At 31.7% G+C, this 72,089-nt stretch overlaps 5 protein-coding genes across 15 annotated transcripts; 3 read left to right on the top strand and 2 right to left on the bottom strand.

The window, feature by feature from the left end:
* The first annotated feature begins 1,257 nt into the window (after positions 1–1,257).
* Positions 1,258–21,039, top strand: LOC101204963 (L-2-hydroxyglutarate dehydrogenase, mitochondrial). Of its 5 annotated transcripts, none has more exons than XM_031883963.1 (6): positions 1,262–1,610; positions 2,051–2,332; positions 2,700–3,136; positions 3,834–3,993; positions 11,790–11,902; positions 17,995–21,039. In XM_031883963.1, exons 1-5 carry the CDS (start codon positions 1,338–1,340, stop codon positions 11,898–11,900), a joined length of 1,263 nt encoding a protein of 420 aa, XP_031739823.1. In that variant the 5' UTR covers positions 1,262–1,337; the 3' UTR covers positions 11,901–11,902; positions 17,995–21,039. The 5 variants fall into 5 exon arrangements, 3 of the variants coding, with proteins under 3 accessions (XP_031739824.1, XP_031739823.1, XP_011653836.1); XM_011655534.2 differs by lacking the exon at positions 17,995–21,039 and adding an exon at positions 13,016–13,351 and having other exon boundaries at positions 1,264–1,610; XR_004216004.1 differs by lacking the exons at positions 11,790–11,902; positions 17,995–21,039 and adding an exon at positions 4,634–8,823 and having other exon boundaries at positions 1,258–1,610; positions 2,700–3,102.
* Positions 21,040–22,422: 1,383 nt separating this feature from the next.
* On the top strand, positions 22,423–28,611 carry LOC101212569 (NADH--cytochrome b5 reductase 1). Its single transcript, XM_004144256.3, has 9 exons — positions 22,423–22,771; positions 24,015–24,156; positions 24,783–24,873; positions 24,961–25,038; positions 26,235–26,315; positions 26,425–26,514; positions 27,038–27,103; positions 27,641–27,727; positions 28,160–28,611. Exons 1-9 carry the CDS (start codon positions 22,654–22,656, stop codon positions 28,250–28,252), a joined length of 846 nt encoding a protein of 281 aa, XP_004144304.1. The 5' UTR covers positions 22,423–22,653; the 3' UTR covers positions 28,253–28,611.
* A 20,890-nt stretch (positions 28,612–49,501) lies between these two features.
* On the bottom strand, positions 49,502–51,676 carry LOC101205447 (transcription factor MYB60). The gene is made up of 3 exons (XM_011655535.2): positions 51,395–51,676; positions 51,140–51,269; positions 49,502–50,543 (listed from the first exon to the last, which is right to left on the bottom strand). Exons 1-3 carry the CDS (start codon positions 51,525–51,527, stop codon positions 49,745–49,747), a joined length of 1,062 nt encoding a protein of 353 aa, XP_011653837.1. The 5' UTR covers positions 51,528–51,676; the 3' UTR covers positions 49,502–49,744.
* A 2,358-nt stretch (positions 51,677–54,034) lies between these two features.
* Positions 54,035–58,503, bottom strand: LOC101212806 (F-box protein SKIP24). Of its 4 annotated transcripts, none has more exons than XR_969293.2 (6): positions 58,170–58,503; positions 57,891–58,064; positions 57,245–57,407; positions 57,029–57,166; positions 55,771–56,155; positions 54,035–54,912 (listed from the first exon to the last, which is right to left on the bottom strand). XR_969293.2 is itself a non-coding variant. In XM_004144257.3 (5 exons), exons 1-5 carry the CDS (start codon positions 58,394–58,396, stop codon positions 56,126–56,128), a joined length of 732 nt encoding a protein of 243 aa, XP_004144305.1. In that variant the 5' UTR covers positions 58,397–58,503; the 3' UTR covers positions 54,097–56,125. The 4 variants fall into 4 exon arrangements, 2 of the variants coding, with proteins under 2 accessions (XP_004144305.1, XP_031740308.1); XR_969292.2 differs by having other exon boundaries at positions 54,106–55,598; XM_004144257.3 differs by having other exon boundaries at positions 54,097–56,155.
* Positions 58,504–63,851: 5,348 nt separating this feature from the next.
* LOC101213047 (ABC transporter F family member 4) lies at positions 63,852–67,572 on the top strand. 4 transcript variants are annotated; one of them, XM_031884227.1, is made up of 3 exons: positions 63,852–64,161; positions 64,264–64,346; positions 65,019–67,572. In XM_031884227.1, exon 3 carries the CDS (start codon positions 65,035–65,037, stop codon positions 67,213–67,215), a length of 2,181 nt encoding a protein of 726 aa, XP_031740087.1. In that variant the 5' UTR covers positions 63,852–64,161; positions 64,264–64,346; positions 65,019–65,034; the 3' UTR covers positions 67,216–67,572. The 4 variants fall into 4 exon arrangements, with proteins under 4 accessions (XP_031740087.1, XP_031740089.1, XP_011653838.2 ...); XM_031884229.1 differs by having other exon boundaries at positions 63,852–64,137; XM_011655536.2 differs by having other exon boundaries at positions 63,853–64,161; positions 65,022–67,572.
* Positions 67,573–72,089: the final 4,517 nt, after the last annotated feature.

The following is a 72,089-nucleotide window of genomic DNA, read 5'->3' on the forward strand; positions in this document are numbered from 1 at the left end:
CTTTGCAAAATTTGATTTCCCCAAAATATTTAAAATGTTAATCCATTTTATATATATATTTTTTTTGTCAATTGAAACAAAAGATTAGGTAGGATTTAAAATTTGGATCATTTCCGTAAATGTAACAGAAACTAAAATATTTATGGGATGTGGGTAAAAAAAGAGAAAGCCGGAAAAGTAGGTAAAATATTTTTATAGGTAAATTATTTTTATAATTTTCAGATTTACCGTTGAATATTAGAGACGAATTGTCACTTCTTTCTCTTTCTTCTTCTTCACTTTTTGTGATTTCTTCTCTTCCATATTTCTTTATCACCTCTGCCATATTTTCTTTCTATTACTTTTAAACGAATTATTCTTCTGTTAAGAGATCAGATCTCTTATTTCATCTTATCATTTTTGTTGAGATTCGTTGAAGCTATTTTATGAGTGTTTCAATATTCTTCTTTCATATTTGAGAATATCAAAATCGTTTAAATATCATTTTAAATGGTCATTACGATCATTTAAATTTGAAATATTTATCCCATCGTTTAAAACGAATTACACAATTGTGTTGACATGATCAACACAATTGTTTACCATTGTCAAACATAATCGTTTAAATTTGAAGTCTTTTTTTCATCGTTTAAAACGAACTACACAATTGTGTTGATCATATAAACACAATTGTTTACCATGGTCAAACACAATCGTTTAAATTTGAAGTATTTTTTTCATCGCTTTATGTTGACATGATCTAAATGATCTCATACCATAGTCAACATGATCGTTTATGGTCAACACGATTCATTAGATATGAAGTTTCTAACAATCATTTACATTGAACTACACTATCGCTTACTATATTTACCACAATAATAGGATCGTTTAACACAATCATTAGTTAGATTTGAAGTGTTTTACTATCATTTACATTAGACTATACGATCACTTACCATAATCAACACGATTGTTTTTCATTATTAAAACGATTGTTTGCGATGATCAACATTATCGTTTAAATTTGAAACATTTTTCTCTATCGTTAAAAAATAAACTACACGAGTGTGTATCGTGATCTAAACAATCCTAGATCATTCGTTTAGACAGTACACGATCAATTAGAAGAAGATTACTAGCATGTGGTCGATTAATTGTATGTTCATTAAGGTATTTTTGGTATTTTTTTGATTTTTTATTTTCAAAATTGTTTCATAGAGGTTAAATATTTTAGCAAATTATTATATTTTTTAAAAAACCACTTGTTTGTTATAATGTTTACCGAGAAGAGCTCTAAGCACAATCCAATCCTAAGACAGAGGAGTTTGAAGTGGTGAAAACGGGAGAAGAAGAAGATGATGCTGAATCTTACTGTTCAAAGTTTACGGGGTAGAACGGGAATCATGGTCAGGCAGATGTCATCAATGGCCAACGGTACTGCCAAAGAGAAAGTGGACTGCCTCGTGATCGGAGCGGGTTTGGTCGGAATTGCAGTGGCCAGGGAGCTTTCTCTCAGAGGCAGAGATGTTTTGGTGCTGGATTCTGCTCCCACCTTCGGTACCGGAACCAGTTCTCGCAACAGTGAAGTCATCCATGCCGGCATTTACTATCCTCGCGATTCTCTCAAGGTGAGCTCAATCTTCCAGTTCCTCTCCTTCTTGAATTTCTTCTGCTAGCATTTCGTTCATTTCAACTTCAATTACTGATCAGGCCGAGCTGTTTTCGATTGAAAATTAGGTTATGGTAGTTGATCGATGGATTGTTTAGTCTGTACAACGTGGGAATGCTATTGCTGAAATTTCCGTAGAAAGTACATTTGTTGTGTACTTATTGAATAAATTTATTATCTGATTCCTCTATCACATAAAGTTACTTGAATAAAAAACGAATGCTGCAGTAGAAGGAAGAGGAAGTGATAGTCATAGATGTATAAATAAAAGAGGGAGTTTCAATAGTGAAGTGAAATTGTTGGGGCAACCTTCTAATCCTTTTCTGAAATCTCTTCTTAAAAGTTTATAGTTTGAGAGTGTGATGGTTGTGAATTTACGAGCTGAATTAATTTTTGCAGGCAATTCTTTGCGTAAGAGGTAGAGATTTACTCTACCGGTATTGTTCCGAATACCAGATACCTCATAAACAAATTGGGAAGCTTATAGTTGCTACTAGAACATCAGAGCTTCCAAAATTGAATGAGTTATTGATTCGGGGAGTTCAGAATGGGGTTGAAGGGTTGAGGATGGTTGATGGTAATGAGGCAATGAGAATGGAACCTGAATTACAGTGTGTAAAAGCCTTGCTCTCGCCTTTGTCTGGAATTGTTGATTCTCATTCTTTGATGTTATCTTTAGTGGTAAGTCTTAAAGCATGTTTGAGAATAATTTTGAACTTGTTAAAAATTTAAAATTACTTCATGTTCATAACCACACATAAACACGCTTTAATTATTCAAAATTAGTTCAAAGTTTGATTTTACAATTTTTAAATGTGATTTTCATACATGAAAATTGATTACAAATGATTTCAGAATACATTTTAAATATGACAAAAATGATTACTCCAAATGTCATTACTAGGCATGCCCTAAGTTAGATATGTATACATGGATAACTTCATCCACAAAATATTTATTCATTATCTATGCTTGCAGCGATGTTATATATTTGATCACTTTAATTTACTTGCATATTGACAGAAATATCACTCGCTTGTGGGTCCAGGGGGAGGCTGAAAATCATGGGGCTAAATTTTCCTATAATTCTGCTGTTATTGGTGGTCATGTCCAAGAAAATCAAATTCATCTCCACATATCTGATTCTAGAAATCTTGAAAATTTGAACGGGGTGCATCTCCCAGTGCCAGAGCTCACGTTGGTCCCTAAACTTGTAGTGAATTCCACAGGGTTATCTGCGGTTCCCCTTGCAAGGAGATTCAATGGTCTACATGGTGGAGTCATTCCTCCCTCTTATTATGCCCGTGGATGCTACTTTACTCTGTCAAATGTGGGAGTCCCGCCATTTCAACGTTTGATTTATCCTCTTCCAGAGGATGGTGGAATTGGTGTGCATGTTACGTTGGATTTGGATGGTCAAGTCAAGTTTGGTCCTGATGTTGAATGGATTGGTGAGGTCGATCAAATCTCAAGCTTCTTGAACAAGTAGACATTCTATGCCATTTGTCTTGTTAATTTTATTTTCTCATTGAGTGTTTCATTGTTGGATTTTTATTTAAATTCTTGGCTCCTGGTAGTGATGGATTTATACTGCCTAGCTGAATAGAGACTCCATTTCTCTGGTTTTAAAATTTAAATTCTGGTACGATATGATGATATGGATCAAAGAAACATCTCTTTTCTGATTTCATCTTTCCATATGTTATGAGATAAGTAGTTGGCAAATTATTCAAATTCAGTCGATGTTTCAATTGCTTATTTAGTTTTATCTTCCTTTGCTCAAACAATAGCCTGAACATTAGTCTCATATCTTAGTTTTTTCTTCTTATTTTCCTTTCTTTTTCAATTGTTCTTGTTGAAATCCGTATGGAAAGCTTGCTATGATTTGGGCATTTGCCAGAACTCCTTCAATAAATTGTATGAACTATGGACTCATCTGCTGTCCCCTGTGTGGCTTTTTACTGTTACCTTTCTTGTTTTTACACACTTCTCTTTGTTTATAATACATGAATTTATGTAGAATGTTGAAATCCTATGAGTTTTATGAAAATAAAATGTTATAAGTTAAAAATGATTTGTCTCGGAAGATTCGTCGAGTTGAAATGCATATAAGTAAGCCTTGAAACTCAAAGATGTAAAAGAAGAACGATGTTCATCAATTTAATGATATTTTTTTGTCTAGGTTTGACTATTCTGTGCGTGGTAGTCGTGCTGAGCGGTTTTATGAGGAAATAAGAAAGTACTACCCCAGTCTGAAGAATGGATCTCTACAATCAGGATATGCAGGAATTCGGCCAAAACTCTCAGGGCCCCGGCAAACTCCAGCTGACTTTGTTATACAGGTCATTTCTAAGATCTTTATCTTGAATTATGCATATCCAATGCACTACCATCCAACAATCTTTGACTTGTGATTGGTACGCATAGACAATAAGTAGTTTTCTCTGCTGCTAGATTTTAAACTAACTCATCTGTTTACTGTTAGAAGTTTGTTCTTAAATACAAATTTAAAATTTGGATAATGTTGATGGATTTGTTCTTTCAACAAACTGATGATATTGTGGCAAGACTTCCTTTGATGATAAGGTGTTTTTTACCGTGTAGAAAATTGAATAATACTATAAATCTGGAGATAGGAGAAAGTGGAAAATAGAAGGAACAGGAAAAAAAATAGTTGCGTTTCAAATTTCAAGTTGCTAGGCCACCCATGAAGCAAGTATATAAGAGAAGGGGCAAAAGGGAGATTACACCCCAACAAAGGGGTAGTTGGCTGTGGTCCTAAGGGCTGATGTGGCAAAAGAATGTTGGTATTTATATTGTAGTTTTGTGCTAGGGTTAGTTATCTTGGTTTATGTGTTTTGGAGTTGAACTTCACTGTGGAGAGAGCAACCCTCTTGTTTGGCTGAGTGTTACTTGGTTCTTATCAATATAGTACTGCAAATCTTTGGTTGTTCCCAGTTCTTGTGTTGTTTTTTGTTGTAGATTCTTCAAGTGTTTTTGGTCCTTGCAAGTGGTATCAATCTGGGGAGGTAGAGCAATATGACACAAAAACAATTCGAGGAGAGACTTAATGCGACGGAAGCAGACACTGGAGCCATCAAGCAAGACATACAGAGGATATCAACATTTGAGAAAACAATGGAGAAAATGCACGTCATGTTGTCTGCTATGTATGAGGACCAGCAACGACTACAAACAACCTAAAAAATAACGGAGGTGAGTACGGGAAAGAGGGAGATGCAAATCGAGGACAAAGATGAGGAATGGAGAAGCTAGCGGAGGGGGAATCATCCCAACTCTGAGAAGGGGCAGCAGGGCAGGACCTGATCAAGTTCAAGAAGTTGGAGATGCTGGTGTTTAATGGAGATAACCTGGATGGGTGGTTCTATAGGGTGGAACACTATTTTCAGTTGCATTTTTTGAATGAGAAGGAGAAGTTGCAGATTGTGATTGTGAGCCTTGAGGGGAGGGTTTTGAACTGGTTTCGATGGGTGGAAAATCAGAGGAGGTTTAGATTGTGGAGGGAGTTGAAACAGAGGATCTAATGAAAGCATATGTGGGGGGAGACAACTGGTGATAGGAAACAAAAAAAGAAACGGGGTAATGGGAAGATCAACATGTTAGACCCCTATCATACACACCTACAAACGCAAGGGTAAAAAGGTGATTGTTCAAGAAGGCAGCTCAGCCAATCGAATTAAATGAAAGGAATAATTGGGTGTGGGGCCCTCCTAGGGATAGAGGTATTTAAGGAATGTTTTTAGGGATTGGTGAGGTAGGTTTTATTTTTGTAAAAAGCTGCTGTGAGAGCTTTTAGGGAGAAAACCAGCTTCTCGAATTGCTGGGGGTGTTATTCTACTGTTTTCTTATTGTTGCCTTACTATATTTACCTTCTCTGTTTGAACTATCGTAGTGAACTGTTCTTGCTGGTTTATATCTATATACAAAGACCCACAGAATATCATTTCTGTATCTGTATTGCATTGAGTTTTTCTGAGTGCAGGGAATTGTCTTAACACATCACTTGGCCCCAGATTGCTTGATGAAGGAGGCATTGATTGAGGATATGAGTCTGAAGGTTGTGGTGGAGGTCGTCAGGAGTAGGCTCGAGAAATCAATGGGTAGTAAGGAGACGCATCAGTGGAAGAGGATGGTGTGGGAGAGGTAACCTCATATATAATAAGATTGTCATCCTCCCTTTGCCACGAACTCGATGGTGATGAAGTAAATGGTGTATCCTAAAAAAATGCAACACCAGGCGAAACAAGATACCTTTTAAGGGTAGGACAATACCAATCATATCCCTTTTGAACACACGAATAACCGAAGAAGATACACTTCAAGGATTTGGGATCTAACTTAGTATGATGAGGACGAATGTCGCGAACAAAACAGACACAACCAAATATCTTAGGAGCAATAAGAAACAAATTCTTGGTAGGAAAAAAAACACGGTAGCAGTGTTTTAAAAAGCGCCCTAAGGCGCCCACTTAAGGCTTATTTGTGAGGAAGCGCAGCGAATTCTAAAAAGCCCAGATTAGGCGCGCGCTTCCCTTGAGGCGCGCCTAGGAGCAAGTCGAATTAGGTGTGGGCTTTTTGTATAACGTACGGGGTGGGCTTTAATTCTAAAAAACTATTATTATCTAGGTTTTTTAAACCTATTACATGAAAGTGAAGAAACAACCCTTCTCCTCCCGCACGCGAATTTTCTTCAACACGACTCTTCATCTACTTTTTCGGTTCTTCCGTTCTGCTTCTACTTCAAAACTTTTTGCTTCCTTTTCCACCCTTCTGTTCTGGCCACCCTTCTTCACACAAAACGTCAACAAATCGTTTTGGTGCTGCGGCTGCCATTACTCTGTTTTTTGGTGCAAAAACAAAGGAAAAGAGAAGACAATAATATTCTGTGCTTCAGTTTTCGCCTCCTCCATTTCAGCTTTATCACGGGTGAGTATCTCAATCATACGTTGTAAACTTTTTGCCTCCTCTTGGATTAGATTTAAATTCACATCAAGTGAATCTCTTTGTTCAGTTAACATCTGCATTGCTTTCTCCTTCTTCTGTAACTCTTTGACAAGAACATCAAACTCCATCAGCATCCCACTTTCTTTCACCACAGCTTCTTCAATTCTCATTTGAAGCTCAGAAATTCTCTTCCCGTTCTCTTCCTTTTCCTGTTTGAAACAGAATGTACTCTGTTTTAATTGAGCAACTTCCTTCTCTAACTTCTCAAATTGCAACCTCCGTTTCCAGCCCATTTTTTTCCTTTTCAATCTCACATTTCTCCTTCATTTTCACATCCACTTTCCTCTCTAAATCTTCAATTACCCTGCCTGATTCCTCCAACAACTTCTTAATCAATTCATTGTCTTTCGTCAAATTCACATTCAAAATTTCACAATTCTTTTTCTCACTCAACAACTTCTTCCATTTCGTACATACTTTTCAAAGAATTATTAGTTTTTATCCTTTTACTTTCATTTAACATATTGATTGCTCAGAATGGTGAAAAGAACAAATATGGATAAATGAACTTGAAATGTTTTCTATCTCTTGCATCTTTTGGCTCTATTGTCATTTGCTCTAATTTGGTTACAATTCCAATGAAACTCGAGAGGAATGAGATGAAATATAGCAGAGGATTGAGAAAACTACAATCAAGTTTTGACCAAAAGTCTATACTTCATGCTAAGCATAGTGGACTATTTTTATAGATGTCGAATTCTGAGTATCTCTCCTTTGTTGATTTGACATCTTGCATTAAATTTCATACTCTACTGTGACACTTTGTTGTGTCACAGATTCATTTGGTTCTAGTGTGCAAGTTTTGGACATCTTCTTCTTCTTATACTTCTCGACTACAACTTCCTTCAATAACCCATCAAACTCAACCTTCATCCCATCCCTCTCACAACACACTCCCTTCCAGTCCTCCATTTATAACAGCTTCATCCCATCCATAGATAGCTTCTGTTTTTTTTTTTCTTTTTATAACAGCTGCTGTTTTAAATAGTTTCTGTTTTTTTTTTTCCGATAACTTAGATCATAGATGACTGATTAAAGTTCGAGAAAAGATCTGGCATGGAAATATGGTCAATTGCAAAATGACCAAGATATAAATACATTTTTCTGTGGATTTTGTTCAAAAGTAACAAAAGGAGGGGTATGTAGAATGAAACAACACCTCGTTGATGGTTATAGAAATGTCACTGACTGTACAAAATGTCCGAATCACGTGAAGGAAGAAATTAAAGTGTACATGTCCAAGAAAAAAGAGATTAAAGAACAAAGAAATCTGATTGTGGACATTGATGTAGAAGATTACGGTATCAAGGATGAAGATGAAGGGAATGTTAGTGTAAATTTGTTGATTCACTGACAACGAAACTTTCTAATTTTTGGATGCAAGCGTAATTGGAGTGTGTTTGAACAGGTTACCTTTCCTCTCCTTAAGTACATTGAGAATGAGAATCAAAATTTGTTGATTCACTGACAATGAAACTTTCTAATTTTTCAGCTTCATAGCAAGAAACGAAATAGGCTTGCTCAAAGTCATTTGAATGATCTAGTGTTCATCAAATACAACAAAGCATTAAAACGTCGATACAACCTACGAGATATTGTCGACCCCATCTCCTTGAAAGATATTGATGATAGTAACAAATGGTTGATTGGAAGATTGGATGACGATTTTGAGGAGGATGATGAGTTGGTATTTAACGATGATTCTTTAACGTGGGGTGATATTTCTAGAGTGGCCGGAGCAAAAGAACCATCATTCTATTCTAGAGCTAGTACCTCTAGAGCAAAGACTATTATTTCATGTTCATCCTCGTCTACCACGCAACGCAAACAAGTAAATTTAGATGACTTCAATTTGAAAAGAAGAAGATACTGATGGCTATAAGTCTAACGAAGGAGTGAATGAAGACGAGGATCAATTTAGTGATGATGAGTTTAATCTTTAGGGATGAACTTTTATTTTGATTGTTGACTTGTTGAATACTTGGTAGTTTTCTGTTGTGTTTTGTTGTTTAGGCTACTTATATTGGGTACTTATATTTTATACATTGTTGCTTTGCTATGTGTGTGTGTATATATATATTTTCTTTTCTTTTTATATATAGTGCGCCTTATGAAAAAAAACTCGCGACCTTTTTTGCGCCTTGCGCCTAGGCTCCAGAGGACCAATGCGCCTTAGTGCGCCTTGAGCCTTTAAAAACACTTGGCGATAGGGAATCTCACCATTAAGAATAGAGGAAGACGTTCTATTAATCAAAAAATATTTTACATGGTATTAGAGCAGTTAGGGTTTGAATGGTTGTTAGCTTCCTCCTCCATTAGGCTTAGGTTTAGGTTACCTTTCACTGATCGTTTGTCGACACCGCCCATACCATAAGAAGCGCCACTTCCATCCAAGTCTGCCTTTGTCGATCGTCGGTAAACACCACGCATGATCTTCACGCGTCGCCAGAATCTCCCTGTACTTCATCCACGCGTCGGCGCGTGAGGACTCCGATTTGACCTCTGTCTTCTGGGCTTGTCTCGAACCTTTGTTTTCGGTCCGTCTGTACCGTTGGGTCTATCAAATAGTATTCGGGTTTGACGAAAACGTAAGGTTATGCCATTTTTTTAGGGCCTTCTTCTAATTTTGCAGATGTTTGGATTGATTTTTTTCTTTGTTTATGTGGACTACAATCAATGTGTGACTTCAATATGACCGACATAAAAAATTTGGTAGTCTCCAACGTTATTCCCTTGGCCTCTAAGATCACAAAACATAAGTTAAATGGATCTAATTATTACGTTGACGTCAGACAATTTTGTTTGATTTGAAAAGTACTGATATGGATAGCCATATGACTGAAGATTCACCAGAAGATGCAAAGCAGAAGAAGGATTGGCTTCGTGATGATGCCCATTTATATCTTCATATCAAAAACTCAATTGAGAGTGGTGGAGACCTTGTGGAGGAAGTCTGCATGAGCCCCCCGCTTGGATTTGAAGCCCAGTTTGGTCAGCAGGTGTGTAAACTCCAGAAATCTCTATATGGTATGAAACAGTCTCCAAGAGCATGGTTTAACAGATTCACTACCTTTGTCAAGTTCCAAGGATACAGTTAGGGGCACTCTAATTATACTTTATTTACAAAGGTTTCCAAGACAAGGAAGATTGTTGTTCTAATAGTTTATGTGGATGACATTGTTTTAACTGGAGATGATCAGACAGAAATCAGTCAACTAAAGCAGAGAATGGGTGATGAATTGAAATCAAGGATTTGGGAAATCTGAAATATTTCCTTGGAATGGAGGTGGCCAGATCTAAAGAAGGTATCTTCGTGTCTCAGAGAAAATACACCCTTGATTTGCTAACCGAGATAGGTATGTTGGGATGTCGTCCTGCTGATACTCCTATTGAATCCAATTGTAAACTTGGAAACTCTGATCATCAAGTTCCAGTTGATAAAAAACAATATTAGCGCCTTGTGGGCAAATTGATTTACTTATCCCATACTCGTCCTGATATTTCCTTTGCTGTGAGTGTTGTCAGCCAGTTTATGCAAGCTCCTTATGAGAAACACATGGAATCTGTCAACAGAATTCTGAGATACATATAAACAACACCTGGTAAAGGATTGATGTTTAGAAAAACAAACAGAAAGACCATTGAGGCATATACCGACTCGGATTGGGCAGGACCTACTGTTGACAGAAAGTCTACCTCTGGTTATTGTACCTTTGTTTGGGGTAATCTTTAACTTGGAGGAGTAAGAAGCAAAGTGTTGTGGTCATGAGCAATGATGTGGCCGAATACAGAGCTATGAGTTTAGGAATATGTGAGGAAATTTGGCTCTAGAAAGTCCTATTTGATCTTCATCAGGAATGTGAGACTCCATTAAAGTTCTTTTGTGATAATAAAGCCGCTATTAGTATTGCTAAGAACCTAGTTCAACATGATAGAACTAAACATGTTGAGATTGATTGACATTTCATCAAAGAAAGACTTGACAGTGGGAGCATATGCATTCCATACATCCCTTCTAGCCAACAGGTTGCTGATATTCTCACCAACGAGCTTTTTAGGCCAAATTTTGATTTTTGTGTTAGCAAGTTGGGCTTCATTGATATTTACATCCTAACTTGAGGGGGAGTGTTAGAATTTGTATATATGGAAAAAATATTTATGTAAAACTTACCATAAATATTTCTTTTCCTTTTCTTCTTTGCTCTTTACATTCTATTTAAGTCCCTCATTTGTATCATTGTATTTATCAGAAAAATAATAAATCTAAAAACATCGTGGTTTTTCTCTCAGTTCTCGGGTTTCCACGTAAGCCTTGGTTTCATGTTTATTGTTTTCAATACTTTGTATGCCAACAAAAAGAAGTGTCAGTTCACACTTAACACGGGAGAGGATTGAATATTTGGGACACTGATTTTCAGAAAAGGGGGTCGAAGCGGATCAAGAACAATTGAACAATAGTTGGGCAAGTGTGTTTTGGAGTTGAACAATAGTTCACTATAGATAGAGCAGCTCTCTTATTTGGCTGAGTGTTACTTGGTTATTATCAATATAGTACTGCGAATTTTTGGCTGTTCTCTGCTCTTGTGTTGTTTTCCTGTTGTTATCTTCTTCAGGTGTTTTCGGTCCTTGCACAAGTTTACGAATTTGTCAGATTTAACCACTTTGTTATTAAACAATCACGAACTTGATTGGTGTAGCTTCTGCTTTTGTCCCTAATTTTTTTATCCTCCCCTTCATGGACAAATTCAAATTTTCCATATGCTTGTGTTTCTTTGGGCTTCCTTGGACTCACTTAAGAAAAAAATGCTTACAAAAAATTCATTCTTGTTTAAACTATTTTGATGAAAAATGTTCAAAATACACTTCAAAAGTTATTTTAAGTGGTTGCTAACACTCTATTTCCTTTCTTTCCAAAATGACATTTTTTAAAACAAACACTTGAATCAAACACACCTTTGTGTATCGTGGTTTCATCTTGAGACAGAAACAATTGCCGGATTGAACAATTTTAGACTACATTTTGCTCATTGTAATGTTATCTTGCTTTCAAGAAAATCTCACTTTATGTAATGTCATTCGATATCAAGCATGGAATCACTATGATATTTTGCAGGGGGAGGAGATTCATAAGGTTTCTGGTCTCATCAACCTTTTTGGAATTGAATCACCTGGGCTGACTTCAAGCCTGGCAATTGCAGAGCATATAGCCGCAAGATATATGTAAAGGTAAGACTCCGTTTGATATTGGTTTTGATTTTAGCTTTCTGGTTCTTTAAATTGAAATGACTTGACTGGCTATTTCTTTGTTTGACAATTTTTTTTAAAGAAGTTTTGACTAAATTTCAAAAGCAAAAGAATATGGTTTGTAGAGCTATTTTCCTTAGTTTTAAAATTTTGGTTAGAATTTGAAAGACGTTCTAAATTCATATATTATGAAACAAAAAAAAATCTTTGGTAAACTAACTTTGGAAATCAAAAAGTTCAAAACAAAAACATTATTGGATGAAATTTAATCTTGAATAAGTTTGCATTTGGTAACCATGAGGTTTAGTGATGCTTCTATTTTGTATTAAGAGAAAATCAAGTCAAGCTTTTCAATGTATTGAAATAGGGAGCTATCTATGGAAAACCAAACCAAATTGTAATAGAAAACAAAATAATTGCATGAGAAGTCAAATGATAATTTATGGGACGCGTTAAGTCTCCAGGAATTGGAAGAAAAAACATTCCCTTTGATAGTGTTTACCAAAAGGACCCAAACCAAAAATGAGAATCAAACGTGAGGGTGAGACCCACTCCAAATTTGGCAATCTCATTCCATTAAACGTCTCGTTTAAAGTGAGAATGCTATTCATTTGATGTTGTTAGCTAATAGTTGTCTTGAATCAGTGTGAAATATAGATGATTACCCGAACGTTCTTTTAAAATAAAACTAATAATTACTACAAGTTTGTGTTTTACTGTACAATGAGCTTAGTTATTAAACAAAAGAACCTGTCTCCCTTAATTCGTTTCCTTTCTCTCCTTGTATCCTTTTTGCATTCTGTGTTTTTTGCTGTTCAGTGTGCATTTTGTCTTTGTGATTCGCATCTGAATACTCCCTTGGTGAAGTTTCACCAAAGTAACGTATCACTCCTCTTTCCCTTCCATTTTCGTTTCTATTGTTTTTTTAAAATCGTTTTGATTCAATCTATTTGATGTACTTCCCATCTCTTGATTTCTGAGGGTTGAAAGTTTTGGAGAGAGTGGGTATGTTATGTTGTATGATGTTTGTGTGGTGTCATTTGGTTAATCACAAAAGTTAGGGTAAGCGTTTAGTTGTTTCGATTTTGTATGTAGCTGAAGCTTCATGGGGTGATGGAGAAATTGTTAAGCTAAGCTTAGAGGGGGGAATTTGCAAAGTAGCAATAATCAGAGGGCGTTTCGGACCCAGAGTGAATTATTATAATCTGTGAGTTATAATATTTTGTGGGTCATTATAGTTTGTGTTTAGAGTGCAGAATATTGTACTCTGGGTTATTATTATGTGTTTGGGGATGTAGATTATTATAAAGTTAGTTTACCAATAGAGAATAAAACTAAAAAATGTTTACGGTCCGTGTAACAAAAAATAAAAGATCATGAAGCTACCATTGTATTTTCATAAATTCTAAATATGCTCTCGTTGATTTTGAATTTGTATCTTCATATTATTACTTCTCTTTTTTCATATTCTCAATTCTTCTTGTTCGCGATTTCTTCGTCTCATCTTTCAGAATTTCTTCATTCATCTCTTTATTCTTTTTTCATTATAGAATTTCTTCATTAATCTCTTTATTCTTTTTTCATTATCAGATAATGTGTTATTCTTCTGAGCTGTGTGTAGTGAAAAAAGAGTGAAAAAAACAAAATACTAAAAATCTAATGAAAATCACATGATAATAAGATAGTAATCTAATATAAATTAGATAAGATAGTAATCTAATATAAATTAGATAGGAATCAATAACAATTAGACAAAAATTAGATATCAATTTAATAGATATCATGTTGGCATACTTTTTGCCTTTGAAATAATAGTGGGTTAAGCTTATGTCAAAATTTGGTATAGTGAGTCATTAAAGTCTAAACAGTTCTGATTTAGTCGGAATCGTTTATTGCATGGAGTTTAAAAGTCATTCTATTTGATTGTTATAATAAGGTATAACTCATAGGTATCACTTACTAATATAATGAAATACGAAAAAAGAAAACATAGCAAGAAAACAACAAAATGTCACTCATGGATCTCTGCAATCGACACAAAAGCCAATGATTACTGAGTTCTAGCCATTTATGAATGCAATTTTGATGATAAACATGCAAACAAGGCGTTTGAATTGGATCAACATTTCATCCCCAGTCAAATAAATCCCATTCATATGAATGTTCTTTGCCATTGATCTCCACCTTCTTCAATTATCTTCTCCTGGAAATTTGAATAATAAAAAAAAAAGGAAAAAAATCAAAACCTAAATAATTGAAACCTTAAATTAATGTGTTGATCACCAAAGGAAGAACAAACTTGAAGCAAAAAAAAATTGATTTAAAAACATCTAGCGAAAGAAACTTGGAATCCACAGTGAAGAGAGTGTAATAACCGAATCTTTATACTAAGCTGAGGATATTACCATCTAAAAATCAACAAATATTTTTTATTTAAAATAAAAGAAAATACTAAATTTAAAGAAAATGTTTTAAATATTCAATTAAAATCAATAATACAAAATATAAAGAAATAATAAAATAAATAAACAAAATAATAAATAAAATACTAATTCGGGCCCTAATTAAAATAAAAGGAAATATTTAAAAGTACTCAAATTTACGAAAATAAAGTACCGAAACTTAAGTACTAAAACATAAACTGCAAAAGAAAACTTAAACGATTCCCTATAGCGAACCACAATCACTTTTATCATTTGCTAGTTTGCTCTTATCTCTACCTTTCTATGGAAAAATTAAACATAGAAAAGAGTGAGTATAAATTTATACTCAATAAATGATCATTATTAGTCCTGCTACGTGTCTGTTAACTTTTCATTAGAGTCCTGTAAGAAGTACCATATAACTATTGTGCTTTCGAATGCACACTATCTAGTGATCCCGTAGGGACACATCTGGACTCTCGATGAACCAGAAGGAATCACCCTAAAGGAGAGTCGGGCTGTTAGTGACCCCGTCGAATCACACATATAAAAGTCACACACAACGATATGAGATTAATTGGCTAAACTCATTAACCACATTAATCAATATTCGTTAACTGTGTGTACACTCTACTAAAGTCACAGTTGAACTTTTCTCACTGTAGATCTATTTTTGTGTCCATGGATATAGACCAATAACAGTAAGTTAGTCTTTCACAAATATTTGTAACATCAATTGTGTCAAATTATCGGTTTACCCCTAGGTTACTTCTAGTCCTTAAATACTAGTGCTCCTCTAATAAACAACATGTTTATGGTTCAACCACTAAACAGAAATCTTTCTCGTGCCATAGAGAAGACAGAACCCTTTTTTCAAGTCTCAGAGACACCATTTATGGGAACACTCATCTACTTATCCTAAAATCGAAAATGAGTGAACTACATCTTGTGTGATTATATTCTCAGCTCCTCACACTATCTTGTCCTCAAAATGATAAGCATATTGAGTCGATAATCTGACCACTCTCACCCGTACAAATCAAAGGACAATCTGTTGCGAATAGGAGTTCATAATGCACTCAAAATTCAGACTAAATTGCCTAGGTCATTCTAATGAAATAGAAACACAACTAGGTTAATGAAGTTGCGTTACTATCTTGTGGTCCAATCTTATGCAAACTCATTGTATATGATATCCCCACTCACATTTCACCAACACGAATGCGTTTGATAATTGTGTTTGTATCAAATACAAAGTGAGTCATATTCATAGCGTTACCAGAATAAGATACTCATCATTATCTCTATACTATAGATCCTTTAAGCAGATCTTGAACATTGATCATTGTATGTCTCTAAATACTATTCAAGACTCATCAAATAATTTAGGTTGTTAGTTTATTGGATTTAAGTTTTTAAGACAAAACTAATAATGTAATCAATAACACTTATTGAAATAATAACAATTTATTAATCATGGTCAATGAATTATATTTACATAAAATTCAACAATTCAAGTGTGGATGGTTTTGGGAGATGTTTAGTCTTGTGTGAGACACTGGACTTACCTCATCTCATGGCTATCAAACAAAACCAAAATAAATGGTGAAGTTGAGAATTTTGAAGGAATGCAAAGAAAACTTGTTTAGTGGTAGAATCATTATATTCAAACTTAATTGTATTCGGGACGATTGAGGGTAGTTTTGTAATTAAAAATATGTTAAAAATAATTGAAATGTGTATTTTTGATATTGAAAATGAGGATGATATAGACAATCTAAGTACTTCACATAAACTCCAAAACTAAAAACATACCTTTCTTTTTAAAGAAAATTATCAAAGTGTATAGGTTGGGCATGTTTCACGTTTGAAGAAGGGGAAAAAAGAGCATGTATCACGTGGCCCTCATTCATTTAATTTTACATATAATCACAATTTTAAATACATTAATTTTTCCTTTCTTTCCTTTTTAACTTCTTAAAATATATTTTTTATAGGTTAATTTTCATAAATATAACAAAACTCCAAACTATTTATGGTCCGTGTAACAAAATGAAAAAGCTCGTGAAACCAACAAGTTTTCTTAAATATTTCAGATTTACTTTTGCTACTTTTAAATCTCCTTCCTTTCCATCTTCTTTTTTCTGTCTTTTCATCTTCTGCAATTTTTCTTTTATATTTTTTTGAAATCATGGTCTTTATTTTCAATTAATTAGATTTGTGTTCTTGGTATATAATGGTTTAGATTTGTGTTTTAGATTTGGTATACGATCATGTACCAAATATAAAAGATTTTGAATAAAAATTGTTGGAATATTGGTATACAATCGTGTACCAAATCTACAAAATTGTGTAAAAGAATCTATAAGTTTTATACTTGGTATATGATTTTGAAAAAAAAATCGTTGGATATTGGTACACGATCGCGTACTAAATATAAATGGTACAAGATCGTGATCTTAAACCAAAATCGTTTAGATTTGGTACGCGATTGTATATCATTTTCTACACGATCACGTATTAGAAGAAGAATTACACGCACACATATGGTCAATTAATTACGTGTGACCAATTGATAGAAATAATGTTTTTACTATTTATTTGTTAATTTATTAACAAATAAATAAATAAAAGAAAAAAATTATAAGTTAATAAGTGGTATTTGATAGAAATACTATGGGCTGCATACGTTTTCTTACCATCAACATATACAAACAAAAAAGTGGAAAATGTATAAAATAATTCATCATTTCAACTTAGTACTTTTTAGGTCATATTTAAAATATCAATGGGATGGAAATCAAATATTGTTTAATTACAAAAATATTCCTAAATTTTGAAAAGTTTAAAATTGTCTTCATACTTTTTAAAAGGTTAATCTTACACAAATTATTGAAAAACTTCATAAATACTATTAAGATTAGAAGAAGTTAAAAAATACTCTTAATAATCCAAAATTTACACTCATTTTTTAGAAACCGAAATTTTAATTTAAAATTTATTGATTATTAACACATAGTGATATATTACGTACATAATCAATTTCAATAGTTATAAAAATATATATTTGATGATTAACATACGATGATAATTTGGTAGATCTATGAATGTGAGATTTTTTATTTGTCTAATTATTGTTATAGTATGTTTTAAAGATGAATTTTTATTTTTTAATTGTGTGAGAATTTGTTGAAATTTATGTTTTAATGAACGTTTAAAATATGAAAGTTATTGATGGATATATCATAGTTTTAATTTTATAGAATTTTTTATTTTGATGGATACTTGTGGAGAAATTATAAAAAAAATAAAAAAATACATTTTAAGTTAGTAAATAAATATTTTATTATTTTCAAAAACAACAAATTTTACAAAACACTTACAACCGATAGCAAATTCTATCACTAATAGTTATTAATATACTATAGTGATAGAAGACTATCATTGATAGAATTCAAAATTTTGCTATAGCTTGTTAATATTTTAATTTATTTCGCTATTTTTAAAAATATCTTTTTCAAATAAGTAAACATGTCTATTATTTATATTAATGTCATTTTGACGTTTATTTTTTGTGATTTCTGGATTTTTCTATAGTGTAATAAAAATATCGATTCACCCTTTCTATCTAATTTAACTCATGAAAATAAGGTTATGTCGAGGGTGGAGGACTGTCTGCCGGATAGCTTGGCCAGGAAACTTGTGGGACCTCGCCTAATTTCGGGGGAAATCCTAGCTAACACTTTATCTATAGATGTTAAACTGGGTAAGAGTATTTTCTTATTCAAGTTTTGGTTTGTTGCCGATCAAAATCAAATTGATCAATTTGGAGCATTATCATGTCATCACAACAGAGGTTGTTTTTACCCTCTCACTTAGTATCATATTACTATCAGGGTAACAATAAACTTATGAACACCATAATCCTAATTCAAACCTTCATAATTAACAAAATTTAAAGAGAGCCATTATAAATAAAAAAAAAGTTATAAAGCCCGAACAAGTTTTTTTGGTGCCCTCCATTCATCTTCTCTGTACATTGGCTATAGTATCATAACATTCCAGAATACTTCTGCTAAGGAACTTGAGAACAAAACACAACGTGTGCCCAAGAAAAGAAAACACCATAATGAACAACATCTGAACTTGTTTATATTAGATTTTGAGACAAATCGAAAAGAATAATACTAACAAAAGGTTCAAAAGTAAAAAATAATCCAAAAAAAAAAAAACTTAAATTTCCAAATAAAAAGAAAAAACAAAGTAAGACTATCAAACAACCCCATACTCTTGAATTAACTTGTGTTGCAACATTTCAAAATTTTATGAACCTTAAACTTTCAAATAAAATAGAAAAGAGTAAGATAACATTAAATTACTAAATTAAATGAAAATATGAAAAAAAAATTTCACCTTTGGAACAAGCAAAACGATTCAAACAACTCACACTAGTATTGTGAATCAAGCTTTAGGGATTTGACCCGAGCTTGAGCTGGACAACAAATTTGAGTTGTGTCACACCTCCTCCTGGATCACCTACTCTCGACTTGAGAGACAATGTGAAGTCAATTGATACCATTTTTTTGAAACGACATCAAGTGATCTTTACCCTCTTTATATGAAACACATGTGGAAGCAAATAACACAACTTATAACAAACTGTAGTGCAACCCATCCATTTACAAACTTCAACATAAGTCTTATACAAACATATAACACAACCTATATTTACATGAAACAAACTCCATCCACAACTGACTCCTAGCTTAAGTTTATCATAATTATATGACTAAAGTACATAACTTCAAAAGACTAGACACAATAACTTGGCAACAATTTAGAAAAACAGTTCCTCAAATCCTGGTTGTTCCTCATCTAGAACCTAAGAATCTACACCTCAGGAGATGAGCATCCCCAATCCCTGTTCTTTAGAAATAAGCGTCGCTAACTCTTAGCCTCAACACTGAAGTCCTAGAAGATAAATTTTAAAGAATAAGTCTAAAAGACTTAGTGATGTTTTATGAAATCTTTTTCGCAATACCTTTTTATAAATGGAACAAGATAACATATCAAATCATATAAATATATCATTTCGCATAAGCACCATTTTGCATAACACATCTTTTCTCATAACTGAATCATCTCAAATAAACACACATTAGTTAACAGTTATTCCTTTCACCAAGAATCCTGAATTACTCTCTATGCTAGGTCATGTAACTTCACGTTTAGACTACTAAGTTCTTCAGCATCTAAGAGTATACAGATTTGTCCTTGTTGCTCAGGCCACTAAGCATTATACGCTCTTTTCAACGCATAAGCCAACTTCTTATGTACATCCCATGGTGACATTGACTCTTTATGTGCACATAAAAGTTAGTATCATTTCAAGGAAACAACTAATGGTTTGAAAACCTTTCATAATATTGAAATTATGCTTGAAAACATATAAGCTTTCTTAGAAATTCCTTTTGAAACACTTTCTTATTTGGAATCATTTTTCAAAATAGTAAAGAGAATCACAAGGAAGATTTTAACTTGAAAGCATTTAAAAAAATCACTCACAGAACTTAAAAAAAAAAACACTCACAAACTTTACTAAAGAAGTCATTCTTCTTCTTCTTGCGAAGTTAAATCAACAACACTTCAACACTTTAATTTTCTCTTTAATAATCCCAAACAAATTACTGTGGTCCTCTAGTTATTGAGCTCTTAAACCAGCTTAGTCATGCTTAAACTCTTCTCAGATTGCCAGCTCCTACTTTTTAATGGAGCACATGTAAACTTAAGATGTGTCCTTAATCATGCTTAGCTTGAACTCCACACGTGGCCCATTAATCACACGTAGGAAATTCCTCCGAACTTTCCTTACTTCTTCTCGCCAAACTTCATTTCGTGAAGAACCTAACTCGTCCAACCTTTCTCGCGAAAATCCTTATCGTGTAGCTATACTTTTACTTCAAGAAATCTTCCTCGCAAACTAACCAACCTTTCCTCGTAGACTTCTTAAGACAACTTCTTAGCTCACAACCTTAAATTTCCTATTTTCCTTGTGAAATCCTTCTTTGCGAAATACTTGATTCTTCCTGCGAAGACCATTCTAAAACACTAATTCTGAACACTTAGCCAAACCTTCCACTTCTTAACTTAAATTTTAGCTACGGGTCTTACATGTGGTGTGTGGAGTGTTGGGTGTTATGGAATTATCAGAATTCTTGTAGGAAGGGTGGGTGTTACATCAACCCATTGCTTCCTTTTTTATGTGGATTCCAAGGTTTTTGGGTGTCGAGTTTGTTGACCAGTATCATGTTTTTGTTTATGTTGTTTGTTTGGAGTGTCATCAAGTGTCAGGTGTTGGCAACATGATTATTGATGGATATGCTTCATTGGTGGTTGCGATTGCTCTCCAAGTTCCTATTCTTTATACTCCGTTACTTGCAGAAGCCTGTGCTTTATGTGAAAAGGAATGCATTTTGCTCACCAACTTCTATTTCCCTTGGTCACTTTTGGTTTGGATTGTCTTGTTTTCCTTCATCTTGTTCAACGACTATCCTATTCTAATGGGGAAGTGAGCATTTGGGTTGATGAGATTTGCAAGGCCTGGATGATTGCTCACTTCTAAAGTTGTCCATGTTCCTCATGTTGGAGATTCTACTACTCATTGCTTGGCTAAGTAGGGTTCTTCCTTGCCACCTATTTCTTGGTTTTCATCTTTTTCTTCTTAGCTTTTGAAAGTAGTTCGATTAAAGAGGCATTTTAAAAAATAGCGAAATTTTAGAAATATTTATAAAATATCGCAAAATCTATCCAACTCTCTATACCTCATTCAAGTTTTTTTTGATATGTTTTAAATATAGTTTCATTTTTTTTCTATTCACAACAATTCCTCTATATTAAAGTTGTACAAGTTTCAAATTAAAATAAATTTAAAAGTTCCAAAATAAGATTTAAACCAAGATAGGCTTTGATAAAAGTGTATCACTATCTATCAATGATAGATTATTAAATCTTGGTATATTTTATAAATATTTTGGTCCAACTTGCTATATTTGAAGACTAAGTTTTAACTTAAAATTAAATTTAACCAAACTTTGACTTTGCTTTGAACTGAAATCTCTTATTCACAAGAATATATAGGTGCCAGTTGAGCCAAGCTCATATTAGTTTTTGCTTTGTTTTTCTATTGTTTAGAAATCAAAATTTATTTTCTAAAAACAAAATTAGCTCTTTAAAAAAAATTTAATTTAGCCACCATATAACTAACTCTTGTTTATTTATTTATTTATTATTTATCATAATATTATTATTTTGAGGTTAACACATCTTCCCATTGTGAAAAATTGAAATAAACTACTTATAATTCACCTTTTTCATTTTTGGAGATTTTTTTAATCCCAACTTTAGAGTATATAAAATTTGACTCCAAACGTTCAAAGTCGCCACAAAGTGAACTTTAGAGTACAACTCATCCACTCATTTTAAGAAGATAAAACAAATCTATAACAGTTTCCAAAATTAAATAAAAAAAAAGCTATAATTCCTAGTTCAATGATATGATAAAACTTTCACTAATAAGTCATGAAAACTATTTAAAAAGCTCAATTATATCATACATTTTTCTTATAAAATTTTATCAAACCAAAATTGATAATTGAAACTTATTATTTGGTAAACTATTTAGATTTAAAATAATTAAGTATATAATAACATTTTAAAATTTTTACAAATATAACAAAATTTGTCCAAATATATTACTTATAAAATGGAGATCTATCGGTAAGAGTATTTAACAATAAAAGTTTATTATAGATAGATTTTGCTATATTTATAATTTTTTAAATATTGATATATACTTAATTATTATTTTTAAAATTGTCATCAATTAAAATCTATTCTTCCAAAATAATTTTTCAATATTTTTTCGAATAAATTTCCTATTTCTTATCCGTTTGTATGCAATAAATTTCCTATATTTTGAAGGTTATGGTTAGAACTTAGAACTTGTATTAAAAATTGATACAGTAATACATATAAATTTATTATTTAGGAATAAAAGTAGCAATTAAAAAAAAAGTATGGTGTCATTATCAATCAATTTGAAGTTCATCCATTTGTTTTTGATTGCTTAAAGATTTCCAAAATACCGGACTCAGGTTCACCTAACTCTGTGGGCACTCCATATTTCTCCGGTGGTTGTAGCTGCCGGAACCGGAAAAAGTTTGGTGAATCAAAACCCATTATAAAATTCTTCATTTTCCACTCAAAGCTCGAAACCCCATTTGATTTTTTTTTGGGAATAAGAATCGTGTGATGGACTTCTTACAGTCTTTGGATCCTCAAATCCTCCTGGGTGTCGCTGTGGCTGTTTTAGCCCTTGCCGTTGGTGCTCTCTATGTATTATCCTCCTCCAAAAAAAGCAAATCTAGAGGTTACCCACCCCTTGTATTCAAGTTTTCTTTTTAATAATTTATTTATTACCCCATTGTTTGGATTTCCTTGTTGGGTGTTTCGGATTCATGTTTAGAGGTTGAAATTTCTTGTACTTGATTTCTGTTACCAGTTTCTGGGATCTGTTGTGTGTTAATGCAGCGTGAAGTTCTTTCATGTTATTTTGTGAATATGTGGATTTTGTGTTTGATCCATGCAAACTGCTTATATGTATATTTTTGTTGTTGTTTCTATATTATCTTCTCTATTTTTAGAATATTATGTTACAGATAATAAAAAGTAATTTCAGCATACAAGAAGTGAGTTGTTATGCTGACCACTTGAGTTTAATCTGTGTGCTTAAGTTTCCTTATGTTAGTTTTACACTTTCTTGAAGTAAGCAAGTAATATTTTGACCCTCTCTAGATAGTCCCTGGAGTCTGGGTATTACTACAGTTTCATTTTCTTCTTCTGGAACCTGTTTTGTTTTTAAATAAGAGAATCTAATTAATTAACCTTCCCTTTTTATTTGGGGAATATTACAAATAAAGGGAAGAGAGATGATCTTTCTTACAACTCATGAATAGAGTTATATTATATGCTGACTGAGGTTGAGCTTTTATTTTTAGTAGCTTACACTTTGTTGAAGTTGTTGAAGCTAATTACATTTTGACCCTCTAGATAGTTTCTGGAGTCTGAACGTTACTATGGTTCCATTTTCTCTGCTACATTTCAGTATGAACTAAACCAACAATCTGTTTCAAATTGCTCTATTGGTTAAGGAGATTTGATGGGAAATATCACATGAATAGGGATTCACATTTGAGTTACCTGTGAAAATATTTATATGATTTGATAATAAGAAGATTAATTCAGAAAAGTGTGGACCAAGGTTGTGTTTGGTTTATATTTTCAAGTATTTAATTTTGAAAATAAGTCATTTTGGAAAAAATTGAAGTGCTTGGCAATCACTTAAAATAGCTTTTGAAACACCTTTAAAGTTTACTTTGCATAGTTTTTATCAAAAGAGTTAAAATGAAATAATATATTTTTCGAAAACACTTTTTTCCATAGTCAGAGGAAATGGGACCCAAATTTAGTATTCATTCAACCTTTTGCAGGATTCTTGTGCTATGGATGGTTTTGTTGTGATGATACGTGAAAACACAGCCTGTTATTGCTACTTTTTTTCTTCTTCATTTTCTTCATTTTTTTTATCCTTATCATATGATTCAAACATTCAGGTTGCTTGGATCCAGAGATTTTCAAGGAGTTTAAACTTATCAAGCGACTGCAACTGAGCCATAATGTGGCAAAGTTTACATTTACACTCCCTAGTCCTACTTCAGTTCTAGGTCTTCCCATTGGACAACATATAAGTTGCAGGTCTGGCGGTTTGATCCTTATTTATTGTTCATAGGATTAGTTGGATTTCCACATGTCATGCCTATGGGTATGTAGCTGAACAAAAACCTAGATGTTCTGAATATGTTGGTTCTTACACTATATGGTGTGAGAATCTCAATACTATTCTCTTCTGTGTTAACTCTGTTAAAATTAAAGGAAACCTAGAAATACAGCAATTTTCCTTTAAAGATACCTGTTAAACTATCAATCCTGCCACTTCCTCATAATAGATTTTCTGATTTAGCTCATTGGCATTCACAACTTTTATTGGAATAAGGTCATTTAACTTAACGGTTGTTACTTCTTTTGGTCGTTTCGCTTGAGAGAGGTTGTAGGACTTTAGAGGAAACTTTTACGAACTTTGTCGAGGTGTAGTATCTTTTTTTTCTTTGAGCTGATCTATTATGTTGTTCGTTCAAAGACTATTCTAATAATTTGCATCTTCTGAAGTAAACCAACTGGAAATGGTTTTCGGAATCTCCCTTGGGTTTGAGTGGGGATGAATGCCTTATTGCCCCTTTTCTTGGTGTTTTTGAAGATGATTCGCTTCATATGAGAAAAGGATTTATTTCCCTGAGGAAACTTATAATTCATTTATCCTACAGTGGAAAGGATGGCCAAGGTGAAGAGGTTATCAAACCGTACACGCCTATTACTTTGGATTCTGATGTTGGATATTTTGAATTGGTCATAAAGGTTCGTATTTTGGGATTCTCAGTTTGTGAGGAGTATTTTAATGGCATGTATGCATGTTAATCCTAACTCTGGATTGTGTTTTACCAGATGTATCCCCAAGGAAGGATGTCACACCATTTCCGACAGATGCGTGTAGGAGATTTTCTTGCTGTAAAGGGTCCCAAGGTACGTGTAAATCAGTAACTTTTTTTTGGTAAAAGAAACATTTCATTAATGAATGAAATCAGGGGAGAACTCCAAATGCCTAAAGATGATTACAAAAAGAGTGTCAATTAAAAAGAGAGAAAGGGTGCTTTGTTTTACACCATGAAAAAGCCTTGGACAAAACGAACCATAAAACAATCAAAAGAAAAAGAGTTGCTGAAAAGCCTTTTAGTTGTTTTGCCCCATAAACTCCAAAGGAGATTATGCATTAGAGCCAATCAGATCGTCTTCTTTGTACCACCAAAAGGATGACACACCAACAATGATCCAAAGATGTTGTAGATGGAATTTTGTATTAGTAATGGCAGCAATTTAAGTAATGAATTTTTATGCTTTTAAGTAGTGTTTTGTACAAGTTTAAACAGGCACAGCCTTTTAGATATTATACACCATTTTATAGATTATAGTCTATCTTCTTTGATCTAATTGGAGATTTTTTTTGTAATTCACCTCTTGGTGTTACCCAAGCTCCTGATGAAATTTATTTTTCTTGAAAAAAATAACGTTTTCGTTCATTAACAAATGGGGTAATTACTACTTTGTCCAAATTTGCCCTTTACATGTTACATTGCATAAATATGAACTCAGATTTCAGGTTCTGCGAGTTCAAATCCATTCATGTTTAACAAGTTAATTGGAACATTAATACATTTGAGCTAAATGGAAGGATTCTCCCTTTTTATAGTTTATCTTTTTTAATTATTTTTTTCAAAATATCTTATGAATAAATTGTTGACTCAATATGTTTGCAGCCTTTTCTTGATCAGTGATTTCTACAACAGTTCTAACAGTTCTTATAAAAAAATAACAGTTTGAACAGTAAATTAAAAACAAAGAAAGATTTTAGTGAATATGTGTAATTTTAAACAGAGAACTGAAAGATTAGTCATATTGAAGTTGATATGGAAATTAGTTTCCCATGCCAGCTGCCTTAATTTTTGTTATAAGTTCTGTCTACCATTGAGCTTCCTTTTGGGTTAGCCACAGACTTCTCCCCCACGTTCTATTTCGAGAATTTATTGACAATGTTTTGTTTGTCACACACACAAAAAACAAATCCCATTTTCTCTCTGAGATAGAGAGATGAATAAAAAACTTCACAGTACCTTTAAAGACACCGAGAATATTCAAAATCTACAATGAAAACATTCATGCAGGGACGTTTCAGATATCAACCTGGCCAGGTCAGAGCATTTGGTATGCTTGCTGGAGGCTCTGGCATTACTCCTATGTATCAAGTACAGATTTCCTTTTCTTTTGTCTCCATCATTTTAGTTCATCAATTTACCATCATTTGGACTTCTTGATTGTTGTTATAGATATTTGGCTTTTGTTTCTGCTCCTTAGGTTGCTCGGGCAATTTTAGAAAATCCAAACGACAAGACAAAGGTACATCTCATTTATGCCAACGTCACCTATGAGGACATTCTCTTAAAGGTATTTTCGTTGTCTTTCTTCAATAAAATTCCCTCTCGCCCTCATGTTGATCAATTCATAAATTTGGATACTAGGCTATCTTTTTATTTTATAACATGTTGATAGCTAGTTTTTCATAACATGTCTGAGTGATATTGTAATCAGTCTACCCCTTTCTCAGTGCTGTGAATTTTAACGGTTGAATGTTTGAACTCATTAGTCGAACACTTGACTAGAATTACATTTGTCAACTCAAGCATAGTGTAACTAGTTAAAGACATATTTTCAACCATAAAGGTTTTGTCATTTTTACCTGGATAAGAAAGGCATGCAAATTTGTGCTATTTTGGGTATTAAAAGGTGATTTGATTGAAAGGAAACAGAAGACAACAACTTCTTGGGCAAAATTGTAGGATCTTAATACTCTTGTAGCCTATTCTTAGACTTCCACTTTTGCATTCATTATAATAATTCAATTTCTATGATTTCTCTCTCTCTAATTTCGTCAAGTGTTCCTTACCAAAAGAAACTCGTGTGTTTATAGGAGGAGTTGGACCTTCTTGCCAAAAGGTACCCCGATAGCTTCAAGCTCTACTATGTCTTAAACCAGGTCAGTCTTCTTCCTCAGCCACAGCGACAGCCACAAATTTAAACTGTTCTCTATGGCTAAACTTTATAGCATTACAAGATCTCCATGTCATCGTATTATGGTTGTGCTGTTTTGCTTTACTGACAGATATTACGTGATATATGCGAACTTTGACAAATCTAGTGAATTAAATTGGATTTCTAGTTCTTCAAGTCTGGGGTTGTTTGATAACCGCTCTTAATAGTTGTTTTCGATTTCTTAAAACAAAAAGGTAAATGAAAATCCTTTTAGTTAACTGTTTTCTAAAAGCTGTTTATTTTTGTGGGCGATGTATCTCTCAAGAGCCACCCCAATTACAATTCTTAAAAACAGTTTCGCGAAAGAAGGTACCAAGCACCTGCAGAGTTGTAAAGCTGTGTGTTATGGATGGAATTAGCTTCTCTTAGGCCATGATCGATCTTCTCTTGAGCTTCATTTAAGCTTGCTTACACATTTACTTTTGTTGAATGATTTGCGATGTCATATCTTTTTTATCTCGTGTTCCAATTGCTTAATCAGCCTCCTGAAGCGTGGGATGGCGGCGTTGGATTTGTATCGAAGGAGATGATTCAAACCCACTGTCCTGCTCCTGCTTCTGATATTCAGGTATATTTGATTATTAACTCAAACCATATTTCTTGTTTTCTTGTAACTAATAAACCAAAAGGCTCTCTCTTGTTTTCTTGTAATTTGGAAAAAGCAACTGAAGTTTTTTTTTCTTTGTAAACAAGCCCTTTTCACTCATATTATCAAAAAGACTAATTAAGAAAAAAAAACATATAATTACAACTAATATAGTACATAATTAAACTGGAAAAATAAAAGCGGTCGTGATGTTGGATCAGAATATATTTTTTAAAATTGTGATTGTTTAATCTAAAAAACTCATAAGTAAAAGCAATGCTTATTAGCTCATTTTAGGGACCTAACTCAATTATAGTAGTTTTCTATCTAACCTTTTATTTAGGAAGAACCCGTACTTCAACTTCATCAAACTTGGAAAATATTGTCTCATATGAAAACTTATTTTGTAAGCAGATTTTAAGATGTGGGCCACCACCAATGAACAAGGCCATGGCTGCTCATCTTGAAGAACTTGGATATGCACCTGAGATGCTGTTCATGTTCTGATCCTTCCTCAAGTTCTTCAGAAGAGCTAAGCGGAATTTTCCCCCTTCTAAATTTTGAAGATTTCAAAATTCTGTCTTATTTTTTTAACTAAAAATTTATGCACTGAAGAGGTTTTCCTTTTAGTCACTTTTCATTTAACAATGTTGTGGAATTATGATGCCATCAAATACAGTTACTTCCAACAGTTAGAGCTAGCGAGAATTTAAACTAGTTTTTCTTGAATTGTTTCTTCAGCAAATAACTATGGAATGGTCTCACACTTTGCTGTGCCTATCGAGGAAAGATAACAATAAACATGGTCATCATGTTAGACTATGATAGATATGAATGATAATCTCTAAAGCTCTACTTTATTAAAAGTTGTATCTTGTTTTGGTTTAAGTAGGAAGTTAGATTTCATTAGTTTAGGAGGGCGGATCACTAATCACTTAGAGGGGTGGGACTAAATCATTTGTACAAAAATCTTTGAAGAACTTAGAGGTATCAATAATTAATGGATAATATATACAATTTTTTACTCAATTGAATCTTTGATTTTGAGCTTAATAATATCAGCACCATTGTAGCTCAAGCTATGCTTGATATGGCATTTAGAATAACTATTTGATTTTTGACACTGATCAGTGACTATCACATTTTTTATTTTTGGTTTAAAAATATTATTTTTATCAATATGATTATGGACCTTTTGATTGATATTTCGTGCCATGTTGTAATGTTTGCTACATGCCTTGGATTGTGGTATCCCTGTTTAACTTTGTCAATTAGGATTTGTACCTACATGTACGGTGTCTTTTGGGGTCACCACCTTCCACAGATTTATGAATGTGTTCGTTCGACGAAACCACCAGTATGTCATGCCGTGTTTATGAGTGGTCCAACAGGATCGCTTATAACCCGATATCATGTGTGTTCCTTCAAGTTCGCAAATTGATGAAAGTGTTTTTACAAGATCACTAGATTGTGTGTGTTCCATTGGACACAATAATTTTTTGGTCTCCTATGAGATCACTAGATTGTGTCCCATTAGGAGGTATAAAAAACTATCATGTGTCCAATGGAACACACACAATCTAGTGATTCCGTAGAAACACTCTCATCAGTCGGTGAACCGAAAGGAAAACACATGATATTGAGATGTGAAATAATCCCGTCGGACCACTCATAAAACACGACATGACAAACTAGTGGTCTCATCGAATGCACCAATCATAGATTTGTGAACGATGGTGATTCTAAGGGACACTGTACATGTAGGTACACATTCTAATAGCCAAAGTTAAAAGACACCACAATCCAAAACATGTAACCAACATCATAAAATATCAATCATAACAGTCTACAATCCTATAATTCATATAACATGCATAATCATCATGCTACATTAGTCATCAACTACAACAACTCATTATGCATTTTAGCTACCATCAATGCCTAATGAGTAGTAAAATCTTTGGAGATTAACTAAAACAATTAAACTAACAGCTAATTTGTCCAACTAATTCGATCCTACATTAACTTTATTTAATAAAAATTACAATAGGCTATCATTAAAAAAGTTACAATTGGCTATCATTAAAAAAAAATCTTTCATATTAACTTACCAAAAATTAGGGTTGAAATTATTGAGACAAATTTCAATACTAAATCTAAAAAAATTAGCCAATTGAACCTTCAAGTGAAACTCCAAATTAGATCTAAAATAAGTTTATTGAAGGAAGGGTGTGCGCGACTAAGCAGCTCGAAATGGAGACAATTTAGCTCGATCGAAAGTAGGCGAACGACAACGCTAAGGGTTTTTTTTTTTTTTTTTTTGTAAAGATATTGTAATAAATGCAAGGGTGGAGATTTGAATCTAGGAACTCTTGTCTATAGATGTCAATTGAGTTAAGTTTATGTTGGCCTAAAGGTTCTTTTTGTATAGAAGAAGTTTATTTTTTAGACTTGACATGGTGTCTGAGACGATATATTTATAAATATAAATAATAATAATATACTACTACTACTGGTACTATTTAATTAAATCCAAAATTATTATAATTGTTGAGGCGTTATATTAAAAATGTTTGGGATGTAAATTAACCAACATTATCAAATTGAATACTTTTTATTGTATAATCAAGAAACTTTATTTGATTATCTGAACAAGTAATCTTGTAAATACGAGGTTTTGACCTGATAATAAATACACATGTAACCATGTATTAGATGCGTCAATTACTACTATGAAGTATCTAAATGGTCTACTTGGTGGATTAATGAGTCCACATGTGTCGTTATGAATTCGTTCAAAAAATTTATGTGACTCAATTGCCACTTTGGTTGGTGATGGCTTAAAAGTCAATTTTCTTTGAGAGCAAGCAAAACATAGTAATTCATTAGATTAAATAATCTTCAAGTTCTTAAGTGGTCGTTCATGAAATTTTTTAATAATTCTTCTCATCATTATTGACCTAGAATGACCTAATCAATCATGCCAAACAGTGAACATATAGAAATTTATGAACTTCGGATTCATGGTTGCATATGTTTAAATTACCCGTATATGAGTATAATAGAATACAAAAGAGAACGCGGTCAGTGTTTCAATATATTCTTTTTATGTGAAACAATAAATGAAATATAAAGTTATTTTGATGTATATCTTTAAAATTAAACAAAAAACATTTGACTTATTAGAGAACAAAACATTGTTAGTTGTGAATTTTGTTCTTCTAGATAAAATAAGGTTTGCTTTACCAAAACCTTCAATCAAGTTTACAGAACCTATTGACATTTGTTTCAAACATTGTCAATGAACTTTTTTTTTTCTTACTTTTAACTAATTGTGTGCATAATTACACTATCTACCAAACATAAGTCTTCATTATTCATCTTTGAGTTAGCCAAAATATGAAAAATGTCCATGGCTCTTTATTAAAAGAAACGGAGACAATAAGTGTCCGGGTATAAAAAAACAAACAAAAACAAAACTTGAAATATAAATAATTAAAATAAACTTGTAAATGTTGAAAGAGAAAAAAATAACTAAAACATAAATCACATATTAATTTTAGACATTATTATAGTGAAAGTTTGCTACTCCTTCAATAACATCAGTTTTCTCTTTAAAAGACTTAAAGGAGTTAGTAACATCCAAATGTATTATGTTGGATGGATCAAATACATCATTTTGATAGGAAAAGTTTGCTTCCACATTCTTTTCTTTTTTGTTCAACGAAGCTTGATAGAGATCAACCAAATACTTGGATGTATGACAAGTACAAATTGAAGAATAAAAGAGGATATATCGTGCAACAAAATTAGGGATCTAACAACATTATAAATTGCAAGCAAAACAAAGGATTATGCATGCATTTACTTTAGCATACAAACAATAATAAAATTTGTACGTTTGTAGTTCAAATGATAACACCATATTAATACTAATTATGATCTCAAATACTACTTTTGACTTTTGACTAGAGATGTAATTGGGCTAGGTCGGGTCCATTTTCATCCAAACCCGATCCAACCCGATGTGCATGGTTTCCACAATGTTAAGATCCGACCCGACCTGAATTTAGGTCGGGTCAAAATGGTTCGGGTCGGGTCGAGTTGGGTCATTTTTCTTTATTTTTATTATTTTTTTCCTTTCTTTCTTTCTTTTTCCGTCTTTCCTTCTTTCTTCCTTTTTCCTTCCCTCCCCTTCCCTTCGTGTCATGCCCAATCAATATCATCACCACAATTGATTTATCATAAACATCATACTAGGATTTGAACAATTGGAGTTTCACAAGTCTAGGGTTCGAACAAAATTTCGGCATTTCAATATGCCAGCTACCCAGATTCTATCTTTTTTAAAAAAACTCATGAAACATAATTATGAATAGAGAATCGTCGAAATCGAACTCAGATCCACGTGAATAGAAGAATGAAGAAGGAAAAAAGATGGTTGAAAATTGGGCTTGAAAGGTACGATTTGGTGAAGACTTTTCTTTCTTTTTCCAGACCCACGTGAACAGAGGAAGGAAGACGGAACGAATGGAGAACGGCGTAGATGGAGGTGAAAATCAAAATCAATTTTAACCCATTTTACATTTGAACCGACCCGATCCGACTCAGTTCAATTTAGTTCGGTTCGGTGATATTGTTGTTGAAGCCCAATCCAACTCGAACGGAATGGTTCGATCCTTCAATTCAGTTCAGATTTTTTCACCCCTACTTCTGACTACCACAAAATCTTCTATACTATTTTCAAATCTTAGAACTAGTTTGTAAGAACTAAATAGTGATTAGTTTGACTAAGTTCTTTGAGAGAAGGACATCTAACGAGAATTTATGAACAAAGTTTCAAAATGACATTTAGAACGAAATCTTATCAAGTATTATATATTTATAAGCAAATCACATGCAACTAACATGCAACTATGGCATGGATTGCTACATCAAGGTGGAAAGTCACCAAATTCCACTTCATGTTGGAAAGTTCACTACAAATAAAATAACATTTATATATATTATATAATTAATTTATTTTATAATACTTAGTCTTTCTCACGGAAAATTTTTAAAAAGACTAGATTTTACAAAATAATTACAACCTATAGCAAATTCTATCATCGATAGTCATTGATATGCTATAGTGATAGAATACTATCAGGTAATAGAATTCAAAAATTTGCTATACCTTGTAAATATTTTGATTTATTTTGTTATTTTTAAAAATGTTCCCTTTGTTAATTATTATTATAAAATATAATAATTAATTAAACTATATAAAAAATAACAAATTTGATAAAATATTTACAAAATATAGCAAAAGTTTCCATTTCTATCAATAATCATAAGAAGCATTGATAGTCAATGATAAAAGTTTATCAGTTTTTATTATTGATAGAATCCAAAATTTTGCTATAGCTGGTAAATATTTTAATTTATTTTGTTATTTTTAAATGTCTCCGTTTAAATCATTATAATTTAATATATAATATTAAATTATTATTTGATTTGAAAATCCTGATCAATCCTATTGGCCTTATTTGAAGTCCTATTCGAATTTATGATATTTTAAGTCCTATTTAAAATATCAGTCATCCCTCGATGATAGAACTGATAATTATACACCGTCATTTTACTAAGGATACAAACATGATAATAATTTGAACAATTTGAATTTCTTAATCACAATATTTTTTAAACATAATTTCATTATTAATTAGTAAAACGACCTAATAGACCTATAGATCATGAGCTCTAATGATTCGAGACTAACTTGCTAAATTCTTTTAACCTAGTTAATCAACATTTTTTAACTAACCGGAACTCTCCACTATAGGCTGTAGCTGCACTCTCCTCACTATAGATATATTTGTGTTCATCTTATATAACTATGATTAGTAAGTCAATCTTTCATAGGTTGTTCATAATCTTGACTAGATGAATTTACCATTTTTCCATCGAGATTACTAAAATATTTTACCATTCACAAATCACGGGCTTTAGGGCATAAAACCCAACACGAGTTCAATAGTCCTTCATACCACAATGAAAGCATTGATTTTCACCACTTTTAAAGCTCTTATTTTGTGGAGTTTTTCTTCTTAGACCATCATTTGTGGTTTTCTTGAAATCTGAATGATTATTTCCAAGAAAAGTATAATTATTTCTTGCTTAACCACGACTTTGATCTCGACTATGATTGTTTGAAAACACAACATTCACTTTAGAGAATGATGTTGTTTTAGTTGATTGAGACTCATGATTTTTCATTAATAGCTCATTATTTTGTTCAACCACAACTAGACATGATATAAGTTTAGAATACTTTTTAAAACTTCTTTCTCGATGATATTGCTGCTGTAGAGCATATTTGAGAAATGAAATGTGAAAAATGTCTTTCTAACATATTTTCATCCATAATTTTTTCTTCGCATAATAATAATTTTGAACAAGTTTGAAATAATGCAGAATTATAATCAGTTACTAATTTAAAATCTTGCAACCTTATGTGCATCCAATCATTTCGTGCTTTATGAAGAATTATGATTTGTCAAAGTTCATAGGAATTTTTTACCATAAAATATTCAATCTTTAGTCCCTCGTATATTTGAAAAAGGTGAAAGCCATGATTTTTCTGTCAAAGAAAAATGATGGCTTTCACCTTTTTTTTTTACTTGAAGCGCGTTTTCTTCTTTATCATTTCTCTAAAATTCATGTATCCAAATGAATTTCAGCATCAACCATTCATATGAATAATTATTACTTTTGGTACGAATTATAATAATTTGTCAATTGTTTAATTTTCTTAAGTTTAGTTCAATGTAAGTTGCTAGTTAAAGTAAAGTAAACTTTATAAGACAATTAGTTTTATTGTATTATATAATAATTAAATAGATAATTAGTTTATTATTTAATAAAAGTTATTATTCTCATTATTATTCAATTGCATGTTATTGTATAATAATATTCATGAATAAGTAATTATATTTTAAACGTCTCTAATCGATTGTTATTGTAGGTACAATAATAAATTAAGATTAGCACGAATTATAATTGAAAATCATATGATAATTATATATATGTAGAGACATAAATTATAATCATATTTTCTTATTAGAGAATAAGAATTGGACTGACCGTTTGAGATTATTATATGAAAATGTGTCATAAATAATCTCAAATAATTTATTGTTTTGATCCTTAGACCTAAAAATATCGTAGTGTCAAACATAAGAATTAATCTATTTTAATGCAATCAAATATTATCTTTAACTGGATAATTATAAAGGTTATACTCGAATACGTTATGAATTATGTAGTTGGCAATAATTCATTAAGATGGAATTTATCCCTCTTGTTAGAGAGATATCTTTTGAGCTCCCGATTAAGCGTGACAGTGAAAATTCATGGTTGTGCTATAAAGAATTTACAAGAGTATTAATGTCATTTATTATTTTAGTATGCTTATTAATTGATAAAACAATTGAACATGCATTATATTCAATTATAGATATTGCATGACAAAAGGATTAAAGAAAACTCACATCTAGCTACTGGGTGGCCTCGCTTTGAGTGATATTAAAGTTTTTTGCTCATAAAAGTAAAAAAAAATATGTCCGAGAGTCAGTTTTTATTTTCGTCCCAAAACGTTGAAAAAAGGGCCAATGTCATAGCCTACGAAGAAAGGACTCAGTTTAGAACGATGCCAAAGGTCTTGAAAACTCACGTCTAACTATTGGGGGGCCTCGTTTTAAGTGATATTAAAGTTTTTTGTCCATAAAAGCCAAAAAATATGCCTGAGAGTCAGTTTTTATTTTTGTCCCAAAATGTTGAAAAAAGGACCAATGTCATAGCCGACGAAGAAATGACCCAATTTAGAACGATGCCAAAGGTCTCGAAAACTCACATCTAACTACTGGGTGACCTCGTTTTGAGTGATATTAAAGTTTTTTGCCCATAAAAGCCAAAAAAAATATGCCTGAGAGTCGGTTTTTATTTTCGTCCCAGAACGTTGAAAAGGGTGCCAATGCCATAGCATACGAAGAAAGGCCCAATTTAGAATGATGTCAAAGGTCTCGAAAACTCACATCTAACTACTGGGTGGCCTCGTTTCGAATGATATTGAAGTTTTTTTCCATAAAAACAAAAAAAAAATATGCCCTAGAGTCAATTTTTATTTTCGTTCCAAAACGTTGAGAAAATTGTCGATGTCATAGTCTACGAAGAAAGAACCCAGTTTAGAACGATGTCAAAGGTCTTGAAAACTCGCATCTAACTACTTGGTGGCCTCGTTTTAAGTGATATTAAAGATTTGTGCCCATAAAAGCCAAAAAAAATATGCGCGAGAGTCAGTTTTTATTTTCGTCCCAAAACGTTGAAAAAATGGTCAATGTCATAGCCGACAAAGAAAGAACCCAGTTTAGAACGATGCTAAAGGTCTTGAAAACTCATGTTTAACTACTAGGTGGCCTTACTATTTCTTTCAAATTTTACTTAATTAAACTCTTCAATTTTCTTAACCTACTTAATTTTCACATTTCATTACAATTAGATTAACAAATTATTCATACATTTGAATTTCTTCTAATTATCCATTAGTAGTAAAAATTATCTAACAAATATATGTTCAAAATATCTAAAACAGAAATATGCAAGATTGATTCCTTAATCATACACCCAATTCGTAAATTTCAAACCAAAACATAATTCAAAATCCAATTCCTAAAACAAAAACTAATTCAAAACCTTAATTTCTAATCAAAATCATAATTTGTATTGTAAATAAAACAAAAATCACATCAAACTAATATAAATGAACCCTATTCCCAACGTTTGTGACACCACGTCGGCGGAAGGCAAAACGTACAATTAATGATATGTCCTTCCTCTAATGCAGCACAGTAGACGTTGGGAATAGTTACCCTTTTCCCGACGTGCCTAACACTACGTTGGAGGAAAGCCAGACGACACAATTTGTTATCTGCCCCTCCTTCGATGCGACACTTTTGATGTCGGTAGAACGGGGCTATTTCCGACGTTTCTTTTAGGATGTCGAAGGAACCCTAACGGTGTATTTAATTCTTACGAGTAGTTTCAACATTCATGTGTATGTGTCGGGGAAAATACCTTCCCCAGATGTGCGTCGAGATGCATCGGAAAACACGAGCTTATACCGATGTTCGTTTTTCCGACGATTTGTCATGCGTCGGCAAAGTCCCAATTTCTTGTAGTGCCCTCCCAAGTAGCAAAGGACATCCGATGATCAAATTGTCGAATTAAATGCCTATCATGCCATAATTGTGTCACATCAACTTGTTAGTATTCCCAGTCTATTCGCATAACAGTCCCTAGGCGAGATTTTCAAAACTTTATGGTTTTTGAAACTTGTATATTTTTTAGTTTTAAAGAAACTCTTGTACTTGTTAAATATGTTCTCTTTATTAGAAATCGATGAAGTATTTTGTTATTTCAAACTAGTTCTCATCTCGCTTTAAGTGTGATGTTTGTATTTCCGCGTACTAGGCGTTCTACGTGCTATCTCACTAGAGATTTGCGTTGAATGTCTAGACGATCATGCCCCCACATGGTCTCATAAGAAGTGATCTTGGGTCGAGTCGTGACAAAAAATGTTATTGGATCATTGAAAAGGTTAGTGGGCCACTCTACGAGAAAGATCTTATTACCTTTTGTACATACAATGTAGGACAACAACGACATGTTGCCTCTTACATAACTTGATCATAAAGAAATGGGTTAAGAGCCAATATTTGAGGAAGCACATCTTAGTGAATGTAATTCAAGCGAGATGAACACCAAGAATATAAACTTTCGTGGAAACAACGACTAATGTTTGGATTGAATGGAGGGATATTCTTGCAAATCAAATGTTTGAGGATTGGAGCAATGTATGACTAGTATATGTAGTTTAGTTTTCTATATAATTTTGTTGTTTTATCACATGAATTTTGTACTTGAACCATTTTTTGTGTGTATAATTGGAGTAAGAAATACATGGGGTTCCCTTTAAATTATGAAAACTAAACCATGTATATTTCAATCTATAAATTTTTATACATTAACTTTACTAAAATTCATGTGCTAATTCAGATGACATTTTCAAATTGAAAAGCCACTAAGCATAGGTGCACAACCATATTGAGGATGAAGCATTAGTTGAGTGCTTACTACTACAAGTGAAGGAAGGTGGTTGGAGGGTTGATAATGAAACATTCAGACCTGGATATTTGGTACAAGTACAAAAATTAATTAAAAAAAAATTCATGGAAGCAAAACATACAAGTAAAGAAAAGTAAAATATAATATACAACAAGTATACAGTCTAGGTGTGTTTTTCTTCACGATAGTGAAACAAGTATAGAAATGTTTAACTTTTAAATTTATGAACGTATCAATGGATACATAGTAAAAGATAATCCACAAATAATGTAAAAATCATTAATGGGATATTTGGGCCCAATCTAAATCTCGAGAGCAGGCAATAGCTCATGTTTAGAGAGTCCGGAAGTGTTTATGACTATTTGTAATTAGCTTGCAATAAACTAAAATAATACAATTTGAAATCTCTTTTTGTTACGATATTTGCTATTTGTCGGTGATTTTTCTCTTTACTATAATATTTATTGTTTCACACTTGGACTAAAAGAGTTTGCACATCAAACACACTAAGACTAAGACAAATATGCACTTCAAACACATACTACTATAAGTCATCAACTATAAATAACAAACTCAGCAGATTAAACACTATCTAAAATTAAAGGAATTAAGCTTTATCATTTGGGGCTTAAAGAACCTTAATTATGCTGAAAGGAGAAGAGACGGACCATATGGATTCAAAACCATAAAACATATCAAAGATGCTGGTAGTGGTGGATAAATCCTTCTAATAAGAACAATTTTGTATGGGAGATGACAAAAACAAGATTAAAATTAAACATTGTTCACATTGGAAATGAATTTATGAGACAAAAGAATGATCAAATCCAATAGTTTTATTCCTAACCGAGAAAACCGAGAAAACTAAGCACCCACTTAACCCAAGGAATCCTTTGTTTAAAAAGAAGAGAAAAGAAAAACAACTACTAGGGGATCGTTTTAGTCTTAGTAATTCTCACTTGTAGTCATTGTTGACACTCTGGTAAGCCAATTAAAGTATGGTAGCTTTGGCGATTGTGGAAGAGTCATTACTATTGAAATTGATATTTGGTAAACAAAATCTTGATTTTATCGACTCTGATGAACTTTGAGGCCTTTGAGCAAGATGGTTTTTGCTTCTTTTTTTTTTTTTTTTTTTCTTCTTCTTCTTCTGAAAATGGGTCCAGATAATTGTCCTAATTTGAAGGCTATAAATAAGGTTATATAAATGCTGTAGACTTGCGGTAAGCAATTACCTTTCTTTTAATTGTCAATGTACATAGATATTGATGATTTAGAGAGAGAGAGATAAACAGAGAGTTTTAAAAGCTGTTTTATGAATTGGACAGGATTCAATTGCATTCAAAGCTGTGGGATCAGCTCATCCGTGGACAATAAGTGGGTCATTTATGGAATAATCATGTAAGTTTTTTCTTTTGTTTTCCTTTTCTTTTTTACAAATTTCTTCTCCCTTTAATTAATATTAAGTAAATGATAATTGCAGAAGTTTTAGTAGGAGAATAATTTCTTGGAGATCCAGTCATGTGATAAGCCTTTATTTGTCTCAACTTACGTGTTATTTGGTTCACAAATATAATTATTATTGTGACAATTATTAAAAATGGTTAGAGTATTACTTTGGTTCTATACTTTGTCTTATTCTATTTTAGTATTGGTCCTTATAAGATTAAAAAGTAATGTAGTTTGTCTAAAGTTTTAGGGATTTTAATCAAACTCTTCTTGTTTTAGTATCAAAATATTGAATACAAGGACAAATCCTGCAAGAAATTTAACAATAATTAAGACAGGAATATTTTATATATAAAAAAAAAGAAACAAAGAAATATAAGTGTAATTGGGTATTCAAATTTATTCTTTTACTTTTGATTCTTTTCATTTCCATCACTGAACTATACTATTCTCAAAACCAAGTTGAATGGTTGAAAATCAAACTAGTAAATTACCTTGAAGTCAGCCTAGCTAAGTATACTCAGAATCCAAAAAAAAAAAAAAAAAACTCTGAAACCCAGTTGTAAAAATTTTAAATTTAGCTAAATATACTAAAAAAATATATAAAAAATCTAGTCATGAAATCAAACAATGAAGAAGTTATGTATACCCAATCAGCACAAATGCCTAACACAATCTCAAAGAAGTAAGAAAAGATATAATAATGTAACTCAACCTGGAGAGTAATTTCAGTTGGCCATAAATCTTAAAAAACTACAGGATCAGCGAAAAGTGTATAAGAAAGTCTTCCAATGTTGAGTTAAATGTGAAGGTAAAAAAAAGAAGTTTATGTTTGTGTACACATAGACAATTACATAATTGACATGTAAATTATAGAATAAGTGTGGGATGAGGAGGTAGATAAATGATAAAGTTAGGAGGGTGAGACACACACATACACACAGTTGACAGCATAATCTTGACACAGAGGAGTCACATAGTACCAGCTAATCCTAGGTGGAAGTTAAATTAGTGTAGTGAGAGAGTAGATTTTAAAATCAATGCTGGCTGTGGTCCCTTAACAAAAACACTATTTTGTATTGAAGAAGAAAGAAGAAGAAAAGGGCTGGCTGTTTAATGCTCAATAACCTATAGGAGGCTCTTATTTCACTCTCATCATGCATTCCTATTTTTGATAGGTGGGGTTTCAAATTTAAGTGTCCAAGAACAACTGATGTGATTGCTTTCTCTCTCTCTCTCTCTCGCTACAAATGGTTAACTAAAATAAGAGATAGACAAAGAGAGAAATGGAGGTTTGTGTTGGATATAACTAGAAAAATACTCTGCTATGACAGAGGACAAAGTAAGTTTTCTCTAGTCTTTATAGAAAAGGTTGTATGTCTTTGGTTTTTCTTTATTTTTTATCAATGAAATACGCAGATGAAATTGTTTGTGTCATAATGGTACTCAGAGGAGCTGCACTAGAAGCAGCAATTAGATCATCATTCAAACTTGCTAATGCCCTGCTTTAATTTAGATCTTGATGTGGACAAAGATATTGATATCTGTTTTTTTCTTCTTTGTTTTTTAAATATGGATATGGATAAAAATATAGATGAGATTTCGATGCTGACTTATATTTACAAAATTTGTTTAGATTGAATAATGAATATATCTAATAACTTCTTTTAACTTATTTGAATAAGTCATTAAAATGATTTGTAACAGATAGGGATGAGTATGCATGATAGACAGAAAAACCAAGTAGATCAACTGAATAGAAGTTGGTGAATAGAGGCCTGTGTTTGGAAGAATTCCAAACTGACAAATTTCAAAAAAAATATTTTAAAAATAAAATCTACCAACATTTACTCGATGGAGATCAAGGTCGGTTTGAACATTTATTAAATCGATCATAATTGATTTTGTAGCAGTTTCATCGAAAGATCGACTTCGACCAACCGATACTCACTCTTTGTAATATGCTTCTAAAGTTTCACTTCTATGATTAACAGGTTAGTGACATGTTTGGAATTTTTAAGATTAATTGATTCTTAAAATTTTGGATTTTTGTAGATTTATGGATTTTAAAAAATGTGGTGAAGAATCTATTAAAGAATAGATTAAAAGTTAAAGAGTTTTCTTGGAGCATAATAAAAATATGGGAGTTAAATTTTGGGAATGAAATTGACACGTTTGGAAATGAATATTTTATACTTTAAAAAAGGGAATAGTTATAAATATAGTGATTAGATTCAAAATAATTAAGTATATAGCAAATTCTCAGTTTATCACTACTAGATCTTGTTGCAAATATTAGTCTATCACTAATAAATCATAAAAGTTTATTAGACTAATAAATTTTATTATATTTACAACTTTTAAAATATTGCTATATACTAATTGTTGTTCTTAGAATTGCTACCCATCGTAATTAGTTCGCCAAAAACTTAAAGTCATTTGTGATGGAGAGGTAGGAAGAAATATCAAACTTTATCCTTTAGTATTTGTTTATTTTAATGTTCATATTGGCTATTCTTCTTCTTTTTTTTTTTTTACACAAATCAAAATTTTGATATATATTTATTTTGTGATGTGATAGGCTTGTTTTGTATTATGAAACCTTTACTAAAATGAGGAAATTGGATTGAAGTTATTGTTCCTTTAAGCTTGAATTTAGGTATGTTGACAAATTCTTTTTTATAACTCAATAATCAAATAATTTTTTTATTATAGTTTCATTTTCAATTCAATATACTCGAATCAACTATTAAATATTTAAATTAATAATCCTTTAATTTTAAAATAAAAAAATAAAAAAAATAGTTTGTTAAAACATACCAACGTTCTAACGTCCTAAGTTGAGAGGATGAGAAGTTCATGTTAGGAATTATTTGAACTTACATATAACGAACTATAGCAAACTGACCAATATCGATAACTATTGTCAAAGTGAGTCTAGTTCAGTGGTAATTTAATTGATATTTTGTCTTAGTGACGATAATTAATGTGACATTTCGTGTTAGAGGGGAAAGAGGCTTGATTTCTTTTTCTTTTTTTTTTTTTTAATTTTCAAAGTACTATATCTAACCAAAGAAAAAAAAATGGTTAACCATGTCTCTAACTTTTAATAATAATAACAATTTAGGAGGTGAAATCCCCCGATAAAAGGTATAAAGTAGAAGAGAAGAAGAACTACTTCTTTTTTCCTTTTTTGGGTGGGTTTAGTACAACAATGGTAAGAATATGAAACTTAAAGAAAAAGTGAAAAATAAACTCCACAGCATTTAACTTTCACAATTAACCTTTCTGTTAATTCATTGAAATAGTTTTCTCTGTTTATTGGCCGATAGAAATAAAGGTTCGAATTTATTCGACTTCTATTTCTCATACATTCAAAGAGTTTTGTTGTGAAATCTTGACCGTATATATGAGTATGAGATTGAAAAAGGTTGACTATTTTTCAAATTTCATGTAATATCCCATTTTCTTCAATTTGAAAGTGATTTGTGGTTTTTAATGATTGATTTTAATATTTATGAGGAATCAAATGTTCATAGTTCTTTTTAAAAAAATTAAATTTTGTAAGATTTTCAAAATTAAGAATACAAAAAATTAATTACATGATACGAAAAAAATATATGCATCAAATTCTACGAAAGATAATGTGAATTGAAAAAAATAGAACAATCTTTATCTTAGCTTGAGCGAGATGATTCTATATAGAAAACCCAAAACAAACTATAGTTTTGGATATGGGAAAAAGTTCAAAATTTTATTTGAACATGGATCCATCTTAGTTGAAAGAATCAAGAAAAAGTATTTTTAAAATTTTGCTATATTTATAAATATTTTTAACACTTTTGTCATTTACAATAAGTTTTTTTAAAGACTTATTTATGTTTCTAAAATTTGATTAAGAATTCAACTTTTATTTTATTTATGAAAGATGTAAACTATAGTAAAAAGTTGACGAAAAAATAAGCTATAAATTTTTTAAATAAAAAAATGATTATTAAATTGGACTTTAGCTATTTCAACGACTAGATGTTTTTTTTAAATAAATAAGTTAATTAAAAAATATGCCTATGAACTTTGTGGTTTGTGTCAAAGTACACTCAAAATTTTAAAAGCTTGAAAAATATCTTAAACTTTTGAAAATGGTTGAAAAAATACCTTAGTTTTGGATGAAAACCGATAAAACTTTTCAAAAGTACCCATGAACTATTGAAAATTTTCATAAATACATTTTAACTTATTAACAGTTTAAAAATACTTCTGTTGGTCCAATTTTTTCACCAAATTTCTTAATCCCAAAATAAAAAACAAAATTTTAAGTTAAAACCTTTGTTTAAATTTTCATCGATACGTGGATATTTCTATCGATATTTTCACATTTCCATCTATTTGATATTGATAAGACGGGTAAATCGATATTTCCGTTACATTGTAGAAAAATCCACAAGTTATAAAAAATAAACATGCAAATAACACTAATATAAATATAATATAAATAATAGACATGTTTACTTATTTGAAATTAATAAAATATTTATTTTTTTAAAAAAAAATTTATTTTTATAAATTATCCAAAAGTATTCATCGAAATCAAAATTTATGTAAAATTACGACTTCATATATCAATCAATATATTTTAAACATTGATTAAAATATAAAATTACACGTAATCTCACTAAGTTTGAAAACAAATTTCTTCTTACAACATACTAAAACAATAACTAGTCAAATAAAAAAAATCTCACACGAATAGATCTATCGACCATCATGGTGTGTTAATAGTAAAATATATTTTTTTATTTGACAATTAATTGTATGTTAATTACAACAATAACTATTATGTTGGTTGTGTTCGAGATCAATCGATCATTGTGTGTTAATAATAGTCAAATAAATTTAAAATTATGATTTTAACATAAAATTTCCATTTTGATTTTTGTTGGTGCGAAATTTAGTGTAAAATTTGATCCAATGAGTTTTTTTTTTTTTTTCACTATTTCTAAGCTCAAGAGTATTTTTGAATTTTTAAACAATTGAAGGGTATTTTTAAAACAAAACTTTATCAATTTTCACAAAAATAAATAAATAAATAAAACTAATGAAAAAAAATAATTTTGAACCCTTTCAAAAGTTTAAGGATATTTTTTTAACTTTTTAAAGTTTAAGAATATTTTTTAGACTTTTGAAAGTTTAGGGATATAGTTTACTCAGACCACAAAGTTGAGCGACATTTTGTTGTAATTTAGCCTAAGTAAAATAATGTCAAGAGTAAAGAATGTCTCACTTATAAATTTAAGTTTACGGTAGAGTTTTGAACTACATTTTATTGAATTGTGAACTATAATAAGAGCGTATATGGCTTATTCATCAACGTTAACTTAACTTTGTATTAATTAATATAACTTTTTATTTTAGAGAGGAAAGTTTTTATCAACTATCTACCAATGTTGTTGTACTAGAAAAAATGTAAATAACTTAATCAGTGGACAAATTTTAATCGATTTCGTGTAAAAAGTTATAATACGACTAAACAATTTTTTTTATTAAAAAGTTATGATAATTGCAGCATATAGTATGTATATCTTTTTTTTATCAATACTCAATCATAAGTGTTATATATAAATGTATGTATGTATTATTATTTTTGAAATTAAGGAAAAAAACTTTGTACATTCATCTTAAATCAATCTCAAACTTACTTTTATATGTGTTTCCTTATTCCTTTCTTTTCAAGCTTTCATTTAATTTACACCTAATTGATGATCTCTCTCTTGCTTGCTTGTGCATTTTAATGACCAAATGAATAATGGCATCTTTTCAATAGTAACTTATTAATTATTTTGAGTTCTACTTTAAAAACTTTATTATTTTGAATTAATTTTAAGTAATTATAGCATTTTTTTTTTATTGAGGTCTAGCATTTCCTTATTAAATGTGTTTAAATGAAATATGTCTTTGCTTTATTTTATGTATTATTCATTGTTTTTCTTATGTTCATTGATCTAGTTCGATATGTAATTGTTCATTATTTATCATAATTGGTGAATTAATGTACCCTATTGATACTTGATGAATAATATTGCATTATTTCCTCTTATTCAAAGAACCTTTATTTTTCAAATAATTTTAATTTATATCATATCAATTTTAATAGTTTTTTTTTTTAAATTTTATGAGTGATATATTTTCTCATAAAAATAAACTAAGAATCAAGTGCATAATAATCTATTTTAAAAAATTAAGCATAGTTGTCAATTCTGGTTGAATGGATTAAACATCAATTACATGATTTTAAGGCTTTATTGTTCTGTCACCATTGGACGATTGCTAAAATCAGTAAAAAGAAAATATATAGTTCACAATAGGTTAAGAGTAGACAACTAGGTCTTCACAATACATTCTTGGACTAAAAAAAGCATACGATGTCAACATGGGATATTTATTTAATAAAAAATGCATAAACTTATTTGTTGTATTTATATGATTTATCAAATAAACGTGATGATCAATAATATCATCTAGCTGTATCGAGAAATTAACTGAATTAATAGCTAAAGAAACTAAAGGAGCAAATAACACATAAAACTTTGTTAACCCAATTCGGCGAATATCACCTATGTCTAGAAAGCTTTCTACTCATATAAGAAATATTATTAAGATTCAAATGAGCAGACGACAACATTCTTTAAGTTATAAAAAAAACTTAATCAAATACCGACTCCTTCTGAATTTGTGTTTGAAACTCAAGCAATTCGCTGAATTCATTAACCACAGTTAACCCTTCTAGTGTTCATTCATATTTCTTATCAACTGGTACATAATGAAACCACGTGTAGATCTTCATAATTTATTATAATAAAGAAGGTAATTTGAATATTTTCGAGAACAATATTTCCTCAAGAGATTAAGTAAATTTGCCGTTTACATTAACACAAAATCAAGCTAATAGCTTCGTTATTTAAGACTCATGATAGTTTTCAGGATCTTCTTAATAAAAAGATATAGATAAAAGATTTGTATAAACGAGAAAAATCTTTTATCTTTAACGAAAAAATATTCCTTATTTAAATAACGAAACGTTATTAAATAATAAAAAGAATTTTTATTAATTTTTTTATAAAAAAAAATCCCAACAATTTACATGCTGTATTTATATATGATTTAATCAAATAAATTTATTTGTTGTATTTATAGGATTTAATCAAATATCACATTGTAACAAATATGATTTACATGTTGTATTTATATTATTAAAGAAATGTGCTTTTAACTTTGTACTTTTGATTAAATAAATATCTTAAAACTTTAAAATGTTTTACCAACATCCTTCCAACATAAAAACAATAAAAGTAAAAAAATAAAATACCTACCCTTATCATCAAATTTTTTATTTTAATTTTAAAAAATACTTTTGAATTTTTAAAGTTTCATTATTACTACCTTGAACTTAATAGTTTTAAAAATACCTTTATGCTCTATTTAACATTGGGATTTAAAATTTAAAAGTATGAAATGATTGTATTTCTTGTTTGAATACCCACGACAAAGGAAAATAAAACCATACTATATTGAAAATAAATAATCATCACTGAAAATGATTTGAAGGATTTTATGTAGGAGGAAGAAAGTTTGGTAGAAAGGAGAGAGATTTGAGTAGGATGTTTAGGAAGAAATTTATAAAATAAATTAAAATGTTTGAAATTCTAAACGAATTCAAATGTTTGAAATTATTTTAAAACCCAAGCATCGGAACTGATTTCAAATCAATCGTTCCAATTTCCACTTACCAAGCAAAGGATTTTATAGAAGAAAAATGTTAGCAACTTAGCATATCGATTAAAGAGAGAAACCCTTTGAGATGAAATAAAGTTGTCAAAGAAAAATTCTAATATATATAATATGTGATGAAATAAGAAGGGACGATTAAAGAAGGATATGGCCGGCGGAAATGAAAGACGGTTAAGTAGTAGACATATAAGCAATTTATTTGCACGTCAATTTTTAAAGGAAAAAGAAAGTTAGAAAGAGTATAAACCCTAATTTTGAAACGCAGTACTAATAGTTTGGATGGGATGTTTCATGTTTGTATACTAATAATAATTATAAATATGAAAATGGGTAAAAGTAAAAAGGGAATAAGCAATGGGGGCAAGGGGCAAAGGGCAAAATTGGGGAAGAGAAGAGATGGGTTTTGAGTATTGAGAGACACCGAAAGTTGAAGAAAAAGATCACAAGTTTCTTCCTTTCTTCCTTTTTTTCTTCTCATAGGTTTACCAAAACAAGAACGATTTGTGGGCAACCCATTTTTCCTTTGCAAGATTTTCGTGACATTTTCTACTTTTTTTTTTTTTTTTTCACTTCATCTATACCTATTAAGTAATAATAATTAATAATATTCTCTCTACTTTTGTTTTCAAATACAACTAAATTATTTACAAATGGATTAATATCATCTATCACTTATAATTGCTAATAAACGTAGATATATATGTTTTCATCATTGTTTTTTATATTTGAAAATATTTTCAACAATTTCGTCACTTAAAACAATTTATTCTATCATTTTAGTTTACGTAAACAAAAATTGATATTGATTAACATTTGAAAGTGTAATTTAATTGGTGATATGAAAACTATAACTTCCTAAATAACCTTAAACGAAAATTGAATAAAAGAAACTAAAATATATGGTATGAATTATGAGAGAGAATGGTTTAATTTAATTTTGTTACTCTATCTCTCTCTTAGTTGTATGCATAAAGGAGAGAAAAGAAGAGGTGCCAAATGCATGTTATTGTAATAAATAGACTTCAATGTTTTCAATACTCTTTTAGTTCAATTAAAACTTTAGTAACTTTTAATTTTGTGTCCTATCACAATCATAAATAAATAAAATATTTAATCTACTAGACATATATTAAATTTTATGTTCAATAACATAATTCTAAAAGTTTCTCAACTTTTCAAAATATCCAATAAATTATATAATTTATTTAACACGCAATTTTTAAAAATAAACACAAACATAACATTTGATAAAATATCTACGTTTGAAATTTAATTTGATTTTTTAGTGATAAAATATATTTTTTTTCTATTTTTAAAAATAAATGTCTAATAATCATATATATAATTATCTTTTGTGTTTTAATTTTTTATTTTTGAAAATTAAAATGATTAATTCCCTTACATTTATAATATTACATAAATAATATTTTTTGAACTTTTGTTGAACAATAAAAACTAGTATGTTTAGGTTTAAGAGTATATATTTTTTAAAAGTATATATGGTCCTATTTTTCCCCAATAAAGTAGAAAGTAATAAAATCAAAAGGAAAAATCTAAGAACATAGTAAAATTGAGAAAATAAACAAAAAAGAACGACCAAAGAACAAAATAATTAACCAAGTAGGTCCCTCGGGTTGTTGGTATTTTCAATTGATTCATTTCATTTCAATATGGTTTGAGAGGAAAAAAAGAGGTTAATTTTATAAACACATGTGTTCAAAAGATTGATTTATTGTTTTTTTTATAAGTCTAATTTATATCTATTATAATCACAATACATTCTTATTTTCTTTAATGATTTGATAATAAGAATATAATTTTCATATGTTAAATTGAAAGGCTATGAAATTATTCTTTTTTTGTTAAAAAAAATCCAACATTATTGTGATGCATTAATCATTTCCTTTGACAATTTGGCATGCACAATTAATTAGGGAACATATTTATTTTAATTTTAAGATTGATCTTCTTTTTTTTTTCAATTAACTCATAGATATAAAGATTTTCCCTAATAAATTTTAATAATTAAAGGTTTTTAATTGTACGTTAAAGTTGGATGTCAAAATTATTTTGTATAACTAATGTATAAAAATATGTTGCATGGGATTAGATGCAAATAGTGCGTGTATACGTGAAATATAATTATAGGTCGACTACTAATTAAAATTAGTAATAATACTTTTGATTATATTATACAAACTCAATCCTTTTAGTCAAATACCTAAGCTATACATATTTGCCAATTCTAATTAAATTAATCATTTCAATTCCTTCTGAGTCCCAAGTAGAGACAATCTCAATTCAAATATAAGAATGGAAGAAAGAAACCTTATAATATATGATCATCAAAGTAATTAATTGCTTATATACAATTAATTATTATATAAAGGGTTGAGAATTTTCATTCAACGTAACACTAATTAAGCTTAAGAAATTTGAGAAATCTAAAAAATATTACATTTTAGTGAGAGAAAAAGAACCTCTCTCTATCTCTTTCTCTCTACATTTGATCTCTCATTGAAGTCAAACCCTAAAATTAAGAAGAAAAAAAGTTTCAATTTAAAAAAAAAAAAGAAAAAAAAAAAGGAAGAAACGAAGTTGTTAGAACATTGGTGATAATGACATCATCTCCTCTACTTGAACAACAGTGTCATCAAGCAGCCATTTCTCAAGAAATGACAATGGAGGATTATTGTTATTATTGTTGTTGTTGTTGTTAATATTATTTTCACTTCTATTTTGCTTAATTATATTATCATTTTCGCAATCTTCAAAACTATTCTTCTTGATCTTCATCATCTTACCAACATCAAAATTACTAGACTTCTCCCAACAAACTCCCACATTGTGATCATCATTGTTCAAGTTCTCTGGCGATACTACCATGGACGACTCGATCTCCTTCCCGAGCACTAACCTGTCACCGCCATCTTCCTCGGTTTTCGGTTCTAACCCTTGAATGGAAACCATGGAAGAATCTCCATTGTCATGATTTTGTTTCTCATGGAAATGGATTAATATATTCTCATTGTCATCGGTTTTCTTTGGAGAAGATCTCATCCATCCTTCGAGTAGGCGTGAGATGTTCTCGGCACTCGAGTAATAAGTTGAGGAGGAGGAGGAGGAGGCAGTGGAGGACCGATTCGGGCCGAAACAGGAGGCAGCTGAAGAGGAGGAGGCGGAATCGAAATCGAAAGTCCTCTTGGAAGAATCAATATTGTTGAAGAAACCCTTTGAGAAAAATTCAGAGGTTGGTGAGTGATTTGAAGACTTGGAAGTATGAGGAGAATTATTGTTATCTTCAAATGCAGATTTGAGCTTCTTCTTCAAGTGAGTGTTCCAATAATTTTTTATATCATTATCCGTCCTTTGTGGAAGATACGAAGCTATTGCAGCCCATCTGTAATGAATTTGCCACAAAAATTCGTCCAACAATATGAAATAATTTATTATTCAATTAAATTCATCCTCATAGCATATAATACTTTAAATCATCTTTTGAATTGAAATGGAAACATTTAACATCATATCAAAACAACCAATCTAAATTAACTTGTATTTTTCAACCTCTCAAATATTATTTGCTCCAAAAATTAGAAATAAAAAATCAGGGAGAAACTATTTGGTTTTTGAAAATTAAACCTATCAAGTACGGAATATCTGTATTTTATTTATTTAATTATTTGTTTTTTTTTATTATTTGTTATTTATTCTTTTTTTAAAATTAGTTTAAGAAAAACTAAAAGTTTAAGTTTTTAAAACATTAAAAAATAACTTTTAAAAAACTCAACTCTCATACTTAAGATAGATAATAATACAATTCACAGTAAAGAAAAGGAAAAGAAAAACAAATTTAATTTTAAAAAACTAAAGGATTATCTTAAATTTTTCCTAACACAAATATGGAAAGAACAATTTCTTCTTCTTCTTCTTCTTTCTTTGGTAAGAAGTGAGTGAGAGAGAGAGAGAGAGAGAGAGAGAGATGAAGATAATTACTTGTTACCCAATAAAGCTTGCAAATGGATGATCATTCCTTCCTCATGAGGAGTAAAGTTACCTCTCTTGATTCCAGGTCTAAGATAATTTGTCCATCTGAGCCTACAACTTTTGCTGCATCTAAGGAGACCTAGGACCAACATATAATAATAAAAGAAAAATTAAAATAATTTACCATAAACCATCAAGAAATTACCAAACAAGACGGTAGATACGTAGATCGTGAAAAAGGGATAAGAGAGAGAAAAGAAATACCAGTGTTGGTAGGAACAGATCTCCAATTACCAGGGCCATGTTGTTGAATGTAAGAGACAAGAAGGATGTCCTCTTCTGGAGTCCATGGCCCTTTCTTTATCCCCACTTTATCACAGCATGGAGGTCTTCCCATGCTCTTTTCTCTCTCTCTCTCTCTCTCTCTCTCTCTCTCTTTAAAACTTGTAAATTGAGACTCAAAAACTCATATTATTGTTGTTGTTTGTTTTGTTATATAAAGACTAGAGAGAGACTTTTCTCTTTCTTTCTTTCTCTCTCTCTCTCTCCAAATAGTGTTGTCACCATGTGATTGCTTAAATACAGATCATGACTTAACTCAGATGTGTGCCAAACCCTTTTTCATTTCTTTTTAATGTTAAATTACAAGTTTAGCACGCACCGGAGAAGAAACCGTGTTTCCATTTTTAACTATTATGGATTAGTCCGGTAATAAATATGAGACATGATCTTAATCAAAAGTTAAGAGGTTATAAACTCAATCTTTATATGTAATTGTGATCGTCTACCTAAGATTTAATATTTTACAGGTTTCATTGACATCTAAATGCATGTTGTAGGGTTAGAAAAGCTGTCCAGTTGAATGGTGAGTAAGTTTGCCAAAATGCTCTCGAATGTAAAAAAAATTAGGTTTTGATTTGTATGTTTCTTACATCTTGAACTTTAAAAATGTCTAATTAAATACACATAAATTTTAGTTCATACCATGTTTGGTAACCCTCAGTTGTTCTTCCTACCACTTTAGTTCATAGACATTGCTTTTTCACTCATAAATTTTAATGTTTTATCACCTGCTAAACTCATGTTTTAAAAAGTCACCAAAACCAAGTTTTGAAAAACAAAAAAGAAAAAAACTTTTTTAAAAAAATTTAACTATAAATTTTAGTATTTCTTTAAAGATATGGGTGAAAACCATACATTTCAAAAATAAAAAGCTAAAAAGGAAATTGTTATCTAATAGATGAATTTTGGAATATATAGGGAATATCATGTAATTGGTTTTGGCATAGGGTTCATATTTTTTTCGTATGAATTATATATCTTATGTATTTATATTTATATATATATATATATATGTTATTGTATTGAATACATGTATATATTATTTTTACTCATATTAAGTATCATCTCACCAAATTTTCAATTAAAATTTTCGACGTTGAAAAATCTTCTTATTTTTTCTTGCGAAATATTTTAATTATTTATTTAATATAAGTGACGAGAAGAATATGCACAAAATGCATGAATACATTCGGGATGCATCTAAGTACTACCCAAAAAGATTTTAACATTTGAAAGGGTAAAAAATGGTACTTTTTATATGAAAGGGTTAGTTTTCTTTAAGAAAACAGTTTAGCTAATAATTTTACATGTAACATTAATTAATTTTAATATTAGGATAAAATATTTAAGGCTAACAACATAGTTGGAAAAAATGTATGTTTTTTTAGTAAGAAACAAATGTTGGATTAAAAAAAGAAAAGAAAAGAAATAATGATAATTGAACATAATAGAAAGATCCCAATACAATGCATATATAAATGATGGAATACATAAAAATTTGTACAATATACATATTGGATCCTCATTTAATTTCCCCCCCTTTTTTAGTAACATTTAGAGATGAAAGATTCAAATTTTTAGAACTTTTAAGTTGGGAGTTAATCTTAATAATATGGTTATAGCTAGTCGAATTATATGCTCATGTTAAGTCGTGATTTAGTTAATAAGGTAAAAAGAATTGAGAGGTGATAATGAAGTTGTGATACTAAAGGATTTTATAATATCACAATCCTTTCCCTTTCTTAAATTGATTTCTCTTTCCATGGGGACCTCATATTTAATTGAGCCTCACTGAGATGTCAAACTGCAAAATGGGATTAAGACTTTTCAATTTAATTAGAAAAATAAAAAAGATCAATATCTAAATATTAAAATTTATGGCTATTTAAGAGATTGGATTGATTATGAGTTATAATAGTTAATAGTTTATGTTTGGAGTGTCAACAATTTCAACCAAAGTTATAATACAATGAGTTATAATAATTGAGAACTTCAATTATTATAATAAGCTCCACTTCATCAATCTGATTCTTTTTACCATAGTAAGAAGAAATTGAAACAGAATAAAATTAGAAACAAAATATGTAACCCATTTGTGTGTGTGCATTATCACATCATCCTTTTTATTAATATTTGGGTGATATTTTGGTTTTTGTAAGAGTGGATTTTGCTTTGTACTATTTTTACATTCTATTAAACAGCCTGAAATGAATAAAGGCGAGAAATAAAATAGTTTTTGAAACAAACCCTAAATCTATTACTCAATCCTTTAGCTTAGTTTTAAATTTAGATTACCTATTTTCAATAAATCTTAAATCATTCTCAAGGGTTAGCTTTTACTTTTGAGTTTTTGTTACAAAATAAAATCACCCTGTAAATAGCATTCATTTCACTAAATTTTAGATGGAAATATGTGACATCTTTTCTCTTATTTGTAGTCTAAAATTAGACAATTAAAAAGTAAGCTGTAATCAGTTCGATTCGACTTGATTTAAGACCACCAAAAAGTATACAGAATCCAATTTGAATAGGAACTGAAGTATAATACAAACAAAAAGGTGATTTTGACCTAATATTTAAAGAATAAAATTGGTTAAGAAAAATTTACAAGGAAATAGGCGTAGTACATAGAATTCGCAGTAAATACACAACACAATAACTTCACATCTATGTTAACCGGTAAGAAAATATAGATAAAAGAACGTGCAATAATAATACTGACACTAGTGTACGCTAAGAATCAACAAGTCTGTGGTTCAAACTTAAAAGAAAAAAAACAAGTAAACACAGTTTTAATATGAAAAAAAAAAAGGATCAAATTGAGTTGATTTAAAAAATTTGTTCTTTTCCAAACCAAGCAAATTGATTTTGTTGCAAGACAGGCTATTTATTCACCTTTACCCAAGAGTGCATTCAACAAGTACTTTTCAGCTTGATTGGAATAGGCAAGGAATTTTTTTGCTCCATCTACATTCGTGAATATGATATCCATTAGTTTGACCTTAACCCGTTGGAACAACTCTAACAATTGAGGGAATCTCTCTCCACCACTTCCTTTCGTTGCCTGGACTCCACCATAGCATGCTTTGATTTAAACCAAGATGCAATCCTCTCAAGCTGTTGCCTTGTTTGCATGTTTATTGTAATCATCCATACCACGTTTAACATATCTTGAGTGATATGTTGTTCATTTCTTCTTACTACCTCACCAATTTTAGTCCCTATTGGAGTCAGACCTACAACAGTCTTTGTATACAGTGGCTGTTGTGCCAAACATCAGAGGGAACTGAAATATAATGTTCTTGAGATCCTTCCACATGCGCATCTGCCTCAAGTGCTCATTGTCATTCGATGCTATATCCCGTGGAGTCTCTAGACCAATCCTCTTTCCAAACACGAATGACAACTCATCCTAATGAAGGAAGGAATTCTTTCCTAGTCTATTTGCGATCACACATGTTCAAACAGATATACTAGTATCAATTATAGTTTAATATAATTTTATATGAATTTGTAATCTTGGCCTACTCTCGCACATGCACCAAATACATCCTCAGTTCATAATGATATTCCAACATGAAACATTCATGCAACCCATAACTGATTTTCTTTCATACAAATGAAACTTATGAAACTAAATCGGGAAAAAAACAGATCCAATCAAACAAACGAAGACAAAAATAGAATAAAAAAGGAGTGAAAACAAAGACAGAAACATATCAGAGAAAATTTTCTCAAGGAAGGAATGAAGAAATTCATGCAGCAAAAATACAGATTGAACATGTATGTCCTATCATCGACTAATATTGAAAGGATAGAACAAAGCTTAAGCAGTTGCCTCCCGCCCACCAAGATTCAAGCACTAGCTGTCCCCTACCAAGCTATTCCTTTGTTATTTTAACTCAAATACAAAAAACACAAGAACCAACGGCAAGGAAGCTACAGTAGATGAGGGAATAAGAAAGATAGCACCAAGAGGCTGATTTGAGTACAAGTGTGGGTGGGAGATATGAACCACGAACCTCTTGATCATTTGATCATTAGACATAACTAAGCTCTTTCTTGCGAGAAGAGTGATTTTTTTTTAGTTTTCCTTGAGGCAGCTGAGGAGGTTAGGGTCTCGGATCTAAAAAGTGTAGAGCATTTAGAGCTATGAATCTGGAAAACACACACATACAAACAGATCTGGAAGGAAAAAACTTGCAATGGTGAAGAAAAAATGACCAATTTGAACACAATAGACGAGATAATCTGCCAAAGAGAGGGAAAGGAGAGAAATGAAGAGTGAAGGGGAGTACCTGGATGAACGTGGGAACTGCAACAGTTAATTAGTGTTGTTGTCCTGACTTGGATTTAATTTGCCATGAGTTTCTTTATCTGTAGGCCAAATTGGGAGTTGACATATATTTTCTTGGGTCAAAGAAGCGCTTATTGATGATCTTCCAACTGATTTATAAAATTCCCCATTTGAATAAAATGTAAAACTCCATATGATGTTTGATATAACAGTTCGATCTTATCATTACTTTGCACCTAGTGCAGAACACTTTGGTGGTTACGTTCATCTCAACCGGAATTCATAACTGTTTTTATTAGTTCCACTGCCTATATGTTGAGGACAGGCTCATTCTTCAACAGGCAATGCTCCCCCAATCATGTACTGCGTAGCTGTTTTACCTTGCTCTAGAAAATTTGGTAATCAAGTATATTTATCATATCAGTTTGAGTTCTCACTTGGATTTTAAGCAAACATGCAACATATTCAGTACATATAAGGGGTGAGTACCATTTGTACCAATATAGGCAAGAAAGGAGAATATATTATCTAAGTAGGGCTGGTGAAAGTTGAGGAATAAACAATACTGTGGTCATGAAGGTTGAAGAAATTTTAACCAGAAAATAAAATAACCACAGGAAAACAAGCCAGTTGATGTGCCAACATTTGGTTATCATTATGTATCTAATGAAAAAAGAGGTAAGCCACAATTTCCACAGTGAAGTAATAAAAAAGTAAGCTAATTTTCTCTTCCAATTTATTTGTGGGAAAAAAAGGTAAAGTATATACGTGTCTACAACTTAATCAATCAAGTATATAATATAAAATATAGATCAATCCAAGATTCCAACCTAATTACAAATCATTCACAATAAGAAAACCTCCCCTCCCTTCAACCCACCCCCACCCTCTATGTGAATGTTATTTATGGAGGTCAAAGTTAAAAAAAGACATTAAGTTCAAGACATCAGATAATCTACCAACGAACGCGAGCATCAATCCATGGCCAGACTAGGAAAATACCTTCATAAGAAATATGTAGTATCCTAATGAGTTTATTTAGTAAAACTGGGAGAAGCGGTAACATCATGAGAAAACAATAATGATGGTTTGAAGAAGAAAAATGCTAATAGAGCACAGTGCACATGCACACATTAGAATTCATTAATTCACGGGAAAGTTAGATTTCATAGCAACCAAACCATCAGCAACACGAAGAAATTATCAAAATTCACAATAAAAAAAAAAATTGAAGCATAATCAACAAGCAAGAACCTTACATTTATTGCATCCTTGGACCTCCTCTTGATGTGAGTGTCATTATTACTGCTATTCATATATTTATGATCCTTAAGAGGGTGATACTTCAATGAAGTTAACTCTTCTTTGGCTAATTCCAATCTCTTTTTTTCATCTTTCTGTGGCAAGCAGTATAAGAAATTAAAATTATAGTTCTTAACAGATAGAAAAATAATGTTTCCACATTCAAAACTTACAAGTGCTTTTTGAAAAATAGCAATTTGTTGCTTACAAAGCTTGAGCTCCATATCAAGAGTCCGCAAACGAGAATCAACAGATACACTGCATTGTTCAACAATTTGCTTCTGCCTTGCCCTAATGACCTCAGGCTGCCAGACATTCAAAGCTACCGTTGCTTCCCTGAAACGATAAAACACAATTATCATATCTAAAAATTCTGACTTCAAACCGAAATCAACATATTAGCATTCACGTGAAGAGGTAAAAAGGTTCCAAATGAATCCATTGGGCTTTGTTATCAACAAATAACTGAAGTACCACTCGACCTAGTAAAATGATCTTGCCAACCTAAGCATAGTTCAAACTGGCTTAGGCATATCCCTCGATCCAAAAGGTTAGAGATTCATGCGCCTCGACCCCAGATGTTGTTGAACTCAAGATTTAAGTAAGAGGATTCTATTGAATTTACATACAATGACAATAATCAGCTATTGTAGTCTCCCCCTTTTAAAAACTCAACGAAAACACAATTCCAATAAAAAAACTTTACAGATTGCAAGCAACCAAGTTGCACAAGCACACATGACATATCACTAAAACACCAAGCGAGAAAAGAAACAGAAAATATTACTGAAGGATTTTGAATCAATTGCCGAACCCTACCTGACTGTGCGTAGATTAGAGAATTCAGTGAAGGACGTTGTCCATTTGCCGGTCTCCTCGATCAACCGTTCCTCTAATTGACTAACCCTCCTATAATGCTCAGCTATTTGACTTTCCTTTCTAAGAACAGCTCTCGTATGCGCCGCTTTCTTCCTATATCTATCTCTCTCCAACCTAACCGAAACAGAAGATGAACAAAAGAAAAGAATAATGAATTGAGAGAGATTGGAAGAGAGAAATTAAGAGATATGGTTCAGGTTCATGAATCCTTTCTTGTACCTGATTTTGTAAAGGGACTTTGAGGAGGAAGCGGAAGATGGAAAAGAAGAAGAGGATGAAGGGTAATCGGAGAAGAGAAGATGAGACCAGAGAGAGTCATGGTCGGAGAGGCGGCGAAGTCGAGGAGAAGAGATGGAGACGCAACAAAGATCTTTGTAAGTCAAAGCATAGGTCTTGACACCAATTTGGAGAATTTGGTTCCATAGCTCATCCGGCAATTCAGACATTTTGGGGTTTGCAAAGTTGGAAATGAAGAATGTGAAAGAGCCCTACACATTAGAATCCAATTCCAAACATCATCCAACACAATACTATAACTATCCTCCTTTTTTCTTTTCTTCTCATTTATTTACATCTTTATATTCCACTAAATAATTAAAAATTCCCAAAATACTTCTATACTTCCATATTCCTTCAAAGACATCCCTACCCTTAGTTCTCAAAAAAAAAAAAAATCACTCACACAATCACTATATCAACTAAAATCCTTAACATCCTATTACTTTACATATCGAAAATATCGTTGCATTAATATTATTTTGGAAAGGAATAGTTTCTCACCACAAATGTTCATTTTGCAAGATACTTTTCTTATTAGTGGTTACCTTTTTTTTTTGTCTCTTACTAAAATCTTCCTCTATTAAGTGTGCGGTTAGTTGTTATGGAAGTTAGAATTGTTGATCATTGTGATTCCATTCCGTATATTTAAAGGACACTTGGTCCTTTGGCTAGGGTTGGTCGTTTAGTTTGTCTTAAGAGCAACATTTTGTATTATTTTGGTGTAGATATTTCGTCTTGTGTTAGAAGAAGGAAATGTTACGTTGTGCATTATGATTCATTGAAAAATAGTTTCTCTAAACATAGAAGGAGCTAAGTCATTCTAACAAACAAGAGTTTATTCAAACAAGAAATATACAACAATGTGAGATAGTCTCACAAACTTTAGAGGAGCTCATCGAAGAGGAAGTCTCTGTCTCGCAGGGGAGTCTAAGACCATTTTCATTAAAAAAACAAACAACAAATAAAGAAAATGGAGGTGAAAATAGTGTCTACAAACTCAATTTTTTTAAAAAAAATGTTAATATATATCTTTTTTAAATTGGTTATTTTCAAACTCAAGAAAACTTTATGTTAATTTTTAATGTTATTTTTGCAACTAGATGTTAACGGTTTTAATTTATATACCAATTGTGAAAGTAATTTTTTTTAATGTTTTTTAGTTCATGTGTATCTTTAAAACCTTTCAATAGCTGAGTATTTTTAGAACAAAACTTTAACGGTTTCCATCCAAAACTAAGAGTATTTTTAATATTTTTTTTAAGTTTTATGATATCTTTCAAACTTTTGAAAATTTAGATTGTTTTTACACAGAATAAAGAGTTGATGGGTATTTTTTTTATATAATTTCACTTATTTATTATTATTGTTACGAAAAAAATTATAAAAAATGCTCTAAACTTTACATGTCAAAAATGCACCTAGAGCTAAGTTTCAAATTACCCTTAAAGATCTAAAATGAGTAACATGTGCATTTTGTGTTAATTGTACTTCTAAACCTTTAAATGTTTTAAAAATACACTTAAACATTAAACAAACAATAAATAATAATAATAGACATGTCGTTGGTTATATGAACAAAAATCACTTAAACGTTAAAAGTTATTATTATTTTAAACTTTTCACTTATATGAACAAAAATCGTAAAAAACGTATTACCTCTGTTTTCCATTTTTCTTTCTCATCCCTTCTTCAATACTTTCTTGCTTCCCTTTTTGTTAACTATTTGTGACGTTTATATAAAAATAAAGAAATAAATAAAGTTGCACACTTTTCATTTTATTTATACTGATGTTTCTTAAATTGTAAAATTTAGGGGAGTTTGGCCCTAGAACTATAGGGCAGTCGAGTGACCCCTTCCACGTGTAACGACCCAACTTTACTATTAAGTTGAGGTCATTACCATTTAAAATAAGATAGACTTTTTATTTTTAAAAAAATACTAAATTTAAAAAAAAACGTTTCAAATATTTTTTTAAAATAAATAATAAAGTAAATAAAAGAAACATAAATAATTAAGATACTAGTTTGGGTCCTATAGAAATAATAAATAAATAAAATAAAACATAATAATGTGTTCTAAAATAAATTTATGAAAATATAATTACTGAAACCTAAACGGGGAAGAAAACTAAAACTATCCCCTATGAAACCTAAACACGGAAGAAAACTCTATCCCCTATGGCGAACCACAGTAAAATTAAACGGAGAAAATAATGGGTATAAATTTATATTAAGTAAGGGACTATTGTTACCCCGCTATGTGTCTATTAAATTTTTGTTAGAGTCCTGTAAGAAGTACCACCTAACTATTTTTAACTATTGTGCTCCCAAAGGCACGCTATCCAGTGATCCTTTATGGACACAGATTTGGACTCTCGATGATCTTGAACAAATAACTATTGTTAACTATTGTGCTCCCAAATGCACGTTATCTAGTGATCCCTTAGGGACACATTTGGGCTCTCGGTGATCCCGTCGAATCACACATAAAACTGGCCACACAGGCATAAATAGGTGGTGATCTTGACATAAATAGGTGGATACATCATAGCCTATATGGATATATCATATCATAAATATCATAGCTCAGTCAAATATAACTCAACCATAGCAAGCCTCAATCATATTATGTCGTAGTCATAACGTCTCTATCATACATGTCTCTCTTAACTAAAAGAACACATAATACAAAACATGCATGCAACTTTAACGTGGGGGTCCGATGGGAGAATCTCTTATCTTGAGATTAGCTACACTAACAATTCCTTGGTTGTAGTCACCTCCCAATTCTCAATCCTAAACATGAAGAGAATTAACATTAACAATTTTGTCAACTAACACGCAATTGTTTAATTAAGCAAACTTACCCCAAGACTAAGGTTGAATCCAACACAACCTTGAATGGGAAAATCACAGCCTCAATTCCTCAATTTAACACTTGAACCTTCAAGCAACGTAATTCAACCTATTCCAAATGCAACTCATTTAAGATCCAAAACAATTATTTATTAGGTAATTGTAATAGATGACCATTTGAGGAATAATAATTAAGGATATAGCAACATTTAAAAAAAATTGTAAATATAGCAAAACTATCACTGATAGACTTGTATCACTGATAGACTCGTATGATCTATCGGATGGTCTATCAGTGATAAACTCTATCATTGATAGAATTTTACAAATTTTGCTATATTTGCAATTTTTTAAAAATGTTGCTATATACTTAATTATTTTGAATTTAATTGCTAAATTTGCAACTATCCCTTATTTATTTGGGTGTACCAAACCCAACGAAAACTAAGCAAAACTCACCAAGAAGTGGCTCAAAACAGGGAATTGCTCGACAGGGGTAATTGGCTCGGACGCGCGGCTTGTGACAAGGGATGACTCGAATGGGACAGCTTTAGCTGGAACACATGGCTCACCAACAAAGGGAATGACTCCACTACGTGGGTTATGCACAGCTGCCCATCGACGTCGTGAACTTTCATACAAAGAGAGATGACCGACGGACGGAGGAGAAGCGCACGAAGGAAGACAAAAGTCGTTCGACGGTCTGAACGCGAACAACAAGTTGACGCACTTGAAGGAATCAAACGGCTGGGCTGCACGACTAAGACGCTTCGACCTCGAGACAAATGGAGAGAGAAGATGTGACGATAGACTTTTTCTGTGCTTAGATGGTGGCGACTGGTGTATTGGAGATATTAAGAGTCCTACATTAGAAGACTCATACTCTATATAACATAGATGGGCTACTCTTTACATAGTCAAATTGTTTTGAGATGGAACCCCATACTATCAAATTTAACATGGTATCAGAGCCTAGTAAACCCAAACGGATATTCGGTTCAAGATAGGTAAACCCAAAAAAGGCAAAGATACCATCTTGAGGGGGCAGGTTGGAAGAACTACTCCTAGGGTTTCTCAAGAGGAAGAAGATGAATAATGGCATGTCTTTCAAGATCCCCTCTAAATAAAATAATAGCAGCAAATATTATTATTAATTTTATTTCCTTTTCCTTTTTGAAATAACCCAATTATCTCTTTCCTCCTTTAATTATCCATTCATCAACTTTCTTTTTATCTTCCCAATACCTTACTTAATAATTATACATTTCCTTTTTTTTCTTTTTCATAAATGAAGTTGTTCACACAAGATTTTGAAGAATTGTAACTCGTGGAGTTGAACTTTGTATATTGATTGATATAGTAAATATAATCTTTAACATTTACTCATTTGATGTTTTCTCTCAAATACAATATAAAAACTTTAGAACTTCTTAGTCTTCGATTTTTAGGATATTGCAGCTCAAGTCGATCTAAACTTCGATCTTCTAGAATTCAAGGAAAATTTAATCTTCCAAGTCTTCAATCTTTCAGAAGATGTTGATTTCGAGGTTGATACAGACTTGCACATCTTGAGAGCTTGTAGAGGTGTTAATATCCAATTCTTCAAAGCTTCAATTCTTCCTTCAATCCAATATCTATTAAGGAATGACAAGAGTCTCTATTTATAGAGAAACTTCATGGGCTTTAGACAGGCTTGGACTTGGACCCATTTGTTTTGTGGACTTGGTCTTGGATCTATTTTCCTGTTGATCTGGACTTGGGCCTGAGCCTATTTGCTCAGGGGGCTTGGGCCCATTCCCATTGTTTATTTAGCCTAGTTTTTTTTAGATTGAGAGTTTGAATTGGTTGAATATGAGAAAACTTGACTATCCACACCCATTTAAATTATGACTATCACAATTTTGCTATGATGAAATGGTAGAATTCAATTGGTCGAAATTTCATGCTCAAGTTATTAAAAAAAATCTTCCATAACCTACTAAAATACTCAAAATAAATTACCAATAACTTTAATCTTACCAAAGTCACACAATCTTTAACAAAACCAAAATAATAAAACCAAACTTTCCAAATCTCAAAATTAATTAAATATCCTCCCAAAATTATTTAATTTCCACAAATTCAAAAAATCTCACAAATAACACCCAAAATTCAACGTAATAACAGATAAAACATTAACTTAGTAGCTTAGGGGTGTTACACCACGTTTGGAGGAAGGATTATGGAAAACCTAGGTTAGATTAGGTTTTCCATAATCCATAATCCTTCATTTCTCTCTTTTTCACCACTCATTCCTCTCCTTCTTACTCATTCTCCAGTTCTATCTCAAACACATACTATCATAACTACTATCATAGTTCCCCCAAACACATACTATCATAACACTACTATCATAATCTATCCCTCAAACGCATACTATCATAACATTGCTTATGATAATCATTCCCCTAAACACATACTATCATAACACTACCTACTATAATCATTCCTCCAAACGCATACTATCATAATACTAAAACTATTATAATACTAAGATTATCATAACACTAATTCCTCCATAAATCACTCATTTCCTCAAACGCTTCCTAAAGGTTAAAATATTTGGATGAGAAATTGGAGAATCTAATTTTGTTTGGCTAAAGACTTTGATATTTTGAAAGTGTGTGAAAAGAATGGAGTGAGGGGGCAATATAGTCATTTGCTCTTTATTAATTATGATTATTATTATTACTAATTAAAATGATAGTAGAATTAGAAAAAAAAGAAGAAAAAAGAAAAAGAAAACCTCTTCTCCTTCTTTGAGAGGTGTAACCCCCATCTCGAAACTTCTCTTAAGCAGCCATTTCTCCCTCTGTTTCTTTCTTTTATGCCAACCCCTTCCGACGTTGGACGACGACCAGCCGTTGCGCCATACGCCGTCTACGCCAGATCTGGAAACATCGTGCCACTGCTGTCCGAGTCTGTCTGAGTCGCGCCATTACTCCCTCGCTCCGGTATCAATTCACGCCGCTGCAGTTGTGTGTTGTCGGGCATCGAGTCCCCGTCCCCACAGGTTATCTCTCTCTTGTAGATTTGGGTAAGGATTTGATGATTTTAGTGTAAATTGGTTAGGTTTCTTGAAGTTTTTGAAACACCTATTAACCTTGGACTTAAATATAACAATACTCATCATGTTTAGGTGTTAGATTTGAATTCTTGGGAGAATTTAGCCGCTTTCCAGTCGTGAGGAAACCCGAAATTGGGTGGTTGGCACAAATTTAGGTAAGATTCTAAGATTTATCGAGTGGAGTGTTCAATTTTTTTTTATATCATAAATTGTTCTTAGTGCTGTCAATTAATATTACACTGCCGTGTGAGTTTTGTATTGTCCTACATATGTGGTTGAGTTCTGAGTTTACAATGAAGTCCATGAGTAGTATTAGTGCTAGTATGTCTTATGGGTTTTGAATTTGTGGAAGTACATTTGGACTTGTTTGGTTTTCATAAAGTTCATGTCAATCACTTGTTTGGTTTCATTTTTTTATCTATAAAAATTGGTTCTTGATGGATACTGAATTTATGGGACTAAGTTTGATGTGGTTCCAATTTGTAATTTAGCATTGAATTTATTGTTGGTAAGTAAAAGAGAACCTATTTGAGTTAACTTTGGATATTATCGCGTGGATGTTTGAGTAAATCTGCGTTTTTTATAACTAATTTGGGTGTTCGCACTTTCTGAGATTAATGTGAATGCTTTTCCCTCGTTTTTTGTATTAACTATTTGTCTGTTGTAGTTTTCATCTTATTGTTTTTAACTTTTAAGACTATTTCACTTTCTATGTGATCCTTGTGTTGCAGAAAATAGATGTTCAATGTTATTACTAGACTATGTGTTAGATGGGATCAACTCATGTTTGATGGTTATTGATTGCTAGATAACTTTTTTCCATTTAGCAGGTTAATTGGTGCAATGGGACGGAAGAAAACTGAAGAAGGTGGTGGAAACACCAAAGTCAAGCCTGGTAAAGATGTTTCTGGGAAGAGAGAGAAGCTTTCAGTGTCAGAAATGCTTGCCAGTATGGATCAGAAATCAGATAAACCGAGAAAAGGATCTTCATCGTTGAGTGGTGGTGCTAAACCTCAAGCAAAGGCTCCAAAGAAAGTTGTAGCTTACACTGATGGCATTGATCTCCCTCCCTCGGATGATGAGGAAGAAGAAATTGTGTCTGATGGGGAGCAACAGAGCACCAGTTCCCAGAAACGGCTACCCTGGCAAGACAGGGCTGAGTTGAAGCCTTTGGAGGTGGCTGTAAGTGATAAAGAGTTGAAGAAACGAGAGAGGAAAGATATGTTTGCTGCCCATGCTGCAGAACAGGCCAGACAAGAAGCTCTAAAAGATGACCATGATGCTTTCACTGTTGTAATTGGCAGTCGAGCTTCGGTTCTTGATGGTAATGATGAAGCTGATGCAAATGTCAAAGACATTACAATCGATAATTTCTCTGTCTCAGCTAGAGGGAAAGAGCTTTTAAAAAATGCATCAGTGAAGATATCTCATGGGAAGAGGTATGGTTTAGTTGGACCTAATGGTATGGGAAAATCCACATTATTAAAACTCCTTGCTTGGAGGAAGATACCCGTCCCTAAAAATATTGATGTGCTTCTGGTTGAACAAGAGGTGGTTGGTGATGATAGAAGTGCACTTCAAGCAGTTGTTTCTGCTAATGAGGAGCTGGTCAAGCTTCGGCAAGAAGTTGCTGATTTGCAGAATTCTGATGGTGGCCAGGATGAAAATGATGATGATGATGCTGGAGAGAGGCTTGCTGAGTTATATGAAAAGCTGCAGCTCTTGGGATCAGATGCAGCTGAGTCTCAAGCTTCCAAAATTCTTGCTGGACTGGGTTTTACCAAGGATATGCAAGCACGACCCACCCGTTCATTTAGTGGTGGATGGAGGATGAGGATTTCATTGGCCCGGGCTCTTTTTGTTCAGCCAACACTTCTGTTACTAGATGAACCCACAAATCATCTAGACCTTAGGGCTGTTCTCTGGTTGGAGGAGTACCTTTGTCGGTGGAAGAAAACTCTTGTTGTTGTGTCTCATGATCGAGATTTCCTCAATAGTGTATGCAATGAAATTATTCATCTTCATGATTTTAGGCTTCATTTTTATCGTGGAAATTTTGATGATTTTGAAAGTGGGTACGAGCAGCGTCGGAAAGAAATGAACAAAAAGTTTGAGATATATGATAAGCAGGTTAAAGCAGCTAAGAGATCTGGAAGCAGGGCGCAACAAGAGAAGGTGAAAGATCGAGCAAAATTCGCTGCTGCTAAGGAAGCATCAAAGAATAAGTCCAAGGGAAAGGTTGATGAGGATGGGCCCCTGCCAGAGGCCCCTAGGAAGTGGAGAGATTACAGTGTAGAATTCCATTTCCCTGAACCCACTGAACTCACCCCACCGTTGTTGCAGTTGATTGAAGTAAGCTTTAGCTATCCGAATAGGGAAGATTTTAGACTTTCTGATGTTGATGTGGGTATTGATATGGGAACGCGGGTTGCTATAGTTGGGCCCAATGGAGCGGGGAAATCTACTCTTCTGAACCTGCTAGCAGGTGATTTAATACCAACAGAAGGTGAAGTACGTAGGAGTCAGAAGTTAAGGATTGGGAGGTACTCGCAACATTTTGTAGACCTTCTGACAATGGAGGAAACACCAGTTCAATATCTTCTTCGTCTTCATCCCGACCAAGAGGGTCTAAGCAAGCAGGAGGCTGTTCGTGCTAAGTTGGGGAAGTTTGGACTTCCAAGCCACAATCACCTCACGCCAATTGCTAAATTATCTGGGGGCCAAAAATCCAGGGTTGTTTTTACCTCAATTTCCATGTCAAAGCCACACATATTACTGTTGGATGAACCAACGAATCACTTGGACATGCAGAGTATTGATGCACTTGCAGATGCCTTAGATGAATTCACTGGCGGAGTTGTTCTGGTTAGTCATGATTCACGACTCATTTCACGTGTCTGCGACGATGAAGAAAAAAGTGAAATTTGGGTTGTCGAAAATGGCACTGTGGAGTTTTTCCCTGGCACTTTCGAGGAATACAAGGAAGAATTGCAAAAGCAGATTAAAGCTGAGGTTGATGATTAGCCAGTTATCTCGAGAAAGATGTTGGATTTTCAAGTAGCACGTTCTACTTCATCCTTTTCTGAGTTTCAAAGGTTGATTTTACAATTCAAGTATTATGATTAATGAAGTCTAACATATACGCAATTAGTTGAGTAATGAGATAAAGTTGATGGTAACTTTACTTTTGCTCTATCAAATATGGAATATGAGCTATGATCTTCATATCGAATATGGAATGAGACCTAAATGCAATTTGAGTTTGTTTGATGCTTTAAAATGAGAACAAAGATTAATGTCGATGAAATGAACTATGAAGTAAGATTTTTGTAAGATAGTGGAAATAATGCGTACTTTCTACCATTATATTGCTTTGATGAATGTCGGTTAAAAGTTGCCCTTGCATAGCTGTTGATGTGATAGAAATTCTTTACTACGCCATTCTTCTCTTCTTGCAAAGTACTTAAATTGCAACTCAATTTTCTGAATTTTGAATTAGTTTCAATTTCAATATTGTGTTCTCTTTTATAGTTGAATTGATCTTACAAATGGCTAAATGTTGAATAAAAGTAGAATATAACTAATGGTATGTTTTGAGTTTAGTTTGATTAGTTGTTCGGGATTAGTTTGAGGGATATAAGACTGCAAGTTTAGCCCATGCCCATTCCTACTCCTATTTCCATCACAATTCCTTCAATTAAAATGGATCCTTAAGGTTTTTCATTTTGCACTTATTGGATTTGTGGCTTTTTGTATAGTTTTTCCAACACTGTATCTAATAAAAGTGTTTCTCTGAGTCCATTTTAACTTGACACATTGTTTGTTGTATTTTGGTTTAGGTTGTGAAATTCAAGTTCATATTTGAAGCAATCTGTATTGTATTTTAATTGTTAGGACCCTTTTTAGTTATAAAGCTTTTGTCTTTGTTGATCAATTGCTTGTTTTATGTTAAAGCATTTGTATTTCAAATAGAGTTGGAATTCTTTGTCACCGTTGTAATACTGTGGTTAGCGTATACATAAAAAGTCATTTGTTTATATGGTTGATAAGATTGGAAATGTGTGGGTTGTTTAGTTCATTGATAAATATCTGCAAAAGAAAAATGTCAACTAATGCTATTTTTGTAGTAGTGTTTGATGATCGTCTCTCCAATCACTACCTCTAGCGACTTCATCAATGAACTTTCGACAACCAATTCCAGCAATTGTCGCCACTGATCAACCTTTAATTTTTTTTAATGAAAACATGTTTACGGTTAGGCTAATCTCTAGTCACCGACGTATTTAATATAGGCCCAAGGAGGGCTCGAGGCCCCACTCAACTTTATTGTCTTTATATAATATGTATAAACAAAATCAATTAATGTTTAATATTCGTAGACAGTATAATGACAACTATGTTTATCATCCCCTTTCCAACTAGAGCTCAAGTTTTACTTAGTTTTTTATCCAGATTTTTATTTTGCCACCAACCAATCTTGAAAAATATTTAATAAAAACATTTTTAGTATATATAAAACAAACAAAACAAACTTGTATATACAAATATATTTTTAATTTAAAAAAAATATTTATGAAAGAAACTTTTATATGCACATTTGTGTTTTTATTTTAAGAAGTATTTTATGAAATGTGTTTAAATAAAAATGAATCTTACAAAAACTTTTATTTAAGTCATTCTAAATACGCATTTAGTTTAATTATAATTATACGTGTCTTTTCATACGTGTTATTATTTGTCTTTTAAACATTATACGTGTCTTTTAAACATTATTTTCATACGTCTTTTCATACGTGTCTTTTAAACATTATACGTGTCTCTTTTTTTTTCCCTTTTGAGGTTTTTTTTCTCTAAATTATTGTTATTATTTGGTTATCTTTTTAAATTATTTTTTTTCTTATTCGTTCAAAATTAATGTTTCATTCATTTTAGGGGATAATGCCTAGTATGTATATATAGTGTTGTATATATATCAAATAAACTTCCCATACACGTTTTTGTGTGACTTTTAAAAAATAAAATAAATCAATAAAATATTTACACTATATAGAATAATTTTGAAAAAGAAAAAAGTCCAAAAGTCTACAATGTAAAATACTAAAAATACCCCAATCAACACGTTACACATGCAACTAATCTTCTTCTAAACATACACGATTGTGTAGTTCATGATACATGATCATGCAGTTCATTTTAAACGGTAGGAAAGATGATTCAAATTTAAATGATTGGATATAATACTCTAAACGATGGCGATAAAGTAGTTCATGTTACATGACCGTGTAATTCAGTTTAAATGATGGGAAAAAGATTTCAAGTTTAAACGATCGGGTAATTAACTCTAGACGATGACGAGAAAATTTCAGACATAAATGATCATATAATATAATCTAAATTATAATGAGTGGGGATGCTATAGAGAAGATGATATGGTGAAAGCAAGACGTGTAAAGGAGTTAATGCTTGATGATGCAAGATAAGATAAGATTGATTATATCCTTTCTTTTACTACTCTTATTTATGATATGAGATTAGAGCTTGTGATACGAGCAAATCGTACCTTCATTTGGTATATGATATGTGGGTCACCATGATAGAAAAAGTGAAATTGGCAATCTATAAACATGAACGAAATCGTATCAAAGAATTTTTATCTTTTTATGATGCGGTGCATCAAATTTTGATTGATCGTGATAGAATAAAAAAAACCTCTCACCATTGTTTGGCACATTCTCTAAATCCAAGATACTCATCTTAGATCTTTATTTAATTATTTTTTTAATTCCTAAACAGGCCCTAAAGTTTGTTTTATTTTAAAATTTTATATAGGTATTAGCTCATAATGTCTTCAAGAAGACAAGTTTTGAGTCCCACCACATCAAGACGTAGAAGTAGCAAGAGAGAGGACAAAGTGTATTAAGAAATATTTTAGTTCAGAGGATGAGCACACAAAACTGAACATTGAATTTGCTAATTTCTCATTGAATTTGCTAATTTCTCTACAATGTCTGATCGATTTGCTGACCATGAATTCGTACGTAATAGATATGATATGCCTCCAAAGAGTTGGTGGGCCATTTGGTGTCTTTACGACAACTGTACAGTCACTAGCTATGAAGTTACTGGTTCAGTCTTCATCCTCCTCTTGTTGTGAGAGAAATTGGAGTACATATTCATTTGTGCACCCCATGAGAAGAAACAAGATAACGACACAATGTGCAAAAGACTTCGTGTACATTCATAGCAATCTATGTCTTTACCCAAAAACTCAATATCTCAGACAAAAATGTGGGACAATGCTCAAAATTCATTTGATTCATTTAAAGACGAGGGAATCTATGTTTCATAGGTAGGAACAACGTCATGTGAACTTGCTCGTTTATACATTAATGGGGTGTTTGACAACATTGAATAATAAGGGAGAGTTGGGTTGAGTGGTAAAATAAAAACCAATCTCCTATTTGATTCACCAATAATTAAATAGATTTACTACCTCATTATTCGCATCAATTCAAATTTCTCACCAAAATACTCACATTTCTCATATCTTTATTCGTGTTAACTCCCTCAATAACTTTCTTACGATTATTACCAACTCAACTTTTTGTTTTTATCGTTGTTACCCCAACTTCTAAATGTTGCCATGTTCAAGTTTACATCCATTAGGCATCGTATGAGAAAAGTTTTATATAACGTCTATCTTATAATCATGAAGGACATTAAAAAAAAAAAAAAATCATGTAATAATATGCATAGATTAAGTCGTAGATCATAATCTTCAACTTAGATAGCTATTCATAAGAAAACGTATCAAGTAATAATGCTTCCATAAGAAAAAAATGTAAAATATATGGATGTGTTTTAACCCAAAACTAATAAACTATTAGTACTCTTACTCCACCATTATATTGCGCTGATTTACTTACTCCAATAATCTGTAGGGACCTAGAAGAATTGGAAGTTTAAGTTTACAAGATGCAGCTAAGGTAAAAGAAACCTGATGCAGAGAATTTCTGAGAAGTAGAAGAATACTACAGTAACAAGAAGTTTCCCAAATGCGATTTCCTCAGCTGTAACATTTATTTATAAATTAACATGTATACCAGCAGTTCTAGAAGGAAACTGGCTGCGAATAGAAACAATACCAACAATGTCTAAACAATCCGGGAATGGCTTATCCTGCTGGTTGTAATTGAAGTATTTATATAATTAAATTTATCGTATCTCACTAATTTAAGTTGTTAGGTCAACCAATAATACGGTATCTATTTGATAGTATTGAGTTCCATCTCAAAACCAATTGAGTAGCCCATCTATATTATATGGAGGGATTTTTCCAACGTAGGACTCTTAATATCTCCAACATGCCCCTCAAGATGGTGTTTCTTTGGGTTCACCTATCTTAAACCGAATACCTGCTTGGATTTAATGGGTTCTGATATTATATTAAATCACTAATTCACCCAAAAGCTTAAGCTTGTGGTTGAAGGCAAATTTAATTATATATCACCAACATTCTCTCTCACTTGTGAGCTTGAAATATTTGAAAGGTCCAACAAGTAGAATCAATTTTACCTCACTTGTGGGCTTGAAATATCTGAAAGGCCCAACAAGTGAAAATCAATCAATGCAGGGCCTTGAACATAGGACCTCCCTAGAGCAGGACCTGCTCTGATACCATAGAAAGTTTTGTGAAACCCCAAAAATTTCTAAAGTCATTGGAACATGTTTGGAAAATAACCTCCAAGGACATGTCTAGATGTTTTGGATATCTTGGCAAGGTGGGGATTGCTAGACATTAAGAATGAATTAGAGGTTTTATGGCTCGGTAATCTTGGACATGCTAGGGGAGAAGAAGGGTTTAGAGGTTATGTGTTGGGCAAGCTAGCTTGTGAGAT

The sequence above is a fragment of the Cucumis sativus genome, chromosome 4 (assembly GCF_000004075.3).
Source record: "Cucumis sativus cultivar 9930 chromosome 4, Cucumber_9930_V3, whole genome shotgun sequence".
Taxonomy (NCBI): Eukaryota; Viridiplantae; Streptophyta; class Magnoliopsida; order Cucurbitales; family Cucurbitaceae; genus Cucumis; species Cucumis sativus.

Bases quoted from the DNA above. Each gene is read 5' to 3' on its own strand.
- LOC101204963 (XM_031883963.1), top strand. From the start codon at position 1,338: ATGATGCTGAATCTTACTGTTCAAAGTTTACGGGGTAGAACGGGAATC. The intron at 3,137-3,833 runs GTAGACATTCTA...TTTTTTGTCTAG, and splicing joins ATCTCAAGCTTCTTGAACAA to GTTTGACTATTCTGTGCGTG. The intron at 3,994-11,789 runs GTCATTTCTAAG...GATATTTTGCAG, and splicing joins CAGCTGACTTTGTTATACAG to GGGGAGGAGATTCATAAGGT.
- LOC101212569 (XM_004144256.3), top strand. From the start codon at position 22,654: ATGGACTTCTTACAGTCTTTGGATCCTCAAATCCTCCTGGGTGTCGCT. The intron at 24,157-24,782 runs GTCTGGCGGTTT...TTTATCCTACAG, and splicing joins GGACAACATATAAGTTGCAG to TGGAAAGGATGGCCAAGGTG. The intron at 24,874-24,960 runs GTTCGTATTTTG...GTGTTTTACCAG, and splicing joins ATTTTGAATTGGTCATAAAG to ATGTATCCCCAAGGAAGGAT.
- LOC101205447 (XM_011655535.2), bottom strand. From the start codon at position 51,527: ATGGGAAGACCTCCATGCTGTGATAAAGTGGGGATAAAGAAAGGGCCA. The intron at 51,270-51,394 runs GTATTTCTTTTC...TGTTGGTCCTAG, and splicing joins ATCTGTTCCTACCAACACTG to GTCTCCTTAGATGCAGCAAA. The intron at 50,544-51,139 runs GTAATTATCTTC...AATTCATTACAG, and splicing joins CAAGCTTTATTGGGTAACAA to ATGGGCTGCAATAGCTTCGT.
- LOC101212806 (XM_004144257.3), bottom strand. From the start codon at position 58,396: ATGTCTGAATTGCCGGATGAGCTATGGAACCAAATTCTCCAAATTGGT. The intron at 57,408-57,890 runs GTAGGGTTCGGC...TTATCGTTTCAG, and splicing joins TCTAATCTACGCACAGTCAG to GGAAGCAACGGTAGCTTTGA. The intron at 57,167-57,244 runs GTAAGTTTTGAA...TGCTTGCCACAG, and splicing joins CTATTTTTCAAAAAGCACTT to AAAGATGAAAAAAAGAGATT.
- LOC101213047 (XM_031884227.1), top strand. From the start codon at position 65,035: ATGGGACGGAAGAAAACTGAAGAAGGTGGTGGAAACACCAAAGTCAAG.